Source organism: Seriola dumerili, unplaced genomic scaffold (assembly GCF_002260705.1).
Source record: "Seriola dumerili isolate Sdu_G_001 unplaced genomic scaffold, Sdu_1.0 BDQW01001087.1, whole genome shotgun sequence".
Lineage (NCBI taxonomy): Eukaryota > Metazoa > Chordata > Actinopteri > Carangiformes > Carangidae > Seriola > Seriola dumerili.
Window position 1 is genome coordinate 1 of NW_019175342.1, and position 63,529 is coordinate 63,529.

Sequence of the window (63,529 nt, forward strand, 5' to 3'; positions counted from 1 at the left end):
ACATCAAAAACGTCATAGTACAGCAAGGTACAAAGACGTTATAGTATAATAAGGCCCTAAAAGTGAAAAAAATGACATAGTATAGTATGGTAAAATAAAGTGAAAAACGACATTGTATAGTAAGTTATGAAAATGTCATGTTAAAGTTAGGCCCTAAAATTAAAACAAAAAACCACATAGTATAGTATGGCAAAAAAACTTGAAAAAACGACATAGTATAGTATGGCAAAAAACATGAAAAAACGACATAGTATAATAACGCATAAAAACATCAAAAACGTCATAGTACAGCAAGGTACGAAGACGTCATAGTATAATAAAGCCCTAAAAGTAAATAAAAACGACATAGTATAGTATGGCAAAAAACATGAAAAATGGCAAAATAAAGTGAAAAACGACATAGTATAATAAGGCATTAAAACATCAAAAATGGTGTAGTACAGTAAGGTATGAAGACGTCATAGTATAATAAGGCACTAAAAGTAAAAAAAAACGATATAGTAAAGCAAAAAATGTGAAAAAACCACATATTATAGAATGGAAAAACATCATAGTATGGTAAGGTATGAAGACTTTATAGTATAATAAAGCCCTAAAAGTGAAAAAATAAACAAAGTATAATAAATCATAAAACCATCAGGAAACATCATAGAATGGTAAGGTATGAAGACTTTATAGTATAATAAAGCCCTAAAAGTGAAAAAATAAACAAAGTATAATAAATCATAAAACCATCAGGAAACATCATAGAATGGTAAGGTATGAAGACTTTATAGTATAATAAAGCCCTAAAAGTGAAAAAATAAACAAAGTATAATAAATCATAAAACCATCAGGAAACATCATAGAATGGTAAGGTATGAAGACGTCATAGTATAGTATGGCAAAAAACATTAAAAAATGACATAGTATAGTATAGGAAATGAAAGTGAAAAACAACATAGTGTAGTAAGGAATAAAAACATTGTAGTACGGTAAGGTACGAAGACATCATAGTATAATAAGGCCTTAAAAGTAAAAAAAAAGTAGTAGTATACTATAGCAAAATAAAGTGAAAAACGACATAGTATAGTAAGTTATGAAAATATCATGTTAAAGTTAGGCCCTAAAATTAAAACAAAAAACCACACATTATGGTATGGCAAAAAAATATGAAAAAACGACATAGCACAGTATGGTAAAAAACCTGAAAAAATGACAGTATAGTAAGTTATGAAAACATCATTTTAAAGTAAGGCCCGAAAAGTAAAAATAACAACATAGTATAGTATGGAAAAAAACATGAAAAATGACATAGTATAATAAGGCTTAAAAACAGCAAAATCATCATAGTACAGTTAGGTACAAAGACGTCATAGTATAATAAGGCTTAAAAACAGCAGAATCATCATAGTACAGTTAGGTACAGAGACGTCATAGTATAATAAGGCTTAAAAACAGCAGAATCATCATAGTACAGTTAGGTACAGAGACGTCATAGTATAATAAGGCTTAAAAACAGCAGAATCATCATAGTACAGTTAGGTACAGAGACGTCATAGTATAATAAGGCTTAAAAACAGCAGAATCATCATAGTACAGTTAGGTACAGAGACGTCATAGTATAATAAGGCTTAAAAACAGCAGAATCATCATAGTACAGTTAGGTACAGAGACGTCATAGTATAATAAGGCTTAAAAACAGCAGAATCATCATAGTACAGTTAGGTACAGAGACGTCATAGTATAATAAGGCTTAAAAACAGCAGAATCATCATAGTACAGTTAGGTACAGAGACGTCATAGTATAATAAGGCTTAAAAACAGCAGAATCATCATAGTACAGTTAGGTACAGAGACGTCATAGTATAATAAGGCTTAAAAACAGCAGAATCATCATAGTACAGTTAGGTACAGAGACGTCATAGTATAATAAGGCTTAAAAACAGCAGAATCATCATAGTACAGTTAGGTACAGAGACGTCATAGTATAATAAGGCTTAAAAACAGCAGAATCATCATAGTACAGTTAGGTACAGAGACGTCATAGTATAATAAGGCTTAAAAACAGCAGAATCATCATAGTACAGTTAGGTACAGAGACGTCATAGTATAATAAGGCTTAAAAACAGCAGAATCATCATAGTACAGTTAGGTACAGAGACGTCATAGTATAATAAGGCTTAAAAACAGCAGAATCATCATAGTACAGTTAGGTACAGAGACGTCATAGTATAATAAGGCTTAAAAACAGCAGAATCATCATAGTACAGTTAGGTACAGAGACGTCATAGTATAATAAGGCTTAAAAACAGCAGAATCATCATAGTACAGTTAGGTACAGAGACGTCATAGTATAATAAGGCTTAAAAACAGCAGAATCATCATAGTACAGTTAGGTACAGAGACGTCATAGTATAATAAGGCTTAAAAACAGCAGAATCATCATAGTACAGTTAGGTACAGAGACGTCATAGTATAATAAGGCTTAAAAACAGCAGAATCATCATAGTACAGTTAGGTACAGAGACGTCATAGTATAATAAGGCTTAAAAACAGCAGAATCATCATAGTACAGTTAGGTACAGAGACGTCATAGTATAATAAGGCTTAAAAACAGCAGAATCATCATAGTACAGTTAGGTACAGAGACGTCATAGTATAATAAGGCTTAAAAACAGCAGAATCATCATAGTACAGTTAGGTACAGAGACGTCATAGTATAATAAGGCTTAAAAACAGCAGAATCATCATAGTACAGTTAGGTACAGAGACGTCATAGTATAATAAGGCTTAAAAACAGCAGAATCATCATAGTACAGTTAGGTACAGAGACGTCATAGTATAATAAGGCTTAAAAACAGCAGAATCATCATAGTACAGTTAGGTACAGAGACGTCATAGTATAATAAGGCTTAAAAACAGCAGAATCATCATAGTACAGTTAGGTACAGAGACGTCATAGTATAATAAGGCTTAAAAACAGCAGAATCATCATAGTACAGTTAGGTACAGAGACGTCATAGTATAGTATGGCAAAATAAAGTGAAAAACGACATTGTATAGTAAATTATGAAAACATCATGTTAAAGTTAGGCCCCAAAATTATTAAAAAAATGACATAGTATAGTATGGCATAAAAACGTGAAAAAACAACATAGTATAATAAGGCATAAAAACATCAAAAACGTCATAGTACAGCAAGGTACGAAGACGTCATAGTATAATAAAGCCCTAAAAGTAAAAAAAAAAACGACATAGTATAGTATGGCAAATTAAAGTGAAAAACAACATAGGATAATAAGGCATAAAAACATAAAAAAACATCATAGTACAGTAAGGTACGAAGATGTCATAATATAATAAGGCCCTAAAAGTGAAAAAATGACATAGTATAGTATGGCAAAAAAAGTGAAGAAAATGACATAGTATACTATAGCAAAATAAAGTGAAAAACGACATAGTATAGTACGTTATGAAAATGTCATGTTAAAGTTAGGCCCTAAAATAAAAAAAAAAACGACATAGTATAGTAAGTTATGAAAATGTCATGTTAAAGTTAGGCCCTAAAATTAAATGAAAAAACGACATAGTATACTATGGCAAAAAAACGTGAAAAAACGACATAGTATAATAAGGCATAAAAACATCAAAAACATCATAGTACAGCAAGGTACGAAGACGTCATAGTATAATAAGGCCTTAAAAGTAAAAAAAAATGACATAGTATAGTATAGCAAAAAACGTGAAAAAACCACAAATTATAGTATGGCAAAATAAAGTGAAAAACGACATAGTATAATAAGGCATTAAACCATCAGAAAACGTCATAGTATTGTAAGGTATGAAGATGTCATGGTATAATAAGGCCCTAAAAGAAAAAAAAAAGACATAGTATAGTATGGCAAAAAACATGAAAAAACGACATAGAATAGTATGGCAGAAAACATGAAAAAACGACATAGTATAGTATGGTAAAAAAGTCAAGAAACTATATACTATTGTACAGCAAATTAAAGTTAAAAACGACATAGTATGGTAAGGTATGAAGATGTCATAGTATAATAAGGCCCTAAAAGCAAAAAAAAAAACGACATAGTATAGTATGGCAAAAAACATGAAAAAACGACATAGTATAGTATGGCAAAATAAAGTGATAAACCACATAGTATAATAAGGCATAAAAACATCAAAAAACAACAGTATATTAAGGTACGAAGACTTTATAGTAAAATAAGGCCCTACAAGTGAAAAAGCAACATAGTATAGTATGGCAAAAAAGTGAAGAAACGATATAGTATAGTATTGCAAATTGAAGTGANCAAAAAACATGAAAAAACGACATAGTATAGTATGGCAAAATAAAGTGATAAACCACATAGTATAATAAGGCATAAAAACGTCAAAAAACAACAGTATATTAAGGTACGAAGACTTTATAGTAAAATAAGGCTCTAGAAGTGAAAAAACAACATAGTATAGAATGGCAAAAAAAGTGAAAAACGACATAGTATAGTATGGTATGAAAACGTCACAGTAAAATAAGGTAAAAAACATGAAAAAACGACATAGTATAGAATGGCAAAAAACTACATAAAACAACATAGTATAATAAGGCATAAAACCATCAAAAACGTCATAATACAGTAAGGTACAAAGACGCCATAGTATAATAAGGCCCTAAAAGTGAAAAAATGACATAGTATAGTATGGCAAAAACGAGAAAAAAATGACATAGTATACTATAGCAAAATAAAGTGAAAAATGACATAGTACAGTAAGTTATGAAAACNAAAAAAACGTGAAAAAACGACATAGTATAATAAGGCATAAAAACATCAAAAACATCATAGTACAGCAAGGTACGAAGACGTCATAGTATAATAAGGCCTTAAAAGTAAAAAAAAATGACATAGTATAGTATAGCAAAAAACGTGAAAAAACCACAAATTATAGTATGGCAAAATAAAGTGAAAAACGACATAGTATAATAAGGCATTAAACCATCAGAAAACGTCATAGTATTGTAAGGTATGAAGATGTCATGGTATAATAAGGCCCTAAAAGAAAAAAAAAAGACATAGTATAGTATGGCAAAAAACATGAAAAAACGACATAGTATAGTATGGCAGAAAACATGAAAAAACGACATAGTATAGTATGGTAAAAAAGTCAAGAAACTATATACTATTGTACAGCAAATTAAAGTTAAAAACGACATAGTATGGTAAGGCATGAAGATGTCATAGTATAATAAGGCCCTAAAAGCAAAAAAAAAAACGACATAGTATAGTATGGCAAAAAACATGAAAAAACGACATAGTATAGTATGGCAAAATAAAGTGATAAACCACATAGTATAATAAGGCATAAAAACGTCAAAAAACAACAGTATATTAAGGTACGAAGACTTTATAGTAAAATAAGGCTCTAGAAGTGAAAAAACAACATAGTATAGAATGGCAAAAAAAGTGAAAAACGACATAGTATAGTATGGTATGAAAACGTCACAGTAAAATAAGGTAAAAAACATGAAAAAACGACATAGTATAGAATGGCAAAAAACTACATAAAACAACATAGTATAATAAGGCATAAAACCATCAAAAACGTCATAATACAGTAAGGTACAAAGACGCCATAGTATAATAAGGCCCTAAAAGTGAAAAAATGACATAGTATAGTATGGCAAAAACGAGAAAAAAATGACATAGTATACTATAGCAAAATAAAGTGAAAAATGACATAGTACAGTAAGTTATGAAAACGTCATGTTAAAGTTAGGCCCTAAAATAAAAAAAAAACAGACATAGTATATTATGGCAAAAAACGTGAAAAAAGACATAGTATAATAAGGCATAAAAACATCAAAAACGTTGTAGTACAGTAAGGTACAAAGATGTCATAGTATAATAAGGCCCTAAAAGTAACAAAAAAATGACATAGTATAGTACAGCAAAAAATATGAAAAAACGACACAGTATAGTCTGGCAAAAAAAGTGAAGAAACGATATACTATTGTACAGCAAATTAAAGTGAAAAACGACATAGTTTGGTAAGGTATGAAGACATCATGGTATAATAAGGCCCTAAAAGTAAAGGTATAGTAGTAGTATAGTATCGCAAAATAAAGTGAAAAACCACATAGTATAATAAGGTATAAAAACTTCAAAAAACAGCAGTATATTAAGGTATGGTGACTTTATAGTAAAATAAGGCCCTACAAGTGAAAAAGCAACATAGTATAGTATGGCAAAAAAGTGAAGAAACGATATAGTATAGTATTGCAAATTGAAGTGAAAAACGACATAGTATAGTAAGTTATGAAAATGTCATGTTAAAGTAAGGCCCTGAAAGTAAAAAAAAAACGACATAGTATAGTATGGCAAAAAAGTGAAGAAACGATATAGTATAGTATTGCAAATTGAAGTGAAAAACGACATAGTATAGTAAGTTATGAAAATGTCATGTTAAAGTAAGGCCCTGAAAGTAAAAAAAAAACGACATAGTATAGTATGGCAAAAAAGTGAAGAAACGATATAGTATAGTATTGCAAATTGAAGTGAAAAACGACATAGTATAGTAAGTTATGAAAATGTCATGTTAAAGTAAGGCCCTGAAAGTAAAAAAAAAACGACATAGTATAGTATGGCAAAAAAGTGAAGAAACGATATAGTATAGTATTGCAAATTGAAGTGAAAAACGACATAGTATAGTAAGTTATGAAAATGTCATGTTAAAGTAAGGCCCTGAAAGTAAAAAAAAAACGACATAGTATAAGAAGGCATACAAACATCAAAAACGTCATAGTACAGCAAGGTACGAAGACATAATGGTATAATAAAGCCCTAAAAGTAAAAGAAAACGACATAGTATAGTATAGCAAAAAACGTGAAAAAACCACATAGTATAATATGGAAAAATAAAGTGAAAAACGACATAGTATAATAAAGCATTAAACCATCAGAAAACGTCATAGTATGGTAAGGTATGAAGACTTTATAGTATAATAAAGCCCTAAAAGTGAAAAAACAACAAAGTATAATAAATCATAAAACCATCAGGAAACATCATAGTATGGTAAGGTATGAAGACGTCATAGTATAGTATGGCAAAAAACATCAAAAAATGACATAGTATAGTATAGGAAATGAAAGTGAAAAACCACGTAGTGTAGTAAGGTATGAAAACGTCTGGGTAAATTAAGGCCCTAAAAGTGAAAAAACGACATACTATAGTATGGCAAAATAAAGTGAAAAACATCACAGTATAGTAAAGTATGAAAACGTTTTGGTGAAGCAAGGCCCTAAAAGTGAAAAAAAAAACGACATAGTATAGTATGGTAAAATAAAGTAAAAAACGACATAGTATAATAAGGTATAAAAACATAAAAAATAGGCAATAGTACAGTAAGGTACGAAGATGTCATGGTAAAGTAAGGCCCTAAAAGTGAACAAACAACGTAGTATAGTATGGCAAAAAAGTGAGGAAATGATATAGTATAATAAGGCATAAAAACATCAAAAAAACATCATAGTACAGTTAGGTACAAAGACGTCATAGTGTAATAAAACCCCAAAAGTTAAAACAACATAGACATAATATAGTATGGTAAAATAAAGTATAATAAAGCATAAAGTAAGTCATAAAAAACTCATACTATTCATTGTGACATTTTCATGGGATATTTCGACAGAAATTAAACCTGTACTTTGATGTATCCAACTTTTTATGTTAATATCTTGATTGCCAGCCTACAGAAGACAGGAGCCAGGGTTAGCGTGCTAGTTAACATTAGCTAACATGGTTAAAAACATCAGTTGACATTTTTCTGGTGACATTAGGTACCACTGTAATATTTTAACATGATGTGAGCCTTCAGATTGCCCCTTCCCTTTCAGTCAATCAAATGCTAGCATTACTAAATTGTTTTGGAGACGTTGCCTCTTGGACCGCACATTGGAATGATTTAATATGACTTCACTCCAAACATAGTGAAAAAGGGGTCACTCAAATATTGGTAGGGACAATTCTGTCCTCCCAAAATATTGGTAGGGACATGTTCCTAATGTTCATATGCAAACTTACGTCCTTGCTATTCACTAATTCTAAGTATGTAGTGTGTTCACACTGGTGATATACTGTATAGTAACTGACATCTGGTGCAAGTCTCATTTCATGTTAGTATAAAACACTTAAGTACATTGATTTCTTGTACACTAACTGCAACAACAGTATTCTATAAAGATACAAATATGACACATAATGTATATTATGCTGTAGACAGAGCTTAAGTCTCATCCAATCCAATCCTGATGATTTGATTATATAAGATCATGAGATACAAACTGATTTGAGCTCTAAATGTTGTTACAGAGCTCTCCACTGACAAACCCAATTATTCTAAGACTGGGTACAATGGATGTCCATGAAACCTGTTTATTTTTTGTTGCCTAGAAACCATGTTGCCATTACTATCCATCTACAACACATTACGAACTTGCACACAGAGTGGACAAGCGCTTAAACTAATCACCGTCAGACTCTCGTCCTTCCTCTCTACCATTTGTCTAGACAGCAATTTTGTCATCACATGATGGGGAGTTTTCTGGTTTTGTACCAGAGCCAATGCAGCTAAAGGGGTTCCTGTCATTTGACTTATCTGCTGGTGTCACCTGTTGGTTTTGTTTTAGCAGAAAGTCACACAGTTTAGCATTATCCACTGTGCCTTGATTTTTAAATGAACACCAAATGAAAAAACTTCTACTCTCTACCATTTATTAGAGTGACAGTTATTTGGAACAGTGTCAGCAGGAAATGATGCATGATGAGGACACTGTACTTAATGTTTTCTTTTGAGCAGTTCAAAAGAAAGTACCTAAATATCTGCTTTATTTCTGAAGATAAAAGGGGAAAGATTTTGATACAAAAACATGAGTCTGTGGTTTTAATTCTGGACTCAAAGTTATTTGGCTTTTGGGTTTGGAAAAAATGTTATAAACCGTTTTCTTCATACCTCTGTTTTCGCAGAAATGTGTTCTTTTAACATGTAGAATTCAACAGAAGAAGGAGGGATATTGATTCATAAGGGTGAAAGAGTGGTGCTGTTTGGCATGAGATACAAACATCCTCCCAGTAACCAAATAAGCCTCCTCCATAATTCATAGATAATAATGGTTCCGCTCTATAAAATAAAAGCCCCATCAGTTGTCTGTCTGCTACAGTGCGTCAGAGAGCCATGGGGGTGGTCACTGAGGAGGCAGTGGTGTGGCATCAATATCAACTGGGAAGTGCATTATCAATCAGCTGCAGCCCCCCTAACAGAAAGGAAAGGTATATGTTGGAATTATGGGGTTTAAGAGTCGTAGAGTCAAACATTAAGTCATTGTGAAAACTTGATGAGTAATTACAAAGGGAACTGGATTGTCATGCCAGAGGTAATGGTGTTGCAAGTTTTTCACTGGTTGTCAGTTTTTTTTCAGGTGATTGTTCTTTTTTTTTTTTTTTCTAAAAGTTCTTTTCTGACGACCCAAACTGAATGCAAAAGAGTAAAACCGTGGATGTATTATATCCACAAGTAACATTCATGTTGTTCAAATATCTCAAATTCAACTTTATTGTTCAAGCAATGGACATGTATCAAGTACGAGATCGCTTTACAAATTTTATGCTTTATAGTTCTGTGTTGCACCAGTGAACCTGTAGACTAAAGCATAGAGAATAACAGTGTCTTTCTTTAAGGTTACAAGCTAGCACACTTTTACAGGAGGAAAATATGTTTTGTTGACAATTTAAAAATATTTTTTATTCAAAATATCTCATGATTCACATTTGGTTTTGAAAAGCTTCAGTTTATAGGTATAAAAAGGTCTGAATTACTGTTGCACCTTGAGCTGCAGAAACTACACAAAACTACACAGCCATTAAGATACTCATTGTTACACATGTTAGCCTGTGTGTGTGTGTTTGACATCACAGACAGGCCCTGATCAGTGACATGATGCTTATTTTACTGAGAAGCTGTGGTATGTTGTCTGTCAGGAACTGGGATCCACATTCCAGTGTCAAGGACTTTGCACTCAACAGCATAACATCTGATGAAGGCCAAACGTCATCTCTGCTTTGTGTATCCACTTTACTCTTGATTGTGTTTGGAGGTAATTGCAGCCACAGTAAAAATGCATCCATATCGTTTCCATCTCTAGCACCATCATTCTTGACACTTTGCTCTTCGTGACATTATTAGCCTAAGTATCAGTGTCTGGTAATATGCTATACCCATGAGGCAAAGGGCAGACACACCTGAGGCACAGGTGACAAATGACACCTGTCCCCAGCTATGCTCTCTGTCATCCATATCCTCTCCTCACCTCACTATTTACATATGTTCGCTGTCTTCCTATTGGGCAGCTGGTACCAAAAGGGCGGAGCTACATCTCACACCACTGTTTTGTAAGCAAAGGGGAGTGTTCTCGAAAATTGACAGTGGAGGGAGAGGGGAGGGTTGGAGGTGGATGGAGGATAGATATTCTCCTGTCAGGTTACCAAACAGGACACCAACTGTCCTGATGATTGGGTAACAACAACAGCCTGTTTGGTCTCTGCCTGACAACCTGAGGGCCAAACAAGCTGAACCACAGTGTCTCCAGCGGAGGCAGGAGGATGCAACTGATACTTGTTCTGTAAAAAAGAAAGCTGTTGATTTTTAATAAACTGTAAACTGAGGTGGATCTAATTTGTTAGTGATAGGTGGTGAAAGTCATGAGCATCTCTGTTGGGTATTCTGTATCAAAGCCAAAACTAGCATTCCCAGGCATTATCAAGGCGCCTATTACAGGAAGTCTCACTAATATCTCTTTCGTTCTGATCCACCATGCTGAGCGCAACTTCTCTGACCCTGACAGTATATTTTCACTTTCAACAATAGCGTCCTTGAGTGGTGAGCATGTGGCTAATCAGGAAAGGTTAAACAAGCAGTTCATAGCTGCCTTTCCCATAACATCATGATGCATTTAAGGTGATTGTTGTCTTCAGGTGTTTTAAGAAACCCAGTTCACCGCAGCTGAGCTCACTAAATGTCATTCATTTCAGCAATTCGACTAATGTGAGGTGAGATGGTTAGTAGTAGTTTACAAGTGGTTTATGGATTGGTTTTATTGGACAGAAATTTTTTGTGCCTAATTCATTTATATTAGCAGAATAGCAATTTTCTCATACATCATTGATGATATTACAGCTATCTAGTTATCATGCCCCCAAAACCCAAAATAGGAACTGACAGTTTAACCAGTAACACTGACAAAGATAATCCCCGCTGCGTCATGCTGGAAGACATCCACAAAATATGAAAAAAATGTACTTCCTTTAGCCTAATACAAGCTTCCAATCAGAATAGTTATTCATTGTTATTACCTGGGGCATATTCAGAAGTTTTGCCCCTCTATAAGAATATTCATCTGGCCGTCCTGTTTTTCTTTTTCAAAATAATAATCCTGTTGGATTGACTGTGCACTGTTTTAAGATTTTATTTTCATTAATCTTCTTCTCTGAAATCATCAAATAATTGTTTTGTCTAAAAGAGCTTGAAAGAAGTATGACAAAGCGGCCACTATACTTGCCTAGAATCGAAGGTAGTGTCTACAAATTTGTTGTTCCATTTGACCATTGGTCCAGAACCCATATATATTCATATTTAACGAAGAAAAACAGAAAATCCATGCATTTGACAAGCTGGTATTAGAGAATGTTTGGCATTTTTAGTTGTGTTTGGCTATTTTTATTTTAAAAGTCAGATAATTAATTGAGTATTTAAAAAGTTGACAATCATTTTCAGTCAATCAACTTTCATCATTTCATCATTTCTACCTTTCTGTCCAGCAGTGACGTTACTGGTTACAGAGTCTCTGCAGTAGGCTAAGACTGTATTGGTCCCTGGTTAATGTTCATGTCATATAATTGATTTCAATTTCCCGAAGGAATGAATATTAAAATAATAATTTAATCATATGTTTGTTAGGATATAGAATAAGAACCCTTCTGTCATTACAATAGGTCAGATATAGTGCAATTTAGTTTGAGCTGTAGATTTACTAAAAGAAAAGTCACGTTTCTTCCCTCTTGTCTGACTGTGAAGTGTTTCCATATGTTTGTGCTGGACCTCAGCCACTGTAGGAGGAAGCAGCTGTGTCTGTATTTCTCTTCATCTCCTGTATAATCCAGGTCACATGCAGCAACCAGGGAGACTCAAACACATACTACATGTAGTGGAAGGTGAAGGGCGCAACGATGATGTTTACATTAAGGGAAAATGCTCTTCCTGTAGTCTCAGATTGATTTGGATTGTGAGGTTGATGTTTAAAACCCAAATATTTGTAGATACAAACCCTGACAGGAAAAAGAACAAATGCTGACAAACTGGGAAGTTGGTAAAATACAAAAGATGTAGTAAAAAAAAAAAAAAAAAAGATAGTAATCGAGTCAAACTATGACTGGTGACAAGTCTTTCTATAATCCTTTTGCAAAGTCTTTATGATAGTCTTACTGTAGCTCATATCCTGTGTAAACACAACATGTCAAGGTGAGGCTATCTCATTTATAGCTCTGATGTGGTCATGTCTCATTAGGTAAACAGTGAATATGGACAAAAGGAGTGGGATATTGGAAAAGACTGATGCCCTCAGAGGCACACATTCACACGCTTCTGTTATGGCGCTGTATTATTCTTAGTCACACTGCCGTCCTATACACACTCCCTTTCCTATGTCTGCTTCCTAAGAAGGAATCCATTTTCCTTCCTAAATGGATTCAGGCTGGAATCTGGGGCATAATACCACACAGAGAGGCCCAAAGGGGGTCTGGTAATGCATGGAGATCTTGTAGAGCAAGGTTTATGGCTTATTAAGTTTCCCAAGCATGTGATCAGTAAGTGTTTCTACAACCCAGAGGCCGCAGGTCACGCTCACAGATGAAAGTAGAGCAGAAGTGTATGTGTTGGAGAATCAAAACCCTTTAAAAATTGGTACCTTTTCTTAAAAGTTGGTTTTGTACCACCACTATTTTTGCTTACAGAGGTACAGCTGAACCCCACTTTAACGTTATCTACTGTGTCTACTTTAAACAATGGTATAATCATTAGGGAATACTAAACAATTGAATAGAGAGGCTGTTTGCACAGTGACATTTTCGAGCTCCTAAAAGTTTTATTAATGTATGTCTCAACATAAAAGTTCTTTGTCTGGCATCAAAGAACATGCTGGATATACGGAACAAAATGACAGCTCCACAAACATTTTTTGAAAAAATGTGCACATACAGAATATGCATGCACAAAATTAAATACATTTTTGTTCAAGGTCTTGGCACCATGGGGAGACATATTATCAAAGACAATAATAAAGAAATGGTAAAAAAAATCAAAATTAATATTGTTACCTGCATTCTTATTTTTCCCTATTTCTATTGGTTTGGATTATGTTATTGCACCATATACCATGCCTCTTGCCTGGCAGTGATGATTACGTTTTCCCTGTGTTCAGTCAGTGATCTACCTAAATGTAACTGTACTTTTAGTTCAGGCTGACTCGTCCATCATGTGCCTGATATTGTACATCAGAGAGAAATAATCTCAGTAGCAAAACAGAATATGCTATTCCAGTACCACTCTACTGTCAATCTGCACTGCTAAACCGCAAAAATGTTTCCTTCCAAAACTGAGGTAATGATGCGTTGAGTCTAGGCCATCACATTATTGTTGTGTCCCAAGGACATTTCTAGCTCTGACAGATAAGTTTACTTTACAAGGTCTTTGACAGGGCTGATAAAGTAGCCATAATTCCAACTATAATTACCTGTGCTAAATCATTATAAGCAAGTAAACAGTTTGACAGAGTTCACCTCTTTTGCTTAAACAAAAAATTTAGGGGTCACTAGCCCCCAACTGATTTTATCTTTAGCAATTTGTTCATGTAGGAGATCATGTTCTTCAACCTTAATATGAAAAGTAAAGTTACTATCTGTCAGATAAATACAGTGAAATAAAAAGTGTATACTGAAGTGTAGTGAAGTTATAAGTTATAAAGAAAAATGGATATTTTCAAGTTAAGTACACTACCTGAATAAATACCTCTGTGCTTAAGTAGCCTACAAGAACTAAGTTAATGACCCCATTTCCAGCACTGATCAACATGAATCAAAGGTCATGAAGACAGCAGCTGATCTTATCTGTGTGTCTGTAGCACTATCTAGCGGTTAAATTGAGTAGCACACCCTCCTCCGCCCCCCCCCCCAAACCCACCCCCGTGCCTGCTCAGGTGAGCTGGTGAATGTTTCACCTGCATGAGATGACGTCACGACACCTTCAGGAAAAAGAAACGGTGGAGTCCGTGACCATCTCAGGCTGGTTAATTTCTCTGGTTTGGATGGCGAAACCAAATTAATACAAGTGAAGACGCGGGTTCAACTTGAAGCTGAGTTTGTGTGCACTGTAAACTCTCGGGTTGTGCCAGTGTGGGTACAAACACGATGTCTGCCTCCGCTATATTCGTGCTGGATCTGAAGGGGAAGGTAAGATCAACCCTAGAGCTCATAGTAGACACTGATGATCGCTTATTTGGATTTATACGTCTTGGGATTTACACACAAGTTATACAACTAGACACCCCCCCCCCTTTGGCGGTGTAGGTTGAGTTTTTAACTGTTGCTTAAACTGTTAAACATTAATAGAATTTGCGTCGTTAAAAATTAATACTGAGCTTGCGACAGACTCATTCATTGGCCTTCTCAGGTACTTCCGGATACATGTCTGTCAGAGGAAATACAGCTGGCTGCAGCCTCAAGTAACGTCATGACACCAAACAGTGAAAGTGGCCAGATGTGTTACAGCAGCTGTAAACGTGTAGTCTTTGTATCGCCATCTTTTTGTTGTAGGCAGTAACTGGCACAAAACAACCCCTCCTTTCCTGACAAGATAATGTAACCTGACACAACTTAGTGTAACCTGGAAAGGGGAGTGGAAGTACACATGATTTCAGATGTTGTATGTGTGATAAAATGGTGTGTGAGTCCAGCAACACATGATGTGGCATTTCATCTGCGACTGGCTGTTGGTTATAACCTTAGGTTGCTGGATCTTGAGCAGGTGTCAGGTCTGACCTGTTTCATGTTTGTCTTATCTTTGACATCTTATCTTGTAGCATTGTAGGACATTATTCTTAAAGAAACATCTGCTGACTATCAGGGGTTAGTTACCGAATTTCCAGTGATCACCATTTAGTTATGTAATATTGTAATTGCACTTGCATTGCTAATATGTAATTGCACTATACAACATAAAACAAATCAGGCCTTACCTGACTCAGGAAGCTACCCAACTCTTGGCCCAGGCCATAGTTATCTCTCACCTTAACTACTGCAATGCCCTTCTGGCGGGCCTCCCTACAGATGGTCCAGAATGCAACAGCCCGTCAATGGCACACTACTTATTGACCTGCACTGGCTACCCATGGCCGCCCAAATCCAATTCATGTCACTGATTCTTGCCATCAGAGTGACTTTTAGTTCTGCACCCATCTACTTGAACTCAGTCATACAGCCTTATGCTCCTCCACTGCATTCCTCCAAGGAATGTCGTCTAGCATTGCCATCCCTGCACACAAGGCAATTGCAGTCCAGACTGTTCTTGTCTGTGTTTCCCCGCCGGTGGAACAGGATACTGAATGCAATAAGAGCTGGGGTGTCCCTCTCTATCTTCAAGAATGGCTCGAAGACTCATCTCTTCTGAGAACACCTCTTCTAACACTGTAACAAGCCTAAGCAACACTTACTGTACACTTTCAGTTCACTTCTTTACCTGTTCTCCTTGCACTAATTGAATAGATGTACTACTTAGTACTTACACCAAGGTGTCCTACTGCACTGAAGCTTAAGTGATGATAGGTATATCAGCATCTTGAGGCACAAATTATTATCGTGAATAATATTTTCAAAGACTTAATGACAACAATTGTAGCCCATTCTGAAGAATTCTCTTGTCAGTTGTATCCAGTGTTACATTTAATAATTATTGCCACTATTAATTAATCCGACCATTATTTTTCTAAATTATGAATTTGAATAATAATCAGTAATCGATCATTTGGTCTGTAAAATGTTAGTTAACAAAAAATAACAATTTAATTCATCAAAGTTTAAAAACGTCTCTGTGTCTCATCTGCTTCTCTTTATGTTCTGCTTCTCCTACTTTGTATTTGGCAAATAGTTGGTACTGAAATCAGTGAGGTAATAACACCTTTTACCTAGAATCCTCTCATTAGTGAACTGAAGATAGGAATAAATGTGTCCTATATTGTGACTGATAATGACAATAATGAAGAAAAACTATTCTAACAGTATAATACAATAACAGTTAAAATGTTATTTTATATTTACCACTGTCTGACAATAACCATGTGGTGTTATTCTCTCTGCTCAGGTGTTGATTTGTCGTAACTACAAAGGCGATGTGGACATGGCAGAGATCGACCACTTCATGCCTTTACTCATGCAACATGAAGAGGAAGGGATGATCTGTCCTGTGATGGCACATGGCAGTGTTCACTTCATGTGGATCAAACACAGCAACCTGTACCGTATCCTTGTGCTGTATGTTTCACTGGCTTCATATTGAGAGGCTGGAGTCATGATGTACACAGAAATGTAGTTAGCTTTGAACTGTGACATGAAGCCCACAAGTCAAACACATTCAACTCAATTTCATTCATATGACATAGGTTACTGAGTTGTATCCTTCACTATAGATTATTGATAGTGACTGTAAGTTCAGGTTGAGGTTGAGGTTAAAATGTAGGACGATAATCAATTCCAGCGATTTTAACAGTAACAAAACATGAATGTGTAGGTTCTGTGTACTCCTTGACCTGATCTCTCTACAGTGGTGGCCACCACAAACAAGAACTCCAACGCCTCCCTTGTGTACTCGTTTCTCTACAAACTAGTCGAGGTGAGTGGCACATGCATTACAATTCCATGAAGTGGTGTTTTACCATCTAAATGTTTGTTGTACATCCAGTTTCCAAGAGTAGTTTTGTGTTTAAGTGGAAAGCTGGTGAAAGATGGCAGTCAAATATAGTGGTAATTCAACTCAGAGCCTCCACAGATAAGGCTCCTGTCTGTTGTGCCTATCATGCAGGTGTTCACAGAGTACTTCAAAGAGCTGGAGGAGGAGAGCATTCAGGATAATTTCGTGGTAGTCTATGAGCTGCTGGATGAGCTGATGGATTTTGGATTCCCGCAGACTACCGACAGCAAGATCCTACAGGAGTGAGACTCACCAAAGACAAACACTGACGCACAAACAGATGTAAACATGTGATTTATATTGCCAAAGAGTGTGGTGGTGGTTGAATCACAGCAGGCCATCTCTTCTCATCTCATCCCTTGCAGATACATTACTCAGGAAGGTGCCAAGCTTGAGGTGGCAAAGAGCAAGGTGCCGACCACCGTCACTAACGCTGTCTCCTGGAGGTCAGAGGGCATTAAATACAAGAAGAACGAGGTCTTTATTGATGTCATCGAATCCATCAACGTACTGGTAAGATTGGATGTGGAGCTGTTTTATAAGTATAGTGTACCGGTATAATTGTTTCCATGCTTCTGTGATACTCCATCTATTAGCTGTGTATTTCATTTAACATTTTAAACATCTGTTAATTCAAGTAGAGAAAGATGAACTGATTTCATGCTTGTGTGTGATACTGTATTCTCTGGTGTATGTTGACACTCATTTCTCTGCTTATTGTTTGTTTAAATTGACTAAATAAATCCCATGGTAATGATTTATTCAATTAAATAATAATGTATTCAGATTTACCGACAAGTATGTGTTGTTTATTCAGGTGAATGCCAACGGCAGTGTGATGAGCAGTGACATTGTGGGCAGCATCAAGCTGAAAACCATGCTGTCTGGGATGCCTGAACTACGCCTTGGCCTCAACGATCGAGTGCTTTTTGCCCTGACTGGACGTACGTATGCAGCACCCCTGCCTAACTATGTCTGTCTGCTACTTCATTTATCTAGGAAGATATGCAGCTAATCTATCTGCTTTAATTATGTTTCCATTAATCCAAGTCATTGTGTTGTTTTATGCTCAGGTGACAAGGGAAAGACAGTGGTGATGGAAGATGTTAAGTTTCACCAGTGCGTCCGTCTCTCACGTTTTGAGAGTGATCGTACAATCTCCTTCATCCCTCCAGACGGGGAGTCTGAACTGATGTCCTACCGCATCAATACTCATGTTAGTTCAGTACCAGGGATTCATACTACAATGTTTATATTTTTTATTCATGTGTGCCTCACATGCTGCATGTGTTGGATGAAACCCAAAGAACTGTAAATGCATGTATTCAGTGTAGATGTTACTGATGGAGCCAGTGCCAGGTTTTATATGTCAGAAACAGCAGGGTGTGAATATATAAAGAGGTAGATAAATACATAACTAAGACTGTTGATCCCCAGATGGGAATCGTTTCAAATACAATAAGTATAACAAACCAATAAATTACAGAAATTAAATTAAAATCTATCTATTACGGTACTTTAGGCATTACATAGGATTTGTGAAATGTATTAGTTGTTAGATGTATTAGAAATAGTGAATTTAGTAATATAACTCTGAAAGCCTCATTGGGCCTTATATTGGTGTTTATATAAGCACATGAATTAAATTAACATGTATACTAAGTCATATACATATGTAACTAAAAAAAGCATTTCCACATTATTTTAATTATAAAATAATTTGCATAATGAAACACTATTCTTTATCTCTTACAGGTGAAGCCTTTGATATGGATCGAATCCGTCATAGAGAAATTCTCTCACAGTAGAGTGGAAATCATGGTGAAGGTACTGACTCACTCTATTTTTAACTACACAGGCAACAGAATTACATGCATTTTTTAATAAACATTTTGTGTCATTGAGTGGAGACATATGCTTTGTAAATGTCAAAACTGTTATAGCACAAGAAAGGCAGAAGGAACAGAGCAAATGTTATTTGTGTCATGTCTTGTCTCCAGTTTTTGTTTACTTTCCACTCAGTGATACCATTCACTGCCCTGAGGCAACAGCAAGGAGGAGGCTCTCACACGATATCCTGCTGTATTGTGTTGTGCTTTTTAGGCAAAGGGGCAATTTAAAAAACAGTCTGTGGCAAATAATGTGGAGGTGAGGGTCCCTGTCCCCAGTGATGCTGACTCACCCAAGTTCAAAACCAGCACTGGCAATGCCAAATATGTGCCTGAGAAGAACCTGGTGGTGTGGACCATCAAGTCTTTCCCTGTAAGAAATTCACAACTCAATCTCTTACATGCCATTGAGTTCAAATTATATCACTGTCTTCAATGTATATTGACATTCTGATCAAACATTGAAATTTGTTTTGTTTTTAACTCTCTTTGTGTCTTTCTCCTTGTCTGTGTATCTTTCTGTATGTCTGTCTAATCCATGTGTCTGTGAGTGCATTCATTTATCCAGGGAGGAAAAGAGTTTCTAATGAGAGCTCATTTTGGCCTGCCCAGTGTGGAGAAGGATGAGCTTGAGGGCAAACCTCCCATTACTGTCAAATTTGAAATCCCATACTTCACAGTGTCTGGAATACAGGTATGTGCACATACAGATTTTAGTGTGTTTATGGTTAGGTTCTCCTTTAATGCCATGAAATGCACATTTCCGCTGGAACAGAGGCCTATCAGAGCATGACATATTTTACTTATATTAATATGGACAATTATAAAGCAATAAGCGACTAGTTGCAGCCTGTGCAAGGTCAAGTCAGGTTCTGTAAGAGCTGATATTGTTTGCTTCTTCTAGGGAACTGGATTTGATTTAATGATGCACATTTATGTTTCTTGCCTCAACATGTTTTGTCTCTGTCTCACTCGTTCTTTTTCACCAGGTGCGATATATGAAGATCATAGAAAAAAGTGGTTACCAGGCTTTGCCCTGGGTCCGCTACATTACACAGAGTGGAGGTACATTATTAAATATTTATCAGACCTTGTTATAATAAGATAAACTGTTTTTAGAACAGAGATGTACTATTTAGGTGATAGATGTAAAAACTGGATCACATTTAACTTTACACTAAAATTTGTTCTCTTATTATTTAGATTACCAGCTGAGGACCAATGTGTAAAACCTGAGGATTACACTACTGTATATTACTCACTTCCAGGACTTGCAGAAGAGCATCAATGATCACTTTAACTGGACTGAAAGAATCTTTAAAATTTCACCTGATCTATGTAATGTCAAAGATCTTGTTTTATGATGTATGTGTGCAATTTGATTTTAAAGTTTCTATCATGTGACCACTGCAAATTAAATGTTTAATTAAATGCTTAATTAAAAATATTCCCTTAAACAATTTGTTATTAGTAACCTTAGTATTTGTCTTGTATCCCTGTTTTTCTCATGACTTTGCAACACCCAAATAAGGGCAGATTTTGTCCACATTTTGTAGTAACGCATTGTGCAATCACAGTCACTAAATTCCGCCTAAAATTAAAAACTTACACCCGCCTTTTTTCTACACTTGCCTCTGGAGAAATACAACCAAAGGTCAGAAATGTGAATGAATTGCCTCTGAAGACATCAACGTATATGAATCGCCCGCTTTCTTCGCTGCTTGCTCTGATTGGTCGACTGCTGCTGTTACCACAGTGATAGTGTAGTAACAGAGTTGTAACCCCGCCTCTTTTACCATATATGGAAGAGCAACACCCTCGGGGCGAGCTATGATTGGTCAGCGTGTGTTCTCCCCAATGTTTGTAAATTGTAGTCTGGAGACGCCGCTGTGAGGTTGTCAGCGCGCAAATGTATTTTCTAATGTTGATAAACCTTCCTTGTTTGGATATCATTTAAAATTTACTGGTCTTTAGAAACAGCGGGATAGAAGATCTGGGCGACGTTGTGGATCTTCACTAACCGAACAAGGTATGCGTAAAAGCTCTATCTATAGTTTGCGCTCTTGTTAACGTTAGCGGTTAGCCTGGATGCTAATTGTTTGTGACATTCAGTTGACCAGTGTCTCTCGGTAAAAACAAGTGCTCTCTCAGAGCTTTGTTGTTTAAACGAGTGGTTTGTACGACCACGATCCGAGCCGATGTTACATTACGCTAGCACAGTCAGATAACATGGCGTCAACGGGGAACTGAAGCTTACGTTAGCCGGATGCTGTAGTAGCTAGCTGTAGCCGAAGTAAATCTTCCTGAATCCTAGCTTCGCTTCTGTACTGTCCGTCGTCGTTTCATTGTCATCATGAGGAGCCCGTGGTTGAGTTTCAGTGTAGTAAACTGTTCTACATCTCCTACCGAACAGGCAGGAAGAGAGCGTATAATGGTCCTTAGTCAGATGGATGCGGGCAAAGCTTTGACGGCGGCAGCAGCCAAAGGGAATACGAGCGAGGTGCAAAGGATCCTGGAGGAAAGCAGAGTGCATCCTGATACCCTCAATGAATTTGGCAGGACTGCACTGCAGGTGAGGACCAGTCACTATGCTCAAATGGTCATACATGATTCATGTTTACCGAGGTATGAACTGCACAAATACATATACTGTACAAACATGTTAGTCCAGGCTGCTTGTCAGTTATAGAATCATCCTCTCTCCTGCTGACACACAGTACACCGTGAGAGGCTGTCTTGAATTTTCTCTGAACAGTTTCCACTTAAAAATGTGTTGCAGCGCCGTGTTTTTAAGAAAAGTGTATGTTTTTGGTTAAAATCAAGAAGTGCCAAAATCCCAGTAGGCCTACCCGATATTATGTAGAAACCAGGTAGCACAATGTGGAATATTTTATTATATGACTCACTACAAATCCATTAAAAAACGATATACACGCAGTTGCCCATTCATTAGGTACACTGTAAGCTAATGGCACTGTAATACAACAGCCCTGCTTTATATCCTACCTTCATGAACCCTGTAATATTCAGTTCAGGTGTTGATTCATCTTTAATTCATTTTAATTTAATTCAACTGTTAAATTGATAAGTGGTTCTAATATTTTGTCCCATTTTTATATCAGATAGGGTCGATGACAAAGGATTGTGTTTGGATAGTGATTAAAAAAAAAAAAAAAAAGATTTTATGTGTATAAATGGTATAAATAGTGAAAATTATCCATCGCAATTTCCCAGACCCAAAGATATTTAATGTACAATAAAATAATACAGCGAAAAGCAGCCAGTCCTCACATTTGAGAAAACCAAGCATCCAGAAAATGTGTGGCATTTTGCCTGATAATTTACTGAACTGAGTAAGTTTTCATATAGAGCGGGTCTGGGCCATACTCTTTATAACATGAAAACAGAGACCCAACAAGTTTCTGTTTTTCAAGTTTTAATTGTTTACCAGGTCCCATTTGATATAATTTCACGATAATGGCTTTTAGGACTACAACAAAACATTTACAGGTTTTGTAGTCTCATCTTCTTCAGATGAAACAGTTGAAAGCCTCTGTATTTGAGAGAGTGCCACAACCTGCCATTTAAACACAGGTGTTAAATTTACTATGTGCTTTCGTCGTCTCTCTAATATTTCCTACAGGTGATGATGATGGGGAACTCCAAGATTGCCAGTTTGCTGTTGGAAAAGGGAGCAGACCCCAATGTCCAGGACAAACACGGGATAGCGCCTGTCCACGATGCAGCCCGAACCGGATTCCTGGACACTCTGCGGGTTCTGGTGGAGTATGGTGCTTCAGTAAACATCCCGGACCAAAGTGGTGCTCTGCCTATCCACATAGCCATCCGGGAAGGCCACCGGGATGTTGTGGAGTTCTTGGCGCCCCAGTCTGATCTGAAGCACGCCAACATCAGCGGGCAGACAGCGATAGACGTGGCCCGATGTGTGCCTGATATGATTGACTTGCTTTTCACTGACATTCATAGTTAGTCAGAAGTCTGGGTGCTGGGTGCCTTCTGGTAACCATAACCTCACACTTTTCTTTTGCTTCAGACCTGGTGACTTGAATTCATTGCTGTGTAAAGAATTATTTTTTTTGTTAATAGTGGCTCAGCATTAATGTGACACAGGACACATTGTCTTGGCAGCTTATTTTCAGTGGATGGGTGGCTATATACAGTAGACACCTCTTTTGCACAGTGCAATTTAGGCACCTTATATATATATATATGTATATGTATATATATATCTGTTTTCCCTATTAATTGGGAGTGCACATTTGTAGATAGTTTTCCCTCAGTGTTTTGTAATTATTGCATTTATTTCCATTGTGTAAGAATTATAACAGTTGATACAATGTATGTTTTTTAAAATTTTACAAACTTGACATGGTGCACCCTGATTGCTTTGCATAGTTGTGTTTCTCTTAATTAGATGTACTTAGACTTTGAATTTACCCTTATTTATTGTTGAAATAGGACTGAATATTCCTGTGACTTTGTAAATAGCGACATTTATTGTGATTTGTTGAAATGTTATTTATATAAATACTTTTAAAACAAAAGTGAGATTATTCACTTTACTATTTGAAGATGAAAGCACAAAATAAAGTGTTGAACTTGAAGTTTGGAAGTCATTGTGTGGATTTTGTACAGTAAACTGTGTTTGTCAAGGCAATCAAGTAAACTGATTCCAGGGGTGTAGCTACCACTGTTGATGGGGGTGCTATAAAGAAATGTGTTACACTGAAATTAAGCGACTATTGTTTTTTTTTTTCCACATGAATTTTATTCCTGGCAGTTTGTAGAAGGCCATGGAACAGTGTTTAGACCGTCATGTAGAAGGTCACTGGTTCTGAAACCTGAGGGGCAGTACCTCTTAAGGGGTGGCAAGATAAATCTAGAGGGTTGCAAGATGAATAACAAGACAGGGGGGGATGACAAACTGTTCTGCTACATAAATGTTTAAGTTTTATCTCCTCTTTTAGAAGAATTATTTAAATGTAGTGGTGAAACTGCTCACTACTCAGTAATGACAAGGGGTAAGTATTGCTTCATTTTGACAGGTCAGCAGGCAAGAGTCTTGGAAAACACTGGTGTTGGGAGATGAAATTTACAGAATGTCTTGGACTCTGCATTTCTAAAATCCTGGATATGATTCACTCATTATTTTTGCATTTTAAAGTCATTTCAAACTCCAAGGCTCTATTAAAATATAGAAACATAAAAAAGAATACCTGTATTGAAGCAGACATGAAATGAACTAATTTGTTTAAATTTGGCTGACTAAAGATATCTTTGATAAACCATGTTAACAGCATGGCATGTTACTTTACATTCATACTAATCTGCTGTACCTTCAGACGCAAATCAGAGTGTTTTTTGTTCTGTTAACTGCTGCATACTGTATATCCTCAAGCGTCTAGCACTTCCCCAAGGTGATCCATCAAGGACATTTATAATAACTGCACACTGGAATTCACTGCACAATGAAAACCCTCTCAAAGGTCACACAGATAGCTGGATTGAAACTCTAAATGAATGAGGGCCCTGTTTTGTTGAGGCTTGTAGGTAACGGCAGCACAGTTTGCTGATGTTTGTGCTCTGGGCTCTTGTGGTACAATGGGTATTTTGTTTTTTTTTTTTCTGTGCCACAGGCCAACTTCACCAGCCGAGAAAGGAGATACAGTTCAGCTACTGTGCTGCCAGTTCTCTGCAGAGAGAGAGAGAGAGAGAGAGAGAGAGAGAGAGAGAGAGAGAAAAAAAAGCCAGCACAGATAAATGTATTTAAACTTCTCACCATTTTTTCTGAATTGACTTGACAGGGATATCATACGCACTTGCATTGAACTGGAGAGTTACTTGTCTAACATACTTTTACTTTACTTGAGCATTTCCATTTCATCATACTTTATACATCACTACATTTCAGGAGGAAATCATTGTACTTTTTACTCCACTATATTTATTTGCTAGCTATATATATAAGTGAAAGTTTACATACCAGATATATAATCAGCCTGTAAATAATGATTTGGCTCTACCCTGACCCTGACCATTCATGTTCAGTATTCATTATATAAGAGGTACAGAGCCATTTTAAAAACCTTTATTATTTTAACTTTTGATACTTGTATTTTTACTAAAAATTAAATTATGAATGCATGAGCTTTTTTTACTGTGTGGTATTGCTACTTAACTTAAGGGTCTGAATACTGCACTTCTGCTACCACTGGATTTAATAGTCTGCAGTCGTAGGTTGTTTTCACCTTCCTGTTTCAGATTTACATAGTCCCACACATGCTCTGAAGTGCACAGTCCAACCACAGTATTTGACTTCTGGGCATTGAACAGCTCAACAGCTGGAGCTGCTAGGGGTTAAATGTCTGCCTCAAGGGCACTTCAGCAGTAGCTGTTGAGGAGAACAAAAAAAATAGTCATTCACTCTCCCCACCCATATTTATTCCCCACCCAGCCAGTCTTGGGTTTTGAAACAAATCTTCCGGTCAGAGGTCAGCTTCTCTATCTTCTGTGCTACCACTCCCTCATCTTGTGTAATAAAGACACACAACAATGAATAATATTTAGGTATTTTCCCACCCTGACAACTAAATCAGCCACAAAACTGCACTAACAAGGACAGTGAAAAACACACGGCCAGACTTGCACCCAGCCACTAGGTAGAGCTGCCTGACTTCACTATGCACAGATGTGGGTGAGTTGTGAGATGTGCAAAAAAAAAAAAAAAAAAAAGGATCCCTGTATAAACACTGTTGTGGTTGGTTTGTTCCGCAGGTTGGGGGAGAGATAAGTTTGCAAGCATCAAAGGATAGTGGGAGTAGACAAGAAAAACCTGTCAGCCTACTCCTTCAAAGATATACATACATGTGTGTGAATACACAATCACAAGATTGAGGGAAAATAAGATGAGTCAAGAGTCTGATGAGAGAACTCCGGTTCCTGTTAAAAATGAAAGACTGTGACAAAGGAATGCATAGTCTGAGACGCCCGTCTGATTGATTGCGTGCCACTGGTGACATTTTAAACCGGTTCCTCTTTTTAAGGTATATTTGGGGTGTTTTTGTCTTTATTAGGTAGTAGACAGTGAAGAGTTGACAGGAAATGAGAGGAGAGAAAGATGGGGAATAACATGTAGCAGACTTGAACTGATACCCTTCCTCCACAGGGATGCCCCTTACCTCTTTTAGAGCTCCGTCAATTAGCTGGTTAATTGGGCGACAGAAAATTATTTTGGCAATTAACTGTCTAAATCATTTTTCAAAGCAACTATGCCAAAATGTGATTATTTCTAGGTTATCAAGTACGTGAATTTGCAGCTTTTCCTCATCTTACATTACAGTGAACTGATCCTCTTTGGACTTTGGATAATTGGTTGAAAAAAACAAGACATTTAAAGACATCACTTTTGGGTCTAGGAAATTGTTTTTACTGTTGGTTGTTTTCTAGACCAAACGGATAATCGATTTATCGGCATATTATTAGTTTGCTGCAACTCTACACAGTGTTCACATGTCCATATGTAGACTGAAAGCGTTTTTGTTCACTATAATCATTCCTACTGTGTGTACTAGATGTGAATATTACTGCACTGTAAAAAATAATGGACAAAACTCACGGTCCTTGTTTTGTATTAAAATGCATTATGAAGTTCAGCTGAAGCTAATAAGAGGCTTCAACAGTCCGAGTTAGGCAAATCAAGTGGGTATCCTCCAGCCTCTTTATAGTCTGAAATGACAATGTTTTTCTTTGCTGAAGCCACATTGAATGGTCAATATGGACAGGAGGAATGATTAGATTGACCAATGACTCTTTCAATGAACTGCACATATGGGCATGTGAGCATCGTAGCAAGATAAATTTGAAAAAAATCCAAACCCATCCCTGAAGCTTTCTTAGAGCTCTCATTCATGGGTGTTTAAAATATACAATATAAAAGATATAAAAGTTTAGTATGGTGGTAAAATGATATAAAACAAATTATGAGTTATGGACTTTGATACCAATTTACTGTAAGTCATATGGAAAAATTTGGGTTGAAGTCACAAGTAGCAAGTCATTGTACACTGTCGACAGATACTGTAACATGCTCTGTTAGATTGATCACACTTTGACACAGCTCATCAAGCAGCAAGGAATCATGGGCTGCAGGCACTGAATCCTAATCTTTCAGAAATTGGAACAACAGAAACTCACATGGTAGGGAGGAAGTTTCCCAATCGGATTTTCCTACTCAAATGTAAATACTGCGTTAGACAACCAGTCCTCTAGCAGCACACTCCACAAGTATGACAATGGCAGCAGTTGCATCATTTCACCCAAACAACTTAAAGCAACCCTTTACATAACATGTTGTTGGTTATTTCCAGCCAAGCCATAGTCACCCTGATGCAATCACATCTGTTTTGGTTAATGCTGGTGACACACTCGACTGCCACCTTCAGTGAGAGGAAAAGGAATATAGAAATGATTGACAAAGCATTATAACAGTAGGCATGTAATTCTGGGTAGGCACCTCTAGAAAATTCCACACTTCAATCCTCCTCTCTCTCTTTTTTTTTGTTAACAACTTCCCGCACGAAAAAAAACATCTAAATAATAAAACATGAACGAAATAAACACAAGAGTTTGATGGAGGTGTGTGGCAGCGTGGGCAGGTCAGTGTATGCTCAAATATGACTGAGGTATGTCTATAAACTGAATCCATTCTGAAGCCGTGCAAGCCAGGACATGACTGAGCTGCAGTTCAGGCAGAACTGTGGAAGTCCTGACTAAGTAATACAGATTTGTTATGCATATCTGCGTCTGAGAACGGAACACAGGGAAAAAGAAATGAGTTACTACAATGACCTCCTGTCTAGCAGCAGAAACTTTTAGGACATTTTATTTCCTTGTCTCTGTGTGTTCAAAAGGCACTCTAAACTTATTTGCACTAGTTTATGATGTGCAAAATAAACATCATATTGTTCGGTAATTTTACATCTTATTACTTAAATTGGATAACAGTGTTTTGGAAATCACATCCTGTTTTCCCCTTATTTTACTGTAGAAGTTAAGAAAAATTGTGATAAAGAGGTAGTAACAATAAAACAGGGAAGCAAAATTGAAATTCTTGGGAAGCCATTAATTCATACATAGTGTGTTAAAAGAAAAATACTCTGTATCACCCATTACCAAAGGCATCACTGTACTCAACATATTACTCATCCAAAAGGTATTTTAAAGACAGTACTTTTGTCTCCTTTCTCGCTGTAAGTGATTATTTATTGTGTCCTGCTTTTCACACTGAATATCATGTTGAATTGACCTTTGTCTGATTCATAATATCCTGCATGAATTCAGTCTTTCCTCCATTTGACAGAATGTGTGAACAGAGGAATGGACACCTATTATTCTGCTACTGAAAGGCTTTTTCTTCCTCCACTTGTTTGGTGCCTGAAAGGGCGCAACGTGAGCCGCCTCACTGTGGAAACCCTTCTTCATGCTGTATAAACCTGTCAAACAGGATATAGTACAGGGAGAAAAATCTCCTGACTGTTACTCTGAAGAACCCACAAAATATTCAGTAAACAAAACTCTGAGTGATAATAGTAGCAATTTGAAGGCCCTTGCTTTCACCCTGATGAAGTGTTGAGTGCTTGTCTTATCCACACATAACAGTATTCTGATCCTGCATCTATAAAAATCCTTGTTAAACTTTACATTAATTCAGTTTTGTAAAAATAAATGCAGCAATGTATTTACAGGACATCTATGAACTTGGTAAAAAAATTTTTTTAAAAATTGTATTTTTAAGAAAATGCGTACAATAACATGTGCAAGTTGATTAATTACGCACTGACACAGATTGGAACACATTTAATGATGACTGATTGTGTATATATGTTTAGTTTCTTTTGGGGTCAGTTATGGGTTTGGTTATGGTTTTCCTTTTGTTCTGCATTCCCTCTAATACCATGGATCAATACTCTGTGCAAGTCAGACCAACATTGCGCACCACATTACACTGAGAAAAGATGAGTCCATTAGCTCTACAAAATTAGCTTTTGTTCAGCCTGCCTCGTACATCTGATGGCAGCAGATCGAGCAGGCTCTCTTCTACTATCAACCCACTGTCAGTCAGCAGGGGACAGTCCCCAATCTCCAGAGGCAGAGACTCCAGGCGGTTCCCTTTAATCTCCAGCCGGACCAGCTGGACCAGGTTGGCCACTCTGGAGCTAAGATACGACAGGCAGTTGTTTCCAAGAGCCAAAGTTTTTAGCTTTTTACAGGAGAACAGCTCCTCTGGCACCATCTCTAAAGAGTTGAAAGCAGCGGAGAGGAATTGGAGGCCCTGTGGGATGCCCACCTCAGGAGGTAGAGAGGTGAGCTGGTTGTGGGAGACATCAAGGTGCCTGAGCTTGGTGCAATAAAACAGTCGAGATGGAAGCTTTTGTAGCTTGTTCCAGCTAATGTCCAGCGTCTCTATAGAGTGCAGCTTACTGATGTGATCAGGGATGTAGGTGATTTTGTTGTGCCACAGTCGGAGCGTCACTAAGCGGCGGCAGTGTTGTAAGCTCAGAATCTCCTCCACAGTGGTCAGTTTGTTTTCTTTCAGGTCCAACTCCTGCAGATTGTCCAGGCTGAAGACAGCACTTGGGATGCGCTCCAACTCACAGCCCACTAACTCCAGTGAGACCAGGTTGGTTAACTTCTTCAGGCTACTAAACGCTTGGATCTTGACACCTTCGTTATAGATGGACAACTTCTGCAGCTGCAACGCTACATCCCCTATACTGGGTGGGATCTTTGTAAGGTTGGAGCGGAGGCTGAGAACTCTGAGAGCTCTAAGCCCTCGGAGGGAGTCCAGAGTGGCACTTCTGGACACCTCATTGGTTAAAGGACCATTCAGATGTAACTCCTCCAGGCCATGGAGGGTGTACATCCAAATAGGCACTTCTTCTAAACTTTCAAAAGCTAGGCGCAGGGCCTTTAAATGTTCCTTGAGGTGGTTCAGGGCAGGCAGCTGGAGCTTTGCAGGGCAGAAGATCAGTGATAACTCCCGAAGAGATTCTAGCTTTGCCACACTATGTGAGATGGTGACGTTTTTAACTTGCTCCAGTTTGAGTGATTCCACTTCAGAGATCTCAAAGACTGTGTCAGGAAGCCCCGGTAACATTAACAGGTGGAGCTCCAACTGGTTATTGGTGTTCTTGGAAAGACGGGTGCGCAGCTTTTTGGCAGTCCACTCATGGTTGAGGTTGAGCTGATGCAGACGACTCTCACTAACCTCAGAAAGAAAGACTGCAAATCTTTTAGAGTAAAGGGCATCATATTGGTCCACAAGGTGCAGGAGGAACGCAAAGTCATTCTTTACATCTGGTATGTCGTTAATACCTGTTTCTAGTCTGACCTGCTCAAAGGAGTACTCCTTCAGAGGCCGATGGAAAAGCCAGTAGAGGGTGTAGATGCACAGAAGTCCATACACTCCCACGAAGCAGATATAGCAATAGGCAAGCTTGGAGAAAAGATGGGCTTTGGTGTGGTTACAGCAATAGATATCAAAACCAGTCAGCTCAGGAGGAACAAAACAGCGCACTACTATCTCAATGTTCGGTACCAGCACTGCAGTGTAGATAATGATTACAAGGAACTTGAAGACCTTCAGTGATGTTTGTAGCACATGCATGACATACAAGATGTCTGCCTCCTCTACATGAGTCCTGAACTTCTTCACCTTTTCAAACAGAGCTTTGGCCTGCTCTCCTTCCTTCTTATCTAAGACAGATGGGGCCGACTGAGACTCTGGCTTCTTTTCTGGATTAGACTTGATAGTAGCGGATTGAAGAAGCCCCACAGTCTCCTCCTCATCTGCTCGTCGCTCTGTGGGATAATTTGAGATGGTATTCCTTCTCCAGCTAACCAGTTTCTCCTCTCCCCTTTCCTCAGAAACTTCACTCAGGGCCCTTGTGGTCCATGGTGAATCAAAACACTTCCCGAGGATTGTCACAAAGAGGTCAATTTTAGAAGATGTCCCAGGGAACTTGAACCAGAAGCTGCTTGCTACCATGAAAATCACAGTGTGGATCACAACGAGGTATGGGAAGTACTTAGCATACCAGTGGACAAACCTCTCATAGCAATAGTGGTTGACAAACACGTATTGGTGGATGTCCAGATTGTTCTTGCGGCCAAACACCTCCTGGATGATGGGGCTCGCAGGTTTGACCAGCGTGTGCTGCAACGTGTCATTCTCCCTGTAGGTTCGGATGTGGCTGCAGTCGATTACCTCGGGCGTTGGGCTGGTGAAGTGACTGGGCAGGCAAGAAATCTTGTCTTGGGTTAGCTGTGGGGAATAGATGCATGAATGAATGATTAAAGTCATGAATCCTTTCTGCATATTAAATGTATATTTGAACTGCCTTATACTAACAGATGACAAATTAGAGTTAACGAGACTTTGAATCTGTGCCAAGGAGCATTGAAGCTGTTCAGAAGGCCCAAGATCTTACTTTTGTTACATGGCTCAAGGAATGGCAATGTTGGACAATAAACCACTTTGTTCCAAACTAAACTATCTCAACAACTATTGGATTTATTGTAATGAAATTGTGTACATTCATGGTCCTCAGAGGAGGAATCCTGATAACTTTGGTGTTCTTTTGATTTTGTCCTCTAGCAACCCTGAGGTTGCCATTTTTACTTTTGGTTAAATGTCCAAACAACTTTTGAATGGACTGCCATAAAATCTGGTACAGATATTCATGGTTCCCAGATGATGAATCCTAATAACTTAAGGTGATCCACATTTATCACTCTTTGACATTTTACAAAACTAAGATGGTGAACATAGGAAAAACATTGTACCCTCACCATGTTAACATTTAGCTCATAGCGCTGCTAACATAGCTGCAGACTCTTGGTCCTTTAATTTCCTTTCCTTTAATTTGTATATGAAAAAATGGCTTGCACTAATTTGTAACAGTAAATAGTACATTTGTTGGGGACTATTTTCATTAATGGATTCATATACATATGCTGCTGTGGTGAGTATTGACAGCAGCAGGACAACGTATATACTGTATGATTACTCAAAATAAAGTACGGTGCTCATGTTCATCACAATAAAGGAACATATCACCCAGGTGTGTTTTCAATATTTTGAGACAACAATGAAGGTGTGTGGCACAGAGGAATAAGCTATATTTCAGTTTATAAGTGTATAAATAAAGTGTATAAATTCTGCCAACAGTGCACAATTGAATACAAAATAATTCTATAGATGAGTTTTTTGAATAAACCAAATTCCGTGCGTTTTAAGACTTTTCAAGACTTACAGATACCCTGTAATCAGAGGTGATAAGCAAACACAGCTTCAGTCTTTACGTTGGTATTTAGCATAGCCTGGGTATTTTAACAGTTAAACTTCTGAACCAGTAAAACTTGTAGTGCCTGTACATGATATAGTTCTTTAGGCAGCTGCCTCAGGGTGCAATTTACTGGTATTCGTTAAGGTGTTTCCTCTGGACTGGTCTTCTGTTGTCAGTAAGTCTATCTCAGTAAAGTTGCACTAATTGCAGGAATGGACTCTTCCTGCTTTTGCTCTTTAATAAAGCAACACCCACACCTTTCTCACAGAGAGACAACGTGTTAACGAAACAACAAGTAGCAGAAGTTACTCTCACATCTTAATCCTGTTGCTTTTCTCCTGTGCTATTTTACTGTGACACAGAAATAATAGTCAGGCAGTGAGAGACACATTAAGCAGCAAGTTAGTGATCTGAATCTGCAGTAAGTGGGTCAGGAGAGACAAGTTAGTTCAGTTACACTGTGTGTTTTCGCCTGACTTGGAGGTCAGATAATGTAGGAATTGCTCTGCTGTGTGCCATAAGACAAAGTGGAGGGTTTGTGGGAACAAAATAACAAAAGTTATTTTGATATGCCACAACAGATAAAAATTATGCAAATGTCTCATCAGGCAGGTTAGGTTGTATTAGGTTAGTAATGGTTACTAAATAGGTTAAGTGGCCTGTTTGTAGATGCCTCACCTGCAAGGTGCACCCAAACACTCCAATCATTAGCATAACAATGCACAGGTACTCTGAGAAAACATCCCACCATGGTTTCAAGACCCGATACTTTGAGTTCAGCTCTGCGCCGAGGTTTCTGAATTCACCCACTGGGATCATCCTGGCTGCTGCTCCACACTGATGAAAGAAACGAGTGGCTGTGAACACTGAGGCTAAAATAGGTTTCCAACACAGTGCAGCCTCTGGAGAACATCTTGTCAAAGGTTTTAAAGTCACATGACACAGAAAGACACATGGTGCACAAACACAATATATTTTCAGGAGTGAATACTTGGGTTCGTTATGTAGACAGCGACTGCATTAGGCATCTGCGGGCTTGAGTGAATAAACAGACTGTTCCTGTGCTGAGGGCGGGTTTAAGGTGGATAAACTAGTTTGACAACAATGTCTGACAAAAAGTAACTCCAAGGAAAGGGTTGCCCGAAATTTCTCAAGGTATTTTTTTCCCAAGAGAATAAGAGTAAAAAAAACCCCAAGAAAGTCCCATAAATACTCAACACCTTAAAAAAACACCACTAGGCTATATCCAAAATAGCCAATTAGCCAAATTTATTTCTGATGTAAAGTGTTTCAAAGTGACACTTAACATGAGTCAACAAGTAGACAAACTACTGCAGCAAACTTCTTCTTTCTAACCAACCACTTTCTTCTTTAATCATCTTTCTAAACATTTCTACTTCTTTGTAGGTAAAAGAAACATTTTAACATCACACCATGAAAGGGACTGGCTTTCACAATAGCTAATTTATATAGACAAATCTACAGAGTCGCATGTACATGTTCTACTGTCCATTAACTTATTAGTCTTTGAAAGAGTTGTAAGTGTGTTTTCACCATCAGCACATACAGTAGGGCTTAAATAAACTAATCTGTGGTATTCAGCTTTAACCAGGTGAACATAACTTACCTGCGCCAGAAGAAGATCCACTGGTGTCCGGTGAGTATCGGGATCGGGACTCTGTTTTTCATGGTTAAAGACGAGCGCACCGGTGTCAAGTTACCTAGAAACAACACAGCACATCCGGACAAGATTTTCAAAATAGACCCATTCTCAACAAGTCAATACAGCAGTTTTGAGTGCTAACTTTACAAACGATAAGAAAATAAAGAGACTTAAAATGTATCCTACTGTAGATTATGGGGACCTCTCTGAATTAATGTTTTTAAATCGATTCAATCACTCGATTTCTCTTACATTATTCCTAGTTGCAACTTTCACTCTATTGTCCTTCAAAAACCTAATTTGACCACAATTTACTTCTTCCTATTCTTTTTTTGCAGGTTCAATTCGTTATGTATATTAATCTATTATCACGTTTTACTATTTTACATTTTTGTCTCTTTTGTTAGTTTCTCTATGATAAAAAGCAAAAAAAAAGAACACTTAACACAAACATAAAAAAATAGAAGATTGTGTAGTAAGTATTTTTTAATGTATCATAATGTATCACTTCTATTGTTGAATCATATGGGTGTTGCCTGGTAAATTTATGGATGTAGACTTCTAACAGTAGTTGACTTGTGTAATGCAATATAAAGCATCTATCTAAAATGCATTAAAAGGATGACAATCTTTTTTTTTATCAAATAAGATGTTACTGCAGCTCAAGCAGTTTTGCTTTGTTGAGGGCTGCAGTAGCGTCTCAGTTTGGCAGGATTAGGTCTTGATACTTTTGTAAGCCCACATAAGCAGGGAAGTTTTCCTCTTGGATAATATAATAATGGCCTATCTCATCCACCTGCCAGGTTCAGTAAGGAAATGAGATGTGTCAGCAGCCATCTTGGGTGGTCGATTAATGGCACAAGTACAAGTAAAGTAAAAACCAAAGAAAAATGTGACTCAGCTGATCGGTGTCTATGGTGAAACTTAAATTGGTGCAGGTGACTTGTTTATGTTACATATGATGAAAATATCCAATACAGTGAACAGGTACAGTTTGTTCAGTATAAAAGAACTTCAGCTCCCTCCAGTGGCCACTGCTTTTTTGTAAACTTGCAACAACTTCATTTCATGATCCAAATGCCAGGACCACAACAGATCAATCCTTCACATTAAAACAAATATTCATGTGGTTAGGGGCTATATGTAAATAACAAGTCTACAGATCAAAACTAACAAATCATTACATGACTACAGTAGTACAATAAACATATATTTTACTTTACAATGTATTATTGTACAGGGCGGTTTTTTTTTTTTTGCTTGAAAAAAAAAAAAATGTACAAAGCAGACCTTAAATATTCTAATTTCCATTCCAACTACTGACGGACAGGAAAAAAAGTCCCTTTCGAAGTGAAGCTTTTTTTTCTTTTTTTTTTTTTTTTTTTTTACAAACATCCAAAATTAGCATTAACAGGCATTCCTACTCAGTTACAATGCATGCGAGTTATTCAAAAACACAACACCAGGGTCCAATTCAATACAAAGCTGATGTCAGTTTAGAGGAACAAGAAAACCAAAAGGATCTGAACAAATAAATAAAAAAGTGAGCTCTGAAATTCTGTACAAGACTTCTTAGAATATCAATGTACAAAACATCACTTAAAAACCTTTGTAGCTTAAATTGCTGTTACAAATACACTTCTTTAAGCAAATTTTTGTCATTAGCATACAATATTTGAACACTAATGCACAAACATGGTCACTTCTGTTTCTGAGGTCTGGTGGATGTGAAAACCAAAGAGTCAACTGCAGGTAGAGGTTCTCAATTGTGTCAGTGATTAGTGTTTTTATAAAACACATTCAGTGAGATGTTTGAATCTAAGTTTTTAAATGCTACAGTATTCTGTTTCCTCTAAACACAGTCAAAACACATTTCTCCATCCTCTTGGCACTCCATATACCAACAGACCCATACACCAGACACGTCTCAACACCCATTTCCAAAAAATTTCACATTTTTTAAACCTACCAGTGGCTGTTAGTGAAAGGACACATTAGTTACTATGCAGTTACTGTAAAGGTCCTGCTTTTCCTGTGCCAACACTTGAATTTGAGACTTTGGGCCTCATGCAAGAACCACTAGATTCGTTTTTAAGTAGCATATACAAGTAACTTATTAGTACTTTAAGGGTGATTTAAGATTTTACTGCCACATTTTGCAGTAAACAAATTGGATTAAGCAGAATAAGTAGTCTTATATACTGACTTTGGTGCACTGATTATGTAATGATCAAACCTTACAATTGTACACCTCCTCATTAAGAGGTGGCATAAGTCAGGTTGAAATGAGAAGTTTACAACAAGTTTGTGCAGTGAAGAGAGCTTGCTGTATCTGACTTGGAACATATATGAATAAGCCTCACAGAGAAAAAGTAGGAGAGGTTTAGGACAAAAATATTAAAATGTTCTTGCATGAGGCCAATTGTCTTGTATAAGCTTCATCTTGTGGCTGTCTGGGTTAACTTCTACAATTTCTATACAACACACAGTGACTCTGTCTGTGCCTTTCCAACACAAGCACCTAGAGACAATATACTGATGACAGTAATGCCCACAGGCATTGTAATGGCACTTTGAACTCTACTGCCCATACTGAGTGACAAATGCTACTTTTTTGTATTGTTTTTTACATAATGGGATCATTTGATTTTTTTTCCCTCCCCTCAGATTGAACTTTTCCAACTTTTCCCCTGATGACTATGAGCCCATAAATGGCCCTTTTTTGAATGCAGCCCTTTCCTCCCATGGCTCAACCCTGGGAGATGATGGTCCGACTGAAGACTTCAAATGCCAGATGTGAACACGGATGGACTGAGGTCCATGTCGGATTTGGCGAAACACAATTCATCACAAACAAATTAATCAAATTTCTGCTCTTGGAAACTGCACTTTTAAAATAAAGTGTTACTCATTTTGTGTTGTTTTTTTTTCTTTTTAATTCACATCAAGTGTAATATCTAGAACCAGTGAGGCAGCATGTGGGTTTTCAGCTCACTTCTGTCTCTAATCGGTTGTGAGGGTCCTTATTTTGATTTGGGAAGACAGAGTTGAGTTCTGGGGTGCTCATTTGTATATGTGCATGTGTGTCAGGGTCTAGTGAGGAGCTTCAGGGGCCTTTGCTGAAAGGCCCGCTGTGCCTCTGATTGTGGTGAGAGCAAAAACCGGAGTTGGCTGACTGATAGGCCGGGGATGCTGCACCACTCTCCCTCTCAGACTTTTGACAGGTAGGCAGTTCTTTCTGGCAGGGCTCCATGGTAACGGCCACGCCCACGCCGCTCCGCCCTGACGTCATGTGTGTCACCTCCGACCAGGTGTCCGTCTCTGGGTCGTAACACTCCACGCTGTCCAGGAAAGTGTTGCCATCGTAACCTCCTGTAAACGTAACATTGACATTTTGTTTGGTGACTTTAGTTTTGCTCAACAGAGGTTTATGCTCAGAGCTTCCTCACTTTGACTTGCCAACCACAGGTGTGAACAATAGCGTTAATAGTGATGGCGTTATGTGTAGGGATGACACGATACCAGAATTTCACAAGTCAGTACAGATACTAATGAAATTCCACAATTCTCAACACCAAATTCAATCCCACGGCAAAAAACAAAAAACAACCAAGGCCGCTACACACACAGTGTGCTAACACACACACACACCTCCACATAGTCAGTGTGCCATTATTAAAACACAGTGCCTCTGGCCTTGGCTGTCGCTGGTGCAGGGGTAGGAAAAAAAAAGAAAAAAAAAAAAGAAGACTTTCTTCAATGAATAAATCATCCAACTTGTTGACACAACATTAACACTCAAAAACAAAAATAGATAAATAAATATTCTTATTAAATATATGGTGTTAGTTGGATTGACAATAGTTAGTTGGCCATTACCCCAATGTCCAAAACACAGGTGGTCAAGTTATAAGACTAAAATGTGCTCGCAGCAAACAGGAAACAAGTCAGTGGCTCTACAGTACCTACAGTGAAATGTATTTATTTATTTTTACTATAGTTTGGTGCTTTGACTCTCAGTAGGCAGTTTCTAGTTACATTACTACTCACCCAATACATAGATGCGTCCATGTAACGCAGTGACTCCCAGAGCACTGCGCCGGTGCCTCATGGAGGCAGCAAAGCTCCATGTATCAGTTTCCACATCATAGCGCTCCACTGTGTTCAGCTGGTTGGTGCCATCGTAGCCGCCCATCACGAAGATGTGATTCCCCAGTGCACACACACCTAAAGAAATACAGGTCAAGATTAGTTTATGTAGACATCAGCAAACAGTGGAAAAACCTTCAAGCATATGCTAGAATTTGTAAAACTCCTACACGATACATGATTGTATAGTAAAAGATGAACCCTTCTAATGTACCAGCATCTTTGCTTTGACTGACATTATGGTCAAAAAGAATACAGATAAAAGTATTTCCACATTACTTACTCTGTCAAAAAAGAGTTCTCAATTAGATATCTAAATATCGTAACACCAGTTCATGCATGTGATCAAGGACACGTGAGAATATACCGAACTCATTCCTCCTCTGCTACCACTACACCTGTGTACAAACTACACACAAAAGCTTCTGAGCTTCATATTGAGTGGTCATAGTAAGATCTGGGCATTTGTGCCTTTAGTGGACATTTTCTGTGGTATAACACAGGCAGCAAAGGTTCCTGCAGGAATCAAACCAGTGGCATTATGGTTATGCTTCATTTGTCTTTATTAACTGGCTACCAGGACCTCCTTCCTGTCTGGTTTAAATCCCCCTTTCGATCTCCTTAACACGAATCAGAGGGCCTGCTGAAGCAGACCTTACATATACCTTTCAAAACCACGTATGAAACCTTGCACAGCCATTTGTGAACCTTCCAAGCAGACTGTACTGTGGAGACAAGTTTTTCATTTAGAGTATTTCTTACTTACCAGCTCCAGAGCGGACAGTGTTCATGGGGGCCATGGTTTTCCACTCGTCCCTCTCCGGGTTGTAGCATTCACAGGAGCTGAGCCGGTTTGCCCCGTCAAACCCCCCCACAGCGTAAAGCAGGCGGTTGATGACGGCCACACCCACACCGATACGCCGTGTCAACATGGGGGCTACCAGCTGCCACTGGTCCCTTTCTGGGTCATACCTGCACAGAAGAACCAACATAAATCAGTTCGTTTTTTTAATTTGAACTTTTCTTCAGGGTTTTCCCTGTTTTTCTCAACCAAGCAGTAGAATTAGTCAATGCTGCATCAATGACGAGAGTGTTCACTCAGGGTTTCACTCAAAGTCAAAACTCTCTTGTTTTATTGAATGGAAGGTAGGTACTACTTCTGGAAACTAAACTGTGCAGCACAGATTCATTTGTATGTGCGTGATTCTACTGTAATGAGTCAGTCCACAGGCATTCAGACAGGTAGGGCACATTCCTTTTTCAGTCATTGTGGGCTGCCTGGTTAATAATTGCTATTTGTCACTGCTCTCTGTCTGTGTCATCTCAAGACTAAAGCCAGAGTTTGGGTAAATTTTCAACCATGAATTATGATCATTTACATAATTCACTGTTTCATAGACAAGCTGACTGGTTAAGGCTTGTGTCACAGGTCTGGATTTGAGTCATGCCAACACAGTAGGGAAAAATTGTTAGATGCATGTTGGTGGGACATGTCTCTTATTCTTCATTAAAATAGATGTTGCCGGCTCATTGTCCAGGTTAATTGTCCAGCGACTTCTCTTTTTTGCCATGGCATCATTTACAGTTTAGTCTGAAACACAAAATGTTTTCCAGTAGATTAAAACTTCCTCATTGAAGCTTTTAGGAATTAAAATAGATTAAAAGGAAGTGGAACAAAACCAATTATTTTCCAGGAAGTTACCTGATCAGAGCATTGGCCTGTGCTGTAGGGCTGTCCCAAACGATTATTCTTTAAACGATTAATCTAGCGATTATTTTTTCGATTATTCGACTAATCTAACGATTATTTTTTTTATTAACCTAACAGTAATTTTATTGCAATTATTTTCCAGTTAGTCATTTAATATAACAATTTGCCCCGTCCAACACACACACACACACACACAAATGAAGATGCACTTTGCAGAGTCTGCAGACTACCGCACTGTTGGTGTCAAGATTAAAGTATTCCCAAACTTTGGAGGACCGTGTGCGAGCCTTTTTTGCCGCGTGTTGCTCCACACGCTCCGTCGTACTGCTGGTAGATGCCGCCATGTTGTTCAAATAGATTACACAGACGCAAATCATTCACGTAGTCAATGACTTCAATTACGTCACCGCGTTGTCCCAGCCCTTGTGCTGCGCTTGTATCCGGGTAAACCAAAGACGATGGATATAAACGGTCCCATTAGAAAGTTCTGGTTTTGTTCTATGAACATTTACCCTGTGTGGTTTTACACGACGCATCGACACTAAAATTCCACGTCGAATAATTTTTATAATCGGCAACGTCGATTACGTTGGATAATCGTCCCAGCCCTACTGTGCTGTAAGTCATACAGTATATCCTACTGTTTATTATTGGATCAATACAATAAGGAAAACCACAGAAACAGTTATATTGACATTCATTTTAAATCAACAGCCTTTAAAAACAACCTGGCAAAAATGAAAGCACACTTGCAGCACACTAAAAGCAGATATAGCTGTTGCTAATTAAAAGATAATTTATCATTATAAACAATGAACCAGGCTGTGGCAATACAGGTAACACTGACACTACGTCATTGGATTTGGTCTGTTCAGGGGAAAAAATGAAGATAATAATATATATAATATATAAAATAACGTAAGCCATACCCTTTAAATGCCCGACTCACTCACCTTTCAACACTATTATGATGAATGCACCCATGTGATCCACCAACTGCATATATCATGCCATCAATGACACCAACTCCGATTCGGTTCCTAGGCACGCTCATTGGCGCACACGGCACCCAGCAGTTGTTCATAGGATTGTAGCAGTCCAATGCATTCGAGTCCATGTTGCCATCAGGCGCGTTGTTTCTTCCACCAACAGCGTAGAAAAGCCCACTGATCACACAGGCTGCCAGGCCACTGCGGGGTACCTGCAGGTCAGCAAGCCTTAGCCAGCCTCCTGTACAGGGATTATAGGCCTCCAGGTAGCTCAGAGACTGACGGAAATAACCCCCTGCTGTGTAGATGAGCTGCGGCACCTTGGGAGTTCGGCAAGAAATGACTTTGGTGGGTTTATGGAGGGTGAGGTCCTGGAAGATCTGGGCCAGGTAGTCTTTACACTGGGGATCCCAGTCCAGAGACTGGAGCTGGGCCTGCAGGAAGTTGGGGGTGAGGGAATGGCAGCGGACAGCCTGGAGTAAGGCCTGGACGTACGGTCGCCGGTTCTCCCGGTCGTAGCGCACCCAGGCCACACATGCCTGGAAGACTTCGGACTCGCAGCGTACATTAAGCTCATCCCGGCTGATGAGGGTGACCAGCTGACAGTGAGACAAGTTGAAGAACTCCTCCTGGGTCGCCACCTGGAAGCAGGTGTAGGGATAAAAACTTTTAATCAGTGTTTTTACAACCAACAAGCTGAGCTCTGATCAATTAAACATAGAAAAACGTCTATTAGTCGTGAAAATATTTGGTATTAGGTAATAAAAAAGAGGAATTTAAACAACTATGTTGAGGAAAGGAGACTAAGATTCAGAATAGGGATACAATTTAGGATTATTTTTATTATCACTTAATCTGACCATAATTTTCTCAATTGACTGGTTGATTGTTTGGACTGTAAAAAAAAAAAAAACAGAAATTAGTTACAAATGCCCATCACCATCTCCTTAAGACCATGATCACATCTCAGGATAGTTTGTTTTGTCTGTCCAGTCCAAAACCAAGAGATATTCAGCTTCACTATCACATATGACAATGAAAAGCAGCAAATCCTCATAGTAGCTGGTACCAGAAAATTGTGGTAGTTTTCTTGTGCTGATTCATGTTCTGTCTATCAATTAATAGATTAATAGACTAATCATTTCAATGTCAGGACAACAGTTGTATTATGTTTAACACAGCTGTCTGTAAAACAGTGACTGAAAACTGTTTAAACAAATCCAACTACTGCCAAAAATAATTCAAAACATTCTGTGACACTCTGGTCAAATGTCAAGATTATCTGGGAGATAATAGAGGAAAAACATAAGACTTATTTAGACTGGCACACCGACTAAATATCCAGGAAATCCAAATCTTTGGAGGGGCATGTACGCATCAAACATTACACGATTTGCGTATAACTTTTGATAAACACAAAATAGTTTTCCAAAAAAAACTGTTGTCATCCGGGTTTACCTAATTTCTTTATATCAAAAGACATGAGACTAACCCAATGAGAGATATTATGCAGGGCATATTTGACTCAGTGCCCTGTCTAACCAGCTGCCGCTCTGTCTGTCCTTATCAACGTGTCAGGAATCAATATTAAGTTTTTGTTTCTTTGTTGCACTGCATTGTACTGTCTTCTTTTGGAGTCAGGTATGCTCCAACCACATGTAAACCCACACACACCACTCTTCGTGACTCACAGCTTGCATTCTTGATAATCAATGTAAGCAGGTCTGAAGAGAAAAAAAAGCCAGCCAGCAAAAAACCACAGCGGAACAAGTGAAACAGCCTTTACTTTACACACAAGTCCCCTGGTACAAATAGTAGCCTACTATAAAAAGTGAAACTCAGTTTCCTTTTTCAGTTATGAGCTGTGAAGGTACATTTATAATGTATCACTGTTGTAGTAGTTAAATATGATTGATTATTTTATATGACTTTTAGATTACATTACTTAAGCTGCTGCTATGACTTTTTAAATGAGCATGTCATTGCCCTCAAATTTAGTCAAACCACAGTGTTTTTTCCTGACTGACCAGGAAAAATATGCAACCAAAGCTGATCTATGACAGTAGGGAACGATCACTAAATGATGCCAAAAAATTCAGACAACTCATTTGCTGTTAAGAAGCAATTACACTGCTAGACGGAGCAGCTCTTACTTTCATGTGCACCTGGTACAGCCTGACTGATACCATGTCTGTTCATAACAACAGGCAGCTTGCCAAGTTTCTTCCAAATCTTGTGACTCCAGTCCTTTCAATGCAAAGTTTGGTAGTGTAATGGTTAAGATGAATACCGCATAAGTACAATGTTTCTCAGTTGGGTACCTTTGTTGCACGTCAAACTCCTTTTTTTCTCTCTCCTCACATTTCCTGTCTGTTTCTACACTGTCAACTATCAAAAGAAGGCAAAAAACAAACTTACAAAAATGATTACAGACAAAACAGAGGAGCTTGTTAGAAATAACTGTCTGATATTCACCTGGCTGAAATTCATGTAGATGTACTCTCGGGCCTTCTGGTGGAGCTCTGTGCAACCAATCTGCTCAGCAAAGCTGGCGATGCCAATGGCGTTGCTCGGGTCGAGCTGCTGGACCAAGAAGTCGCAACAGGCCTTCACCACGCTGTCTATCTGGTACATGACAGCGCCATTCATCACGTGGATCACACACTTCTCGCCCACAGAGATGCTGGCTGTGTAGGCAAACTCTATCAGCCTGTCCATAACCTGAATGGGTGAAGAGGACAAAGGATTGGGGGAAGGTGACGACAGAGTACAGGGAGAAGAAACGGGGTGAGGATAGAAGAGAAAGTTACTTGGAGAGAAAAGGAGGGGGAATAACGCTCTATTTAACTGCCTATTCATTTCTCCCTGGAAAGTACAGACAGATTGGCATCTCATAAGCTAACAAGTGGTAGATACTGTGTCCATGTGTGTATCTATGTGAGCTTAGTAAACCTCCAGGGTAAGTAAGAGAGGTCAAACTAAGTGCACTCTGCCAAGTCTCACAGTACTTTTCACTGCAGTAAGATCAGAAGTGCAACTTGTCTCAATCACACAGAAAACCACTGATGATTCAAACGTTTTGTTTTTTTAATTTAATTAGAAGAACATTTACAACTGAAACTCCTTGTTGTAAGGATGATATTACCATGGCAAGAGGCTGAGACCTTTAATTTAACCACTGGCTTATACTAGAAGAATAAAAAAGTGGTTTTATTAGCATTTTGTAGTTGTGACAGTATAGTGGAAAATGTGCCAATAAAAACACCTTTATGACAGCCATAAGTCCAATCACTTCTTCTTTGATGAGACCCTGAATCATCCTTAATGGTAGTGAGTGTGGAGATGAATGGTGACTGAAATAGTATGTCAATTCAAATAAAGCATCAAATAAGAATAAGACATCTGACTCACCCTGGGGTGAATCCCCTCGATAGGCACTAACTCCATACCGCACTCCTTCAGCCCATTGGTGAACATGGCCCTGAAGACCGGGGATGAGGAGGCCAGCACCACCTTGTGAGCCACGAAGTCTACCGCCTCCAGGTCTTTGTAGCGCACGCGGAGTGTGACGTCGCACAGCTGGCGCTCCAGACGCAGCTCGTTCATGATGGCGAAGGCAGCTGCTGTGTGGCTCTCTAGCGTGTAGCTGAAGACGCGGTGGCCGTTGCGCGTGGACGGAGTCACCAGCGCTTTGCATTCTGTCAGGCACTCTGTCATTTCCTACCCTTTCTCCTCCTCCTTAGTCTCTTTCTCAAGAACAGCAGACACTGTTATGGAGCATCCTTGCACCACATGCAGGCATGGGTAAAATAAAATAAAGTCTCTCCTGGGTACGCCTGGTTTTTGTCTGTGTGGAAGAGTTCACGTTTAAATCGGTTTTATGTGGACATGAGGATTTCCTTGCTCTGTTCAGTGCTTGAGTCCAGCCATACTGCTCATTACGGCATTATTAGAGACTACAATGCGAGCTGCTACTCATGGCTGGGTGTGCTGTAACATGTCGTGGTTCCAACATAATCAAAATGTCTTTGAGTTCAGGAGTCGAGCCGAGAGCAGAATTGAGTTAGAGAATAATAGGCATGGAATATTTCGGCGACAGTAAGAACTGAACAAGTGAAAATACTGAAACAAACCTCTTTCAGCTCAACTGTTTGTGTCGACAACAGAAGTGTTTTTCCTTCCACTCTCGGTGATGTCGACAGAAACTTGTCAATCAATCCTGACAATAAAAACGGTCTATTACAATACGCGTCTCTTCTCTAGGGAATCGTCTTTTTTTTTAAGGTTTTTGTCACCAAATTTATTTAAAGTGCTCAAATGTGTTCAATAGAGCAATTCATCTGATAAAAAATAAACAGATTTGAAGATTAACGTTTGTGAAATCTGGGGCAGGTCTGTCCTGCATATTGATTTCTCTAGAGAGGAAAAGGAAAAAAAAAATCTGATTTACAGCTTCATTTTAGAGAGGTAATAATTAAATCTGCCTTCAGAGTGCTTCGCTTCTGCTGAGAGCTGCAAAGTCAGAAACTGTAGATGAGGCAGCGGAAGCGTTGTCGACTGAAAGGAAAAAAAGAAGCTTGAGTGCCAAAAGTGTCATAAGGGTAACTTGGAGCCCTTGGGAATGAGAGGGGTGTTCAGTGGCTTTCTCCGGAGACGTCTTCCTTGAGGTTTCCCAGCTAAGGAATTTGTTTGCACTGCTGTGTTTACTAGGAAGCTGTTGGCTCAGCTGACAACTGGGGGGGAAGAGGGAGAAAGAGACAGTGAGTTTTTATGTATATTCGTTGATTATACACTTTAATAAGGCATGGAAACATACAGTTTATAAACCCTGTCACTGTTTAAATCTTTGTATACATCTACTAAATGCTGACTAATACATTGTCTCGTGTAGGAAGTGGCTCAGCACCAATCTCTTTCCATCAACTTACACAACACAAGTTTAACCACTGTGTTCTACCTTACGTCATGCCTGTCACACCCATGGTCTATTCTTCCTGGTGCAGTTCACTGGGGTCAAGGTTTCCTCCTTGTCATGATGCTTATGCCATTTTCTAGTCATGATGACAGCTAAAAAATCAGATTCTTTTCATCTTTGATTGTTAGGTGTTTCTGGTAAGAAGATGATTGAACCTCTCAACATATGAAAAGAAGTTTGAAAAACTTGTTGCTTCTACAACTAAACCCAGAAGCAAATTTAAGAGCATTGCATTACTTAAGAATCTAAATATCAGCAAAAAAATTTGAAAAATATGGCATAAATTGAATGTATAGAGAATAGTGAGGAAGTAATGCCCATTTTAAAAGGACTCAAAGGGGTGACTCAAATTAGACTTTAATTTAGCTGGCCAGCATGACTGAGTGGTTATACTCTGTCCTGTGACCAATCCAGCTGGGGGGCTGGAGCAGAGGGAACGGTTTGCACAACATCCCCCAATTCTCACTAACAACAGACACATGCAAACGTATCAACACAAGCTTCCAACAATTTAACCAACAAACATCATCTTTCAATCTGCATCAAGGGCCACTTTCACTTGGAAAAATCAGGAGCAGCGAGAGATAGCTATGCAGACAAGTTTGGAAATAAATACTTCTACTGGGAATATGTGGGCTCAGAAGGAGAAGAACATTCACACTGTTGCACACCATTAAAATAACCTGGACGGTTGCTACAAAGTGAACACCTCTCTTTCCTGTCAGTCCAACTTCTTCTTTTCAGAATATGAACTGACTGTTACAATAACGGGCTCTAATTGTCTAATGTCTTATGGAGAAGAGTCAGAATTACTCAGCAACAATGTCACTTCAGAGTTACATAACAAAGCACCCATAAGTTGTGCACACAGTAACCGTTAACCTGAAGTGGTGATAAGAGGACGCAGTGCTCAGGCCAGAATGTATGGCCTTGTTGCTTTCCAATCTCCCAGGAGGTTACCGAGTAATTCCTTAATCAGTAAGGATGAGGAAACAAAATATTTGTTATGTCTAGGCATTTTTATCTTATCCAAAGATGGTGGCATGTCAGTGGCCATCGAGTAGCTCCATGAACGCAGTCAGCCAGCCAGCAGTTAAGCCTGCTGTAATATGAAACACGCCATGATTCCCATTTACTGCTGTGCTCATCTCCCTCCAGGTTTCTGGGTAAAATAGTTTCACAGCAGAACATATTGCTCAACTCGCTTGCTCTCGGAGGCGGTCAGAAACTGCTTGCTGACAAACAGGCTCGCAGAGTCTAAGTTGGTACCTGCAGCATAGCTCTGCAGTTATTCCGGTACCGATAACAACATCACAAATGCTTCTGATACTACCTCAAATACCGAGTATGAACAAGTATGCAAGTTTATGCACCGATCTGATACCATGTAATTTATTAATAAACTTTATACTTTGACACTTGGATAAAACAGCAGTTACAAAAAATCAATTATTCGCCTCTCTAAAACAGTAGCTGCCAGTGGCTGCGCAGTGCTACTTCCTTTGTAAGCTACTGTTTTAAAGTGGCGAAGAAGAAATTATTTCTGGTAAGTAGTGTAACGTTAGCTGTAAGCAAGGCTTTAATTTCGAGGGGTGGCACAAATGTAAGGATAACTAGTGTAAGTTATTATTTATTCCTGGATTTATTTATTTTTCTTGACTGACAGTCAAATTAGATAATAAAAGAGAGATTCCATGGCATTCATGTATCTGTTCATGTTTTACAAAGGGTTTAACCTGAGGCATGCCTTACAATGACAGCAGTCATATCACATCCATACAGGGTTAGTAGTATACAGCTAAACAAACAGGTAGTTTGGTCCAAACCAAAGATATTGGTAGGAAGATATTTGTTGTCAGCTCCATTAGAGCTGAAATGATAAACTGATTTATTGATTAACAGATAATTTGTCTACTTTGATGAACAACTCATTGTTTAAATAATTTTGTGTGTCTGATATGATAGCAGTGTGTCCTTCTTTTGGTTTTGGTAGATCACATTGGGCTCCAGGAAATGGTGACTGCTGCTATTTCATAAACATTTACAGCTGTACCTAACAATCACTTCCAGTATCAATTTATCTGCAGAGTACTTCCTCTATTAAATTGGAATAAAAATGGCCATCACAATTCCCTAAAATCCTACAGTGCTGAAGTTTAGATTACAATGCTGTTACAGTGATGTTGACAAGAATGATACACAATAGAGAAAAATAGCAAATCCACACAAACTCAAATATTTTCTTGAAACATGACTTAAACAATTATTCAGTAAAGTTGCTCATTAACTGTCTGAATGTTTGCTAATTGATTAATTGACTAATTGTTTCAGTTCTACAAATGATTAGTCACTTACTCTTGGAAATAATCAACAGATTAATCAATAATGAAAATAATTCTTATTTGCAGCACTACATTAAACACATCTAGACTGGACGTCTATATATACATATATATATATATAAAAATTGGAAACATCAGTGAGAACAGTGAAACCTATGACACAACACTCAACCTCATACACTCTCACAGTGTGATTGTTCCTCAGTACTTGAGGACTTTCTGTAACACCTCCAAAGACCCCTGATAAACCCCGCACCTCAGTTTGGGAACCACCGTTCAGGCCTGCAATCCTTGGATGCCATTCAGCAGGGATTGCACAATAACTGGAGTGACTAAAACTTTAAAGTTAATAAGAGTTGCAGCTCACAGGAGACATTACACAGCAGTGTACGCAATTTTTAAGGCTGCAAAGCAAAAAAAAACGAGGACGAGCCAAGAGTAAAACAAACAGTGTTTAACATGTTTCATGGACATTTTGGCAAAGAGCTTTCCTCGGTGACTCATCCTGAACTCTTCACCGAGCAAACAGTGGAACTGGATGTACCAAAACATGACCCAGAAGGGAAGCCAGTCCTTACATAAACCCAGGTGGAATTAGATTTCCGCGGCATCTAGCTAACGTGAAGAGCTTTCACACAAAGCCCCCCGGTCCAGTCACTAGTTATATACACTGATCATTTCTGCGCTTGTTTTGATCAAAAATAAACCAGAGCGCTGGCATGCACCGAAAATAAGGGTAACACAGGTGAAGCAGGCTTGACTAAATCCTCTGTTTGGTCTGCGACAAAAGTGAACTCAATGTGTTCATGACAAAGCACCGGAGACACCACAAATAACAAGTTAAATGTTTCGGAAATAGAGCTGACAGCGAAATAGGCTCCTAATAATAGACAGCAGCGTAACGGCTGTGATCCGACCCGAGCTCAAAAATGCTAACAAAGCGATCTCCAAACATTTCTCTACTGCCAGCCGCCCCCTCGCTTTGAAATCTCCACACAATACAGCTTGTATTAACAATTGCTGGCTGCTAAATGTGTAATTAAAGAAACTCACGTAGTCTACTTCAAATCCTCCATCGCTGTCTGCCGACTGTCGAGCTGTGCGCCACATAGGAAGGAGGGGGGGAAAGCTGTAACTCACCGTGACTAAGCATTGTACCGGCCTCTTCTCGCTTTCACAATAAGAGTCCGCCTCCACGGCGCTGGACCCGCCTCCGTTGAAGAGTAATGGCAGTGACATTCGTCCCGAGGGAGGGGGCTCTTATTGAGAAGGAGCTCTCAGAGCGAAGGAAAAACAAGGCCGATAGTTGGCAGAGTGCCATAAACTGTAGCTTTAACATCAATCAAATCTGCGACAAATTAAATAAATACCACCGACGTGATAAACGTGTAGAATGTGACTGGTACACTTTGTAACACGTCGAAGGGGATATGCCGTCATGTTAAGTAAAGGTTCATCTCAAACTATACAAGGACAAATTCAGTTACATCGCTTTAAAGCAATGTGAACAAATTTTGAAATGTCAATAGGAAATTACAAAAAAAGCTATTGTTGAATGATGTGATGTGAAAAACATAATGGCGCTCAAATGCCCTCTAATAACCCTATAACTCAAATTGCTTCCTCATTTGTGCAGCTCACCTTGCTTGTTAATCTTCCTTCCCCTAAACATCCATGTTTGTGAATGGCTCCTTCAGTACAAAGCAGCTCCCGAGCAATCTGCTTGCTCCGGTCAGGTGCTGACAGACCAGCAAGTTTTTTCCCTTCTTGCAAAATACGTAATTCAGGTCAATACGACAAATTATAGCCTCTATTCTGCTTAATAGCCACAAGGTGGCACCAAAGCCTAATAGTGACACTGCAGGTCTAAAGATCCACTTTGAGTGACTAGCTCAAAAAACTTGTTCCCTGTCTCGAGGAGGTTACGTTTTCACACGTGTCTGTGTATTTATCAGCAGGATAACATACTGAACCGATTTGCACCAAACTTGGTGGAGAGATGGGGCATGGGCCAGAGAAGAACTAATCACATTTTGGAGCAGAACCAGATCATATATTATGAATTTGATTTTTTTCTCTGAAGTCTGGTCCATGTGGTTTGACGTTGGCCTTCGTAAGAGTGAACTTCTATTTGTCAAATTAATGAGTTTTAATCATTTGGAAATGAACTGCCAGTAATTGTATAGTACAAAATATTTCAGCTTTGATGCCCCTATTGCCAGGATTCACAGTTGATTACATCAAATAACTCAAGCTGTGATTACATGTCTACTCCCTAAGGCTAAATGAAATAGATGATAAAGCATCGACAGTCATGATAAATCCTTGATATGATATGACAGGCCTTGAATCATCCTTCACTTATAATTCCCCAGAGTGACTCTGCCCTTACTATGTGTATAGTTATAGTCAGAGGAATTAGGTGAGGTTAGCCTTGGGACACCACATAGACAATCCTAGACAAGTGTCATACTGTCTGTCTGTCTCTCATGCCTCTGGGAGGTAAAATCTGCAATCATATACAGCTCTGAGGTCATTTTTGTGATTTACTTTTGTATACAATACCATCTTCTCTATCTAATAAAGTAACTACCCAAGCCAAAGCTCTGGTAGGTGTGGAGCAAGGAGCAGTGCAGCATGCATCTGTACATCTGTAATGCAAACTTGTGTGTGGGATTGTCCTTGGTGAGCATAACAAATGACTTATGACTTCTACTTGTCCAGTTTGTTGTATGATTTCAGCAGCAGGAAGGAAGCTGGAGGACAGGAATGATTCCCTGACTTGCTGACCCCTGTCAGCACGCACAGTGATGGTGAATGCAGCCAACATCTGGAGGAACATCTGCACCCATACAAATCATATCAAAGGTGTCCCAGTGCCTGTGGTACCAGTTATTGTAGGTAAGTATGTCTGTGGGTCACTGAAGATTAAATCTAAAGTGAAAAAACTATATAGTTTGTCACGCTGCCTGTTTGGTAACACTAGACTTTGTAGCAAATGGATGTGTGCCTTTGCACACAGTCAGCTTCCTCTGAGAGGTGTGAAAATGTACCTAAATAGATTACCTTGGTTATAGCAGTATTTGCATTAGCTAAAGATTGCCAAGCAAAACTGTTCTTATGTTTAGAGTCAGAGGAGTTTGTAATCTTAATAACGTTTTAGAGCAGTGCCAAACCTCCAGGATTTGCGGTTACAAAATAACAAGATGTCATTTCACATTTGTTAGTCTTTCCATTTGTGGCATTTATAATAATCATACCCTAAAGCAGTGTTTCATAATTGTATGAGCTAAAATGCCAAATAAAACCCACACAATATTTCTCTTGAACTAAACCCCACAGTGGGACTACAATGTCTCTTTAAGTCATGGGTAATACAGAGAAATACACAACCTTCAGTTGAATTAACAGCCTGTTGAGTTTGTCCTGTCCACAGAAGGTACAGTTCCCTGTGAACTAACGTTAAAGCCAGTTGCAAATGTACATTCTCAATTTCAGCCATGACAAGCGTGGACAGCAGGTCAAAGTGAAGCGATGGCCAATTGTACCCACAGGTTGATAGAAAAAGGAAAAAGAAATATGGAGTGTTCAATGTCTGGATAAAAGCTGCATTGTATGGCGCTTGAGCCGTCCTCAGACATGCAGCGCTTGTAGAAGAACACTGCATGTAGGCCAATGCCATTACCAGATGTGAGACAAGGGGGTTGACTTCCTGTGGTGCTTCTTCAAGAGCTGTTCTTCCATTCATGCAACCTCAGACACACATAAAGAAATACACACAGATATGCATTCATGAATGCACCATTTCAGTGCGCACACAATCAAAATAAACCAAAAACTCTTTGGAATCAAAAACATTTTATTTCTTTTATGAAAAGAAAGATAAAGTCTGCTAGCCCTTTCTCATCACAAAATAGATATAATTTACAATATAGACGATATAAAAAGTCTTCAGAAATACAAAAGGTTCACTACATGAATTACAGTACAAAAAAAGCACACTGCCTCTTCCATCAATTAAGGTCTTGTAAGACTACACTAAAAAGCAACTGTATAAAAAGGCTGATGTCAAACTCATCTCATAATAAGAAAAAAATCCGTACCTTAAACTATAACCAGAAATATTCTGATAACACAATGAACAGTGAAGGGAAGAATTGGAATAATTACTCTTTGATGAATCTGTTCTGGCTCTGCGTGATTTAGCTTAAAAGTGCAGGCACATTCTTGTCCTTAAAACTCCAGATGCAGCTGGATGATGAGGATTCATTGCATCTACAACTTTTTTTCGCAAGTTGAAATTTAAATTTCTGATGAAATCATGTATCGGACCTTTTCTTACAGGTGATTGCAGCTGATTTGGTTTCAGTCAGAGTTTAACTACTGTATATCGGCAGGTTGCAAGAGAAAGAAAGCATTGTTACATCTGTCAGTTAATCACATCATATGGTGACATTTTGATGGTTTTAGTTTCTGTAGAGGTTTTCCTGCAGATGTCAGTCTGACATTTAAGAATCTAAAACACTAACGACAGCAAGTGTCCGCTTGGCATCAGATAGGTTAACCATCTGTCAGTTCAAAACATCCCACCCTCCCGCAACTCTGCCACAACATTCTCCACTGAGTTGTCTTTGTATGAACAGTTAAAAGTGAGTGCTACCTCGCCTTTCTCTCTCCCTGTAACTCTCCCTGCATCACGTACACAGATACATATAGGGGTGCTTTTATCATATCAAATCTAGCACACAATGGTGTCTGTGATGTATTTAAGGCACTTTGATAAGACACTGCAAAAAGAAGGAAAAACAGCCACACTCATTCACCATTAACCCAGCAGGTTTTGGTGAAAATGTCACACAATTTACACTCTTTCAGTCATGAAAGTCTTTGGGTTTACAAAAAACGTCCTTCCTGGCTTCAACACAAATGTAATCCAAGGCTGCTGCTCCGTTCATTGTGATATTTCAGTGCAAATTAGTTAAGGAGAGTCATCACTTGCATTATACTCATAAAAAAATGTTTGTTTGCTTGTTCACATTTGAATAGCATCCTCATGGCTTTTTGTTCTGTAATCGTGTCACAGTGAAGTTCGTGGATGTGATTTTATGGCTTTTACTGCACCACTTTTGACTTGGCAGAGCGAGACATCTAAACATGATTCTCTTGTGCCTCCATAATATCTGTTTCTGGCTATACTTTATATTTGAGTATACCAGAACTGCTTCCTCTCTATAGAAGTTAGACATGTGCTGCATGTCCTCTTGTTTAGTGGGAAACCCATTCATACATTTATGGACTCAACGTCAGTCTCTGTCCTTATGACTTGAAGAGTTTGGGGTAAAGAGCTTTAATTGGAGATGGGGTTGTGACAACGTTCCCAGAGGAAACGGTCGTCTCCACTCCCCCCTCTAACTTCTGGGATGCCACCTCAGTCTTACTGAAACTGCACTCCAGGAACGGCATCCCGATCTTCTTTACTTGGCCATCTCTGGTCATCAGACACGGCCGACAGAGCAACCTCAGAATGGCTCTCCTCATGTCTTTACTGGTGAGAGTGTAGATGATGGGGTTGAGGAGTGAGTTGACCATGGCTACTCCCAGGAAGTAATCTGCCTTGTAGAGCAGGCGGCAGCTGAGGGTTGGGCAGAAAAAGTCCAGGAGGAGTAGGAGGAAGAGGGGCAGCCAACAGGCGATGAAGACGCCCAGCACAATGGTGACTGTCTTGAGGAGGGCGATGTACTTCTGTGACTTCCTCGCTAAGCCTTTTCGCATGCTGCCCGACAGGCCCAGCCGCTGGCGCTGTGTGTTGGTGCGGACAATGCGGAAAACTCTGGCATAAAGGACCACGATGGCCAGTAGCACTGCACTGAACACAGAGACGCAGCAGAGGATGTAGCTCTTGGCATAAAGAGGGAGCACTGTTGAACACTGGTCCAGTCTGTGGATGCAGTTCCATCCCAGAATCGGTAGGACCCCCAAAAAGCCTGCCAGGGCCCAACTTGCACCAATCAGTGCCAACATCCGTCCCCGCTTTGCCCCGTGGTATGGCCTCATTGTCACCATAGTAACATGTCGTTCAATTGCAATGGCCAGCAGGCTAATGATAGAGGCAGCCAGAGTGATGAAGACCCCTCCCTCCCTGAGGAACCACAGCAATGGCGTCAGTTTCAAAGTATTAGGTCCGGACATGATAATGTTGGCCATGTAGGTAATCCCAGCCAGCAGGTCAGACAGAGTCAGGTTACCCAGCAAGTAATACATGGGCAGGTGGAACTTCTTGTTCCTCCAAATGGCGATGAGAACCACAGCGTTCTCCAGGACAATGAGGAGACATACCACCAGGAACGCAATGCCCTCAGGTTTGAGTCCCTCACGGTAGCGGTCTTTCTGCAGCTTGCCAGTGTGGTTGTAATGTTCCACAATGACAGAATTGTCCTGGTACTCCCAGAAGAAATGCAAGTACCCAGGAGAGGAAGGAGTAGGGTAGGTGGGGAATATGGGTGTAGAGGGTGAAGTCCCCACATGAGCAGAACTTGAAGCCTCCATGCTTTATATTGCTTTTCTTCTATTCTGACTGCAGTCAGTGGCTATAAAGTCATTTTTGTTGACATGCTTTTGGCAGTAGGAGCTGTGAAGAATTAGTCCAAGAACCAAAAAGATACAAAAAAGTCTGAGCTCCTTCAATAAAAGGAGGAATTACATGAAGCTGATAGAGTGTAATCCACCAAAATCCCTAGATGTTTTCCTTGTTGCCAGTAGACGGTGCTCTTGAGCTCTGTTTGTCCTGGTTAGAGGATCCAGACTCTGCAGAAAGGCATAAAAAATTCAGATCCTTAAAGATTAACTTGAAAACATCCCACTCTTAAATTACAATAAATAAATGAACACTTACACATGTTTAGAGAGTTTAGGACTAAACTACACTGATATAAAAGTCATTTAGCTAAATGAGTCAAAATTCATGAATTAACTCACAGAAAAGCAAAGCGTATGCTGGTGATGTGATTACTGAAAATGAAACCATCTACCTCCTGCCCTGACACATGCAGTAAAGTATAATGTTGCCAGACAGGTTGACTGCAAATATTCCTGTGACATTTGAGCATAAAACTTAAACCACAGGCATGATCTTATGACATCTGGTAAAACAGATGAGACTGAGTTATTACTGCTGTTTGTGTTTGTAGAGCAGAATGTGATACTAAAGGCCAAACGGACAGAGGGATCATTGTAATGTCAAACAAACATTTAGTCTTTCCAGTTGTGTTTAAAGTGTATGTCAGTCAGTGTAAAGTTGTTAGACAAGAACCATCATAACATGTGCACTTAATTTGGCACACATGCAGCTGCTTTTCCCTCCAGCATCACCGTTCCACTTTCACAGTGTAGATGAGGGGTGTTTGAAGTGCCCCGCACATGCAAATACACTTTAAACCTCCAAAACCAAAACAGCGCGTCCAAAGTTTATGGCATTTGCAAACTATACTCATAAATGCACTGAAGATTGTGGTTGAATTGTTTTAGCTTAATGTTGAAAACAATCAGGGGCGATTAGGGTTGCATTCCTCTGAGTCTCTGTCGTGTGAGGGAATGTTTTTCTCGCTTCTTGAGTCATATGTTAACATTTAACAAATGGTCTGGAGACTTGAACCTATTCAATCTGTTGCCAAGAATTTGGGAAATTAATGTAACTTGTCCGCGTTGGCCCAAACATCTGAGTGCAGAGTGGTGAGGAGTTCAGATTGGATGAAAATATGAATGGAGAATAGATGTTTCAATGTGAATTTATCCATGAAGAGAGAGAATGCGTAGAGTATATTATAATTGCAAGCATCAGTATTTGAACTGAGAATAATAACTAGATTTTTCTTTATATATTAAATACTGACTTACATATTATATTGACTTACATTAAAAACAAAGAAGAAATAATAAGGGGAATTTGCAAGTAAAATTCAGTCAAATGTTTTAGCAGCCGTTTTCACAGGTGTAAATGGTTTCATAAAGCAACAGATTTGCTTAAACACAAATCACCAAATGTCCTTAAAACTCTGAAGGTGATCATTACTTTTCTCCAAACATTCTGTCCTATATAGACATGACACAGATTCAACTGCATGAAAAATGATCTGGAACCAATAATGCCAATGACAACATCATCTATCACATACAGCATCAGACATTACCTTGAAATTGTTGTGGCATTTCCCTTATTGTGCGCTTCATCTGCTTTTCAGTGAGGAGAATCCAAACACCAGCACCAAGTGACTCACAGTCAAACTGACAAGGCAGAGGGAGTGAAGTGAGAGCTTAGTTGAAACATGCAACAGTTAAAGGGGGTTGGTCTGTCTCTCTGTCTCTCCCCCTCTCTCTCTCTCTCTCTCTCTCTCTCTCTCTCTCTTGCATACATTAACACAGACATTTGAGTGCATGCGCACACAGATACAACAAAAGCATTTCTTCTGGCTGCATGCTAAAAGTTCTTTAAATCTGTATCATGTCTTCAGGATGTGTGATCAGTGGTGATTACACAGGCACAACAGTTGTAGGTGTGAGATGTTACATTTCAAAGTTAACACTATGTCAACTTATAGGCTAACACAAATAGGTGCTATAAACTGAATCTTCCTGATATAATCACAAAGACTTCTCTTCCTGGACTTTTCTCTTCCTGGTACATTGATAAAATCATGACAGCAGGAGAAAACAGTTGACTTTGCTTGACTTGGGCCTTCTCAAGTTTTTTCCCCCAAATTCATGAGAATTAATTTTCAGGTGTTTTGAATAAATACTACTAGTTTCCAACCTCCTTAAAGAAATGAAAGGTTTGGAAAACTTTGCTGCCATTTTACTGGAAGAACCAGTTTTTGAAAAGAAAGGGCTCAGTATAAACTCCCCAAACTCCCTGTGCCAAGCGAAATGTGGACACTGAGCTTTTGTATTTCTCGAGTTCCTGATAATTTAGATTTATCGCTCCCACGATTATCTATTCTACAACCCCTACTTGTGCAGCCGGGGAAGTGAAGTGAATCTGATTCACATGGTCTGTGTAGTGATGATGACATCCCAATTTCCACTGAGACTGTAGCATGCTGTGACATGCAAACCTCCCCTGCATGGCCTGCAGAAGTTTTTATCAGGACAAAAACAGAGCAAGGGAGAGGTGAGAGGGATCCTGCGTGAGCCTCAAATAAAACTTTCACTGGTTTGTTGTATGTTTCAAAGCCAGTGCTTGGCAGGATGCACATGCTGTCCTTCATTCTGTACACATATGATACTGTAGTAGATGCAGGAACACATGAACTCACTGTCCCTCTGAACACATCTGAAACAGCTGTGACTTTGCTTTTGCTCTAATATGCTTCCATTACTCTGGTATTTAGGTATTTCAAACAAGTTTCCGTACCCACAGTTTTTTTTGGCAGTTGGAAATCCTGCTCTCTATCCGGCTGCTCCTCTGATACGTTACAGTACAGTGTGTGGCTATTCAAACAGAGGCTTCCTTCAGCTAAACCTGTTTGTTGTGGGATTACCTGGTTCAGCTGAGGAATCCTGTGGCTCCTTTGTGTACGTCTGTGTCTGTTTCTGTCTTTGTTTTTTTTCTTTTCTCCTCCCGTCATCCCACCTCTTCTACATTTTACTCTGTCTCTCTCTCTCTGCTTCACATGTTCCTCGTCAAAATTTGTGTTTTGTGTCTGACAGGGTCAAGTGCCGGCTTTTCAGGCCCCTGATAATGTCCCTCAAGTCAAGTGTGACCATTGACATACTGGCACACATTGAGTCAACAGATCAACTGCTCACAATACCAAGAGCCAACTCATGAAAAAGGGTAGTGTGCTCAAGGTTTTGTATTGAAATGGGATCACTCCGAGCTGTTGGCTGAAATAAGAACATCTTCTCCCCTCACAAAGGACGGTCTACTTGCGTCACTGTGAAGCCAGAAGGCTGCAGTGCTATTTAATGTATGTATGTACAGTATTGTATCTGCATGTATGTGTAGCCACAGTGCAGGAAGTTGGTAAGTGAACTCTTCTCTACTGCATCTCTGTTTGAATGTACGTCTTTGTGTGTGTGTGTGTGTGTGTGTGTGTGTGTGTGTGTGTGTGTGTTGCATGTTTCACCCACACTCCCTGTTGTCTGCTCCGCTGTGTGGAAGAGGCGAACCCTTTCAGGAGATTATTAAAGAGTAATATCCTGCCGGGGTGAATGCAGAGTCTGCACATCAAAGCCTAGGAGAGCAACGGGACTCTGACACTGAGGATGAGTAGTCTAACAGACCGACAGGACTCACACTACCCTGCACAGGAAGGAAAAGCTGTCCTCTTTCATCTCCTCTTCTTGATCATTTGAGGGTTACTCAGTCTTGTCTGTGTCTATTTCCTTGTTACTGTTTCTGTCTTTATCACAGTTTTGCTGATATTTTTTTGACTCATTTTCATCACATTTTTCTGTCTTTTATAGGCCCAACTTTCTACACTGGAAACACACACCGCACGGATTGCCCCTTTCTGGTATTCTTAACGTATGTTTTTGGCCACACACGCACCGCTGTGACGCTGACTGCTTTCAGCTGAACCAGCTCCTCTTGGGTGTGGATGTAATGTTGACCTCGATAGATCAGTCATGTGACCAACAGGACCTCTTTGTGGTGCATAAGGGGTTTACATTTGGTCGACCACAGCTGCCCCAGCTGATTTGATTCTACCAAGGGAGTGATGTTATGATGGCGTTTGTAAGCTGGCAGCGCTGGCGACTACAAATCTTAGCTGTAGTGTTAATATTTTTACATCCTTGATGTTTTGCAGCCTGTGTGAAGAGACATGGTTGTCAGAAGTAGGCGTACGCTGCCAGCAGAAAGTTTCGGAAATCAGGACCACCCGTAGTTTGAGAGTTGGAAACATGTATGGCATCGTGGTATTTATTTCACTTTTTGAAGGTGAATTTTGGCCTGCACATGAACCTGACCCACGCTTCCTCTCACTGCAAGAAAAGTACCCAGACGTTATTTCACAGCTTCAACTTTTGCCTGTCAGACATTCATAAGGGTTGAGGTTTTGATTACCTAAGAGGCAGAGATATGAGCATGGCATATTGGGCTTTAAAACACCATCTAAATGCTCCTCTCCTGCCAAGTCCACTCCAGCCCTCTTCCTCATCACCTAAACACTTCAGCCTGGGGTCTCTCTAAGGCTATCACACGGCTGCCCCTCCTGCAATCTATCACCACTCAGTCCTCAGTCCTAATCCACTGATAAGTCCCAAAAATCAGACTAGCCAGACCAGCTCTGTGACGATAAGAAAACATTCCTCCCTGCTAGCATTTGTATCTCTTTCTCTTTTTTTCTCCTGTTTTTGTCCTGCCACACAGCAGCAGCAGCAGCAGCAGCAGCAGCAGATTGTCCCTCTCCTCTTTTACTTTATCCTCCGCTCTCCACATGTCCATACAGTCTCACTGAAGCGTGGTGTTTACTTTCTAGTATCCAGTCACTCGATGGGCCCAGGGGGTCACGTTGCATGACCTAAGACAGTGCAACCCACTCATCAGTGCATTGTTTGTTTGGATTTTCCAGCCGACTTGCCGCAGTTTGGGGGTCCACTCTGGGGCGATTTACGAGGATCTGTGTTCTTTTGAAGTGCTCGCAGGGCACGGTGGCTTCAGAGGGAGGGATGAGTTGAGGATGGAGTTCAGAGGAAAAGTTGAGGGAGAAAAGGGGAGGGAGGGAGCGTGGGGGGGGGGGGGTGTGGGAAAGGGGTACAGGCGTTCTGGTCTTCTTCTGATGACACTTGAGCGGTTGCTGGGAGATGCGTCGAGGAGCGATGACTCATCACAATTAAGCTCCTCTCTCGCAGGAAATGACCCCCTATTGCTCCAATTACAGTGAAAACAGTAGATAACACCTTTGACTAAGAGAAACTGGTGCTCCCTGTGTGTGTTGCATGGAAGTATGCCTTTGCATGTACATCTGTTTTCTGTGTATTTTTTCACTGTTTGCGGACGGAAGACATCTGAACCCGTCTGCAGTTTTCATCCAGTGGTTTCCATCTTCTACTGTAGGGGTGGTTCAGGTCACTGAGCACTCTGTTGGTGAGCCGGTCTATTTCTTTTGGCTTGGCTGCGTCTCAGTGCCGAAGCTTTGTTGGGTGAGTGTGGCTGGAGTCTGGATGTGTTCACTCCAACATTGGCAGACTGCAGGGCTAATGAGATCCAGATTGAGAATTTTCTCGGTTTAGTGCGTGATACTGAGCCCCCTTTCTCGGCTCCATAGGGCTACAACCATCTCAATCAACCCTCAAGATGATGTGTTCATTCCTGCGATGCCAGAATGAACCCACAACGCCACTCAAGGCTTTGTCCCCAAGGGTATTTTGGGCATGCGTCTGCCAGTTAGAAACTTTGCATACGCTTTCACACCTACAGTATATTCAGTAAACACATCTCTCTCCACATGAAAGGATTGTGCGCTGCCAAATCTTTAACTTCATCAGTGACCTTCAACCAAACCCAAACTAGAACAACTGATCATTTTACCTCTAAAATAAAATATCTCACCCCCAAGTAAACTTCAGAAAGAAATCCTGATAAATTAACATTTTTCTGGGGTTTGTCCATTTTTCCTGAGATGTGGAAGATACAGGAATGTTTTATCTCTCATGGAAAATTTGTGCTTAGAGAATTTATATGCAAAGAATTGTCAGTTATGTTTTTTTTTCATTAAGCCAGGTATAGAGCCTAAAAACTATCTCCAAATCCTCATGAATAAATGTAATCAAAATATCTTACATTAAAGCTGCACTAATCAATGTTTTAATAGTAAATCATTGTTAAAATACCAGTAACAGTGCTATGGCTTTCAGTGTTTTTCAGCTCATTGTTTTGGTTTGAGTTGGAGAGTAAAACAACTAAAAGTAGATTGAATCTTGGACTTACATTTGTCAGGTGTCCAGAAACACAGCTCTAAATTAATGCTAATGTTGCTTTGTGTCACGGGCGGTGTGAATAAACAACTATTTGCTTATACATTTGCGATATCAACTTTAACAGGTGCCAATATGTCACAACAGATTGTCTTGGACCAAAGAAATCACTTAATACAGATTCAGCTTTATCCAACATATATATGTACAATTGTACCCACGGCTTAACAAAATATATTTTTATATGAATTTTCATATATAAGTTACAATAGGATACTTTTTCCTCATATTATATGATAATTGCAGTGGGATTACACTTTTGCAAACACACTCATACACATCTTTGCAGACGCACATGAACATCCCTCTGGGAACATGATGGTAATCAGAGGAGATGGGCGGACAAAGACATTACAACCGCACGGCAGCCATACGGATCCCAGTGGGACGCTCACTCAGGGATTTTGTTGCTTGAACGAGTCCTGCTCTGTTTCTTTTTGGCCCCTTGAAATTCCATCTAGCTCTGTCTTCTTGAAATGAGAAAGAGAGAAGAAAAGGCACCAACCAGTAAGAATGTAAATGAATGCCAGATCTCCAAGTTTTGGCCCCTTTCTGCATCCCGGAATAATTTGTAAAAACGTGCAGCCAAGACGCTGATAAGGTGAGAGTGAGGAGAAGGGCACGAGACAAGCTCAGGCCTGAAACCTTTTTTTTCACTACTTTTCCCCTCTGTTTCTTCTTTTGACTCTCCCTTCTCATTTTCTACTTTTGACCTCCACTCACTTGCTTTCTCAGTAACTCTCCCTTTGTTTCCATTCAGTAGGTGTTTTATAAAGAGAGAGGCTCAGGCAGAGTACCAGCTCAGTTAACCAGACGGTAAGGTTAGCGTGACTGGAAGTAATTTTAAATGAAGGCTGGTTTCCCCTTTTTTTATTCCTTCCAGTGTTTATACATAAAGAGCATACCACTCAAAAAATTGCTGACCTCAGCTGAACAATTAGCCCCTCACATCTCCTTCAAACCAAACCAAAGTGATGCTTACAGCATTAATGGTTCAAAGACTTTTTCCCATTGGTGCTTCAGTCAGTTCAAAGAGGTGAGGAGCATAAAAAAGCAGGTTTGACCCAGGTAACTTAGTACCAGTTCAAATCTTATGAAAAAAAACCCCAAAAGGAAAGTGAGTAGGATTTATGCAACCGTTTGATTCTCTGTTCAGTCCTGTTAACACAATGTTTGGCACAACTTAAAGTGTAAATCTTCACACACAATCACACACAAATAAGTTAATACGAAACACTGCGCCATCACATACTTGCTGGAATCAAAGCTGCAGTTTTCAGCGACAGACTAAACATGTGTCCTAGATCTGAGCTATGTTTTCAACACATTTGGCTCTGCTTCTGCCATCTGATATGTGTTGTTATCCATAAATCATTTCTGCCGCTCTCCTATTCAAGCTGCCTTGTTCAGTTTTTTATGATAGGAAGTTTTATCAGACCAGCAGCACATATCTCAACCATTAGCTCTTGCCGGTAATATATGTCACATCTTACCCCGCTGCCTCGGCAACAGACACCTGAGATGACAATGGGAAAAAGGGAAATCCTCATTTAAAGAACTCATAATGCACACAACCTTTTCATATAGGCCGTTTAGATTCTTGTGTGTAAACCTCCATGTATGGTCTATTTTGTACGACACCCCGGCTCTTTCAGAAAGCCCATTAGTGGAAGTCAACGCTCTGATGTCATTCAAACTCTGCAACCAATTACGTGCGGTTGAGAGAAATTCAAATGCACAAACTTAATGTCTTCCTCGTTTTTTCTGAGCCTCCACATCTATGTGTCAGTCGACCCCCCCCCCCTTTAAAAAACCACATTTCTGGGCTGCTTGTTCCATTGCAGGCAGTTAGATGTCAGGTCACAAGCACACCAGCAGCTGGGTCCTGTTTCAGTGTGCTGCGGAGCAAGTTCAGTGCAGGTTTCCGTAAGTGGGGTATCATGAGTGCATCAGCAGACCGACTGTACACAGATACAAACCAGCTGGCCTCCTCAGCTAATTTGCTCCACAGTGAAAAGTGAAAGAAAAGCAAAGGGAATTTTGATTTAATCTGTTCTAAATGTGAACTGCAGGGTTTCCCCTACTCCACCTTGAATGATTGCAGCAGTGGAACAATCACAAATGGCCTACGCACTTACATGTATGGGCATGTACACACACGCACACACACACACACACACACACACACACACACACATAACCTCTTGGGAGTGGGCTAAATTCTTCCAAAGCCATGTTTGACTCCTCATTTTTCAGACAACCCCTCTCTTTGCCCTCATGCTTCAGGAAATCAGAAATAGACCCAGCTGACAGCCAGCGGGGACAGAAGAAATCTCCAGAGTCGCAAAGTTCCCAGTCAAACATCTATATGTTAAAAATCAGTCCGTTTCTCATGTTTTCATCTCTGTCCCAATAA

At 39.2% G+C, this 63,529-nt stretch overlaps 5 protein-coding genes across 8 annotated transcripts; 2 read left to right on the plus strand and 3 right to left on the minus strand.

Annotated features, from left to right (window-relative positions):
• Window positions 1-14,321: 14,321 nt before the first annotated feature.
• ap1m2 (adaptor related protein complex 1 mu 2 subunit) lies at window positions 14,322-20,402 on the plus strand. Its single transcript, XM_022766868.1, has 12 exons — window positions 14,322-14,541; window positions 16,448-16,604; window positions 16,908-16,975; window positions 17,165-17,295; window positions 17,419-17,566; window positions 17,871-17,997; window positions 18,127-18,269; window positions 18,809-18,880; window positions 19,157-19,315; window positions 19,511-19,636; window positions 19,932-20,007; window positions 20,146-20,402. The coding sequence occupies exons 1-12, from the start codon at window positions 14,500-14,502 to the stop codon at window positions 20,169-20,171; spliced, it is 1,275 nt and encodes a 424-aa protein (XP_022622589.1). The 5' UTR covers window positions 14,322-14,499; the 3' UTR covers window positions 20,172-20,402.
• A 423-nt stretch (window positions 20,403-20,825) lies between these two features.
• cdkn2d (cyclin dependent kinase inhibitor 2D) lies at window positions 20,826-23,567 on the plus strand. 2 transcript variants are annotated; one of them, XM_022766857.1, is made up of 3 exons: window positions 20,826-20,971; window positions 21,356-21,514; window positions 22,586-23,567. In XM_022766857.1, the coding sequence occupies exons 2-3, from the start codon at window positions 21,374-21,376 to the stop codon at window positions 22,931-22,933; spliced, it is 489 nt and encodes a 162-aa protein (XP_022622578.1). In that variant the 5' UTR covers window positions 20,826-20,971; window positions 21,356-21,373; the 3' UTR covers window positions 22,934-23,567. The 2 variants fall into 2 exon arrangements, with proteins under 2 accessions (XP_022622578.1, XP_022622577.1); XM_022766856.1 differs by lacking the exon at window positions 20,826-20,971 and having other exon boundaries at window positions 21,050-21,514.
• Window positions 23,568-27,828: 4,261 nt separating this feature from the next.
• LOC111237669 (volume-regulated anion channel subunit LRRC8E-like) lies at window positions 27,829-34,010 on the minus strand. Of its 2 annotated transcripts, XM_022766853.1 has the most exons (3): window positions 33,937-34,010; window positions 32,988-33,146; window positions 27,829-31,285 (listed from the first exon to the last, which is right to left on the minus strand). In XM_022766853.1, the coding sequence occupies exons 2-3, from the start codon at window positions 33,126-33,128 to the stop codon at window positions 29,000-29,002; spliced, it is 2,427 nt and encodes an 808-aa protein (XP_022622574.1). In that variant the 5' UTR covers window positions 33,129-33,146; window positions 33,937-34,010; the 3' UTR covers window positions 27,829-28,999. The 2 variants fall into 2 exon arrangements, with proteins under 2 accessions (XP_022622574.1, XP_022622576.1); XM_022766855.1 differs by lacking the exon at window positions 33,937-34,010 and having other exon boundaries at window positions 33,058-33,143.
• A 435-nt stretch (window positions 34,011-34,445) lies between these two features.
• Window positions 34,446-49,891, minus strand: keap1 (kelch like ECH associated protein 1). Of its 2 annotated transcripts, none has more exons than XM_022766860.1 (7): window positions 49,780-49,891; window positions 44,233-45,554; window positions 43,297-43,542; window positions 40,786-41,462; window positions 38,888-39,093; window positions 38,023-38,199; window positions 34,446-37,344 (listed from the first exon to the last, which is right to left on the minus strand). In XM_022766860.1, exons 2-7 carry the CDS (start codon window positions 44,536-44,538, stop codon window positions 37,079-37,081), a joined length of 1,878 nt encoding a protein of 625 aa, XP_022622581.1. In that variant the 5' UTR covers window positions 44,539-45,554; window positions 49,780-49,891; the 3' UTR covers window positions 34,446-37,078. The 2 variants fall into 2 exon arrangements, with proteins under 2 accessions (XP_022622581.1, XP_022622580.1); XM_022766859.1 differs by lacking the exon at window positions 49,780-49,891 and adding an exon at window positions 49,192-49,255.
• Window positions 49,892-51,611: 1,720 nt separating this feature from the next.
• On the minus strand, window positions 51,612-56,417 carry LOC111237675 (sphingosine 1-phosphate receptor 1-like). Its single transcript, XM_022766867.1, has 2 exons — window positions 56,325-56,417; window positions 51,612-54,942 (listed from the first exon to the last, which is right to left on the minus strand). Exon 2 carries the CDS (start codon window positions 54,682-54,684, stop codon window positions 53,455-53,457), a length of 1,230 nt encoding a protein of 409 aa, XP_022622588.1. The 5' UTR covers window positions 54,685-54,942; window positions 56,325-56,417; the 3' UTR covers window positions 51,612-53,454.
• Window positions 56,418-63,529: the final 7,112 nt, after the last annotated feature.

Coding starts and splice junctions, on each gene's coding strand:
- ap1m2 (XM_022766868.1), top strand. CDS start 14,500: ATGTCTGCCTCCGCTATATTCGTGCTGGATCTGAAGGGGAAG. Junction 18,881..19,156: donor GAGTGGAAATCATGGTGAAG/GTACTGACTCAC, acceptor TGTGCTTTTTAG/GCAAAGGGGCAATTTAAAAA. Junction 19,637..19,931: donor TCACAGTGTCTGGAATACAG/GTATGTGCACAT, acceptor CTTTTTCACCAG/GTGCGATATATGAAGATCAT.
- cdkn2d (XM_022766856.1), top strand. CDS start 21,296: ATGAGGAGCCCGTGGTTGAGTTTCAGTGTAGTAAACTGTTCTACATCT. Junction 21,515..22,585: donor TTGGCAGGACTGCACTGCAG/GTGAGGACCAGT, acceptor TATTTCCTACAG/GTGATGATGATGGGGAACTC.
- LOC111237669 (XM_022766853.1), bottom strand. CDS start 33,128: ATGATCCCAGTGGGTGAATTCAGAAACCTCGGCGCAGAGCTGAACTCA. Junction 31,286..32,987: donor TGTTTGGGTGCACCTTGCAG/GTGAGGCATCTA, acceptor TATTCCCCACAG/CTAACCCAAGACAAGATTTC.
- keap1 (XM_022766860.1), bottom strand. CDS start 44,538: ATGACAGAGTGCCTGACAGAATGCAAAGCGCTGGTGACTCCGTCCACG. Junction 39,094..40,785: donor CATCATAATAGTGTTGAAAG/GTGAGTGAGTCG, acceptor TCTTCTGTGCAG/GTATGACCCAGAAAGGGACC. Junction 37,345..38,022: donor TGGACGCATCTATGTATTGG/GTGAGTAGTAAT, acceptor TTACGTTTACAG/GAGGTTACGATGGCAACACT.
- LOC111237675 (XM_022766867.1), bottom strand. CDS start 54,684: ATGGAGGCTTCAAGTTCTGCTCATGTGGGGACTTCACCCTCTACACCC.